This window comes from Papaver somniferum, chromosome 11, assembly GCF_003573695.1.
Source record: "Papaver somniferum cultivar HN1 chromosome 11, ASM357369v1, whole genome shotgun sequence".
Classification (NCBI taxonomy): domain Eukaryota; kingdom Viridiplantae; phylum Streptophyta; class Magnoliopsida; order Ranunculales; family Papaveraceae; genus Papaver; species Papaver somniferum.
In genome coordinates, this window is record NC_039368.1 from 20928002 (window position 1) to 21000090 (window position 72089).

General features: G+C 36.2%; 3 protein-coding genes, 1 long non-coding RNA gene and 3 pseudogenes across 6 annotated transcripts in view; 3 read left to right on the forward strand and 4 right to left on the reverse strand.

Moving 5' to 3' along the window:
• Positions 1-3325: 3325 nt before the first annotated feature.
• On the reverse strand, positions 3326-3425 carry LOC113325463 (annotated as a pseudogene).
• Positions 3426-10466: 7041 nt separating this feature from the next.
• On the forward strand, positions 10467-19886 carry LOC113321933 (probable LRR receptor-like serine/threonine-protein kinase At1g06840). Of its 3 annotated transcripts, none has more exons than XM_026569900.1 (21): positions 10467-10734; positions 11081-11183; positions 11347-11497; positions 12529-12600; positions 12754-12825; positions 13827-13970; positions 14065-14136; positions 14265-14336; positions 14885-14956; positions 15443-15511; positions 15621-15689; positions 15870-15941; positions 16212-16298; positions 16453-16521; positions 16695-17206; positions 17292-17441; positions 17560-17840; positions 18221-18290; positions 18510-18760; positions 18961-19095; positions 19297-19886. In XM_026569900.1, exons 2-21 carry the CDS (start codon positions 11084-11086, stop codon positions 19651-19653), a joined length of 2877 nt encoding a protein of 958 aa, XP_026425685.1. In that variant the 5' UTR covers positions 10467-10734; positions 11081-11083; the 3' UTR covers positions 19654-19886. The 3 variants fall into 3 exon arrangements, with proteins under 3 accessions (XP_026425685.1, XP_026425686.1, XP_026425687.1); XM_026569901.1 differs by having other exon boundaries at positions 18221-18272; XM_026569902.1 differs by lacking the exons at positions 10467-10734; positions 11081-11183 and having other exon boundaries at positions 11378-11497; positions 12533-12600.
• Positions 19887-29441: 9555 nt separating this feature from the next.
• LOC113323365 (probable LRR receptor-like serine/threonine-protein kinase At1g06840) lies at positions 29442-37706 on the forward strand. The gene is made up of 20 exons (XM_026571656.1): positions 29442-29885; positions 30006-30156; positions 30252-30323; positions 30470-30541; positions 31484-31627; positions 31712-31783; positions 31873-31944; positions 32352-32426; positions 32681-32749; positions 32977-33045; positions 33200-33271; positions 33485-33571; positions 33763-33831; positions 34442-34953; positions 35265-35420; positions 35569-35852; positions 36013-36064; positions 36189-36439; positions 36526-36660; positions 37047-37706. The coding sequence occupies exons 1-20, from the start codon at positions 29783-29785 to the stop codon at positions 37443-37445; spliced, it is 2916 nt and encodes a 971-aa protein (XP_026427441.1). The 5' UTR covers positions 29442-29782; the 3' UTR covers positions 37446-37706.
• Positions 37707-38097: 391 nt separating this feature from the next.
• Positions 38098-40344, forward strand: LOC113322488 (60S ribosomal protein L10). The gene is made up of 4 exons (XM_026570575.1): positions 38098-38250; positions 38855-39356; positions 39635-39716; positions 40028-40344. Exons 1-4 carry the CDS (start codon positions 38241-38243, stop codon positions 40097-40099), a joined length of 666 nt encoding a protein of 221 aa, XP_026426360.1. The 5' UTR covers positions 38098-38240; the 3' UTR covers positions 40100-40344.
• Positions 40345-40761: 417 nt separating this feature from the next.
• LOC113322680 lies at positions 40762-46632 on the reverse strand (annotated as a pseudogene).
• A 73-nt stretch (positions 46633-46705) lies between these two features.
• On the reverse strand, positions 46706-55772 carry LOC113324210 (annotated as a pseudogene).
• Positions 55773-66580: 10808 nt separating this feature from the next.
• LOC113321453 overlaps positions 66581-72089 on the reverse strand; it is a 7723-nt gene continuing 2214 nt past the window's right edge. The window contains exons 2-5 of the long non-coding RNA XR_003346666.1: positions 67960-68372; positions 67633-67817; positions 67448-67483; positions 66581-66981 (exon numbers count right to left, since the gene is read on the reverse strand). This is a non-coding gene — a long non-coding RNA (uncharacterized LOC113321453). The remainder of the gene's footprint in view (positions 66982-67447; positions 67484-67632; positions 67818-67959; positions 68373-72089) is intronic.

Sequence of the window (72089 nt, forward strand, 5' to 3'; positions counted from 1 at the left end):
TACTCCTCTTATATTCAATCGGGCTCGCAGATTTCTATTTGTTGATTGCGGATTGAATTAAGAGTTATAGATATTAAACTCTTTGATATACTTTTATCTAGATTGAGTCTAACTGTCTAGTCGATTCTCTAGAAAGTATATTGGAGTAAGTCCTCTGAGATTTCCAAACGAATTGTTGGGTGTGGTTGTTAGATCCCCGCATTTTCAGGGATTTTGGGGGAAAATCTCGCGCGAACTTAACACTCACAGAACAAAGAGAGTTTGCAATCGGGATACCTCTGATGTCCCTCATTAGGTCAAAAAATTATAATTTTGTAAAATATTTATAATCAGATAAATTCAAATTATAACATGGTTAGCATAACTCTGAACTCAGAGTGGAGATCGGTTTAACGATTTTGAGTAGAAAAAATCAAAAGAAGAAGAAAAAAATCTGAATCTAGGGTTTACTTCCTAAAATCAAATAAAAAGGAGAAGGATTTTATGCTGGTAGTGACGACACCTTCTTCCTCGACGACGAGAATAAGGGTTTGGTTTTGATGTTGATGATAGCGATGGTGATGTTAGCAGAAAGAGGTAAAGTAAATATGATTCACAGAGAGAACGAGAGAGATAGGAGAAGAAAACGAAAATAAGATAAGAGAAGGAGAGGTCGTTCGATGATAAAAGAGATAAGAGACCTGAGTCAGCTTTCCCAAGTATATGGATGGGCTGATGAGTCAGTTGAAAGTGTAAGCATCCGCACTAATTTTTCGCACGCGTACAATTGGATTTAGTTGCGAATTGCAACTAAAATAAATAGTTGCGAGTTTCGTAATTGTTCTTAGTTGTTGCGAATTTTTTGCAACAGAAATTAGCAACTGAAAATTCGATGTTGCAAATCTGAGTTGCTAAACCCCATAATTGGTGTAGTGGTACCACATACCCATTTAGATGAATTAAAAAGGTATAATTCTAGCATAGACAAACTCGGGATGATTTGACGCGATAAATATTCAAAAGTAAATTAAGAGGTCTTTTTTTAATACGAAAGGAAATTATATTCAATTAAGAGGTCTTTTTTTTAATACGAAAGGAAATTACATTGAATAGAAGATAATTACAATTGTTTATCTTCTTGTAGACATAAAAAATTCAAGAATGAAAGTGATCACTCCATTCTTCGTCACTAGAAAGATTTCTAGCATGTTTTTTTTTAGAGAATGTGCAACATGATTTACATCTTTATGCACATAAGTACAAAGCCAATTCTCCGACTTAGCTAATAATTGTAAACAATCTAAATTAATATTTCTCATTGTCCACTTTATTTTGAATCAAACTAATAAGTGAAGAGGTCGTTTCCAAGGAAGCTAATGAGGGACCGATTCTGGGGCTGTACCAAGTTTCAAATAAAACAAAACATCTTTTGCCTTGGGCTCGGTACACCCCCATTAGCAATTTTGGTGATTTCCCCTGAATAGATGGATTTGTACTTTATCATCCATAATAATTCGTCCTTTTAATGCTTCTGGCTTACCGCTTAAAATGTGACTATGACAATCCTTCCCCAAAACATACTGATAGACACATTTTTGTGTCTACGTTGTCCTTAATTTCATGTATTATTAGTACTCGATTTTTGTACTTATTATGGTATTTTATGTGCTTTTAGGTATTTTTGGAAATAAACATTCTTGGAAAAATCGGCTCGAAAAGTCGTATAAAGCACCAGAAGGAACGTGTTATTCAGACTCTCACTTGTGGATAAGGGGCGCCCAAATGATAAGGGGTACCCAAAGGATATTTGCACCCAAGCAGCTGATCAGAGACATCCCTCATGGCATCTGCTATTCGCACCCCAGGACTGGATAGGGGGCATCCATCTTCTTCTTCACGGGAAAGATATTTTTCGGGAAAATAAATCTCAACTATGTGAGATTCTGGTCATGATATTATGCGGATATTTGTGTCTTTAAGACATGATTATCTTCTTACCATGACAGTAAGATTTTGTACGTATCTTGAGTGGAAGAAAATCGTATACTTTGGATATTTCCGAAAACAGGGAAGGAATTATTCACGGAATTAATTGAAGATATTCTCTTAATTATTTGGCTCAATTAAATGAGAATATTTGGATATACCATACAACTCAGAAGACGTGTGAAAATGGAGAGGAAATATTCCCGTGAAATACTTTCATTAACTGCAAAGATCTTTTGGAGTAATTGAGATGATTGTCGACCTAAGATTGGCTTCACATTATAAATAAGAGTGTCTTGGGTATCAGTGAGGGGATAGAGAGTTTGGGAGAGTTACAGAGCCGAAAAATCGAGTTGCAGAGAACACAATTTCTGCTGCTGCAGAACTGAAGAACAGACTCACGAAGACAGTCGTTTATCAACAGTGATAACGAAACAGAGGCGGGGGTCGTAGAAGCTGAACAACGACAGTTGGCTTTTATCGTTTTACATAACAGTGTTTTGCAACAATTAAAAACGTTGTAAACACTCGATTTTTAATAGTTTTTCTCGAACAGACTCACGAAGACATTCGTTTATCAACAGTGATAACGATACAGAGGCGGGGGTCGTAGAAGCTGAACAACGACAGTTGGCTTTTATCGTTTTACGTAACAGTGTTTTGCAACAATTAAAAACGTTGCAAACACTCGATTTTTAATAGTTTGTTGTTTCTGAAAATCTATTTTTGCAATAGTTGAGAATCAATTTGAACGTGTGAAATTGCATGATTATAATTAGTATCACTTTGGAATTGGTAAATAGGCGGAATCCTAGCCCCAGTCTCTCCATAATTCTCACAACACTTTTTATTTGAGTTTGTTATATTTTTTTTATTTATAAAAATTAAGTCTAAAAAAATCTTCCTTCACAAGCCTCAACGAAACTTCAGTTTTGAGAATCTGTCTCTTCGTGAAGAAAGTACCCCTAGTACTCCTAGACCTTTGGTAGTGCCAGAAATGGCAACTTTGAAAGCTTTGCTAAACCCAACTAGGACCTCTCGTCCGTCTTGTATCAAGTTAGCTGAAACTGAGGCAAATTATGAACTGAAACCTGGGACTTTACAGATGCTCCCAATATTTTTAGGGAAGGAAATGAGAAACCCTATTTTCATGTTAGGGAATTTGAGGAAGTTTATAGTACTATGAAAATTAAGAACCTAAGTGATGATGCGTTGAAACTTAGGTTATTCCCCTTTTCCTTAAAAGATAAAGCCAAATCTTGGTTGTATAGTTTGGACTCTGAGTCAATTGAAACCGATGATCAACTTACTTCTGCCTTTATACATAAGTTTTTCCCAAGGTATAAAACATCGTCTATTAGGACACAAATATGTACTTTTTCCCAATAAGAGGGAGAATCTTTATGTAGGTACTTAGAAAGGTTCAATGACTTGATATATCAATGTCCTCATCATGGTTTGGAGAAGGTTAGGTTAGTTCAGATCCTCTATGAGGGTTTAGATTATTCAACAACAACCATGGTTGAGTCCTTATGCACAGGTGGGTTTGAGAATAAAATTGTTGATGAAGCGATGACATTTTGAAATCGCCGATAAGACCCAACAATGGGAAAATAGTAGGGAACCCCAGAAAACAATTATTCTAAGTAGAGGAAATGTTAATAAGGTAGAAGGATCTCATGAGTCAGATGCCAAAATAGCAGCTATAGACAAAAGGTTAGAAGCCTTAGAATTAGGTCATTCTAGTGGTAGTAGTGGAAGAAATGAGCCTTTTTGGGAAAGCCATGTTGTTGAAGAGCAAGCCAATGCTCTTTATAACAACACTAGGTTTGATAACCGACAGAAGTTTGACCCATATTCAGAAACCTATAACCCTGGCTGGAGAAACCATCCAAACCTTTCTTGGTCCAAGGGACAGAATCAAGGTCAGTCTAGTAATGCTCAGGTTCCCCCAGGTTTTGGCTATACTAAGAATCCTTCAGCCCCGATACAGTTTCAGAACCCTTCGGATAAGAAGATTATGAGTTTAGAAGAGTCTCTTGCTTTGTTAACTCGTAACACTGTGCAGTTTCAGCAATCTGTTGCTCAAGGTTTAGAAGAAAATAAGAGAATAGGTCAGGCTAACTCTCAGTCTATTTCCGATTTGAAAACCCAGGTTAGTCAGATAAATGAGTCTTTAAGAGAAAGAGGTAAGTTTCCTAGTCAGACTCAACCCAACCCTAGAGGAATTAATGAAATAGGTGAAAGACCATCTGATCATGTGAATGCTATTAAAACTCTTAGGAGTGGTAGAGTGATAGACAACAAGGTTTCCATGCCTGATAGTGAACATGATGTAGTTCACCCTTCTGAACCAGAAACTGAGGAGACTGATAGAGTCTCTAAAGAGACCAATGAGGGTCATATTGAGCCCGGATTTGTCCCTATAGCCCCATTCCCACAGCTTCTAGTTCCAACTAAGAGGGAGTCCAATTTTAATGATATATTGGAGGTTTTTAAGCAGGTAACTATCAACCTTCCACTACTAGATGCAATTAAGCAGATTCCCTCTTATGCCAAGTTTCTCAAGGATATGTGTACACGAAAGCGAAAGCTTAATGTCCATAAGAAATCCTTTCTAGCTATTTATGTGAGTTCTATTATTCAGACCCAGGGAATTAATTGAAGATATTCTCTTCATTATTTGGCTCAATTAAATGAGAAGATTTGGATATACCATACAACTCAGAAGACGTGTGAAATTGGAGAGGAAATATTCCCGTGAAATACTTTCATTAACTGCAAAGATCTTTTGGAGTAATTGAGATGATTGTCGACCTAAGATTGGCTTCACAATATAAATAAGAGTGTCTTGGGTATCAGTGAGGGGATAGAGAGTTTGGGAGAGTTACAGAGCATCACAGAGCCGAAAAATCGAGTTGCAGAGAACACCATTTTTGCTGCTGCAGAACTGAAGAACATGAAGAACAGACTCATGAAGACAGTCGTTTATCAACAGTGATAACGACACAGAGGCGGGGGTCGTAGAAGCTGAACAACGACAGTTGGCTTTTATCGTTTTATGTAACAGTGTTTTGCAACAATTAAAAACGTTGCAAACACTCGATTTGTAATAGTTTTTCTCCAATTCATCATTTGTAAACACTTTGAGCGATGAAATCAACTTTTAAGCGCGTTTCCACAATGGTGAGCTAAACCCAATCCTTGGGGCAACGGAGGATGCTATCTTTCCAATGAAAAAGTGGTAATTCTTAATTATTTAATTTGTGCAATTTTTATTTATGATTATTTGCCTAGATTGAAAATAGATTTTATGCTTTTTGTTAAACAATTGTATTTTCTTTTGATGGAACATGCTTAGCCTAGGGTTTTTATGTCTCATGCTTTGGATTAACATTTGTTGTTTCTAAAAATCTACTTTTGCAATAGTTGAGAATCAATTTGAACGTGTGAAATTGCATGATTATAATTAGTATCACTTTGGAATTGGTAAATAGCGGAATCCTAGCCCCAGTCTCTCCATAATTCTCACAACACTTTTTATTCGAGTTTGTTATATTTTTTTTATTTATAAAAATTAAGTCTAAAAAAATCTTCCTTCACAAGTCTCAACGAACCTTTTTACTACAACAACTTTGAAAACACATCACATACTAAGAACTAAGTTAAGTAACACGTCCAAGAGCTTCGACCACAATCTGCATCAGCGTTTTCAGTTGTCCGGAGCCTATTTTATTTTTGTTTCAGAAAATGGGTTATATAGCCAAAAATATAGTTTTCCTGGGTCAAATGGACGGGTAAGAACAGGGTCTGGGTGATATGGACAGTTAAGAAAAGAAATTCAAACAGACCATTATACCCCCTCTTTTCCATTATCTTGTCCCATTTCCCATTACAAACTCATTCTTCTTCCCCATCAAAACCAGATCCAAACTTTCTCCGAGTTCTCCATCATCGCCATCGACAAACAAGACCATCATCGTCACCACCAAAAACTCTAACACCACCATATGGTTATTACTCCTTCTCTTTATCCGACACCACCATCATTAACTATGACCACAGCTACCACCACCACCATCGACAATAACTACAACCACCACCATCAGCGTCTACAACAAGTACAGCCAACACCACCACCTTTCTCCACCACCACAAGCATCGACATCATCGTTGGCATTGATATCACCACCACCACAAAACACCAAATCTTGATATTCGACATCCACCACCACCCAATAAACCCTAGTTAGTTTCATCTACACGAATCAACATCACCACCAAAAACCCTATCCAATTAATCGCTTAATCATCACCACAAATAGGGTAATTACCATTTCTATCTATTAATTTTAGGTTTTCTTTGATTTTTTTTATTTTTATGATTTTGAAATTGGTTTCATCTTCTTCTTAATTTCACCCTAATCTTCTCACATGCTTAATTTTAAGGCAATTTTGCACATTACCCATTTAAAATTGGACGAAACTGAAATCATACATTTAAGTTCTATTAAAAGCTGGTCAAAGTTTTTTAAACCTGAAATTTGTTGTGAAATTGGTGTGTATGCTGTGAAGTTGTATTGAGTTGTTATCGGTGAACCATGTTACTATAAAATAGGATGAAATTAGTTTCATCCAGGTTTAATTTGCAGTTTCAGCAGGTTTAAACTCGGATGAAACTACTTTCATCCAGGTTTATTATGTGATATGTTGGTATACCTAATTCTAATGATTAGGATGAAACTGAATTTGGTTCCATCCACATTTACACTAAGATGAAACTGGTTTCATCCCGTTTTAAATTGAGTTAAATTGAAATTTGTTTCCGTACAAGTTTAAAATAGGAGGAAACCAATTTCATCCTTTCTTAGATTGAATAGATTTTTTTTTCATCCATGTTTGAACCAGGATGAAACCAGTTTCATCTAATTCAACAGTGGATTGAATTTGGTTTCACCCATGTTTAAACTAGGATGATAATAATTTCATCTAATGTTACGTTGGCTTGAATTTAGCTTTACCCATGTCTAATATAGGATGAAACTGGTTTCATTGTGTGTTAGATCGGGTTGAGTTTAGTTTCACTCATTTTTAAACTCAGATGAAACTGGTTTCGTCCAGTTTTATGTTTGGTGGAATTTGGTTTCGCCCATGTTTAAACTAGGATGAAACTGGTTTTATGATCCAGTGAAGACTATAAACCTATTATGATCCGTGAATACCCCAGAATGAATGAGCCAGAAACTTCTGATGTTGCCATAGATGTAGACCTTGAGAAAGATAATTACAACAAGATAAGCTCAGATTCTGAACCTAAGAAGAAAGGTAGATACTTTTGCTATGAACCACCTCTCTACGAAGAAACCGGAGCCTGGATTCTTGTATCAGTTCCACCCATGATGGTAAGTGGGCATGAATGTTATGGTATTGTTGGTGGATACATCCCTGAAGGGGACATGGGTTGGAGTCGGTGTGTGGGGGAGGATAAGGAGTTAACCATGTGGGATGTGGTACTTGAAATGTTGTTCGTGGTGCAAGGGAATGTTAAAGCTCTTGCTTCTGGCGATATTCACGGATGCACCATTTCATGGCTATAATGACATATTTTTGAGCAGGCTTGGAAGAAGATGGCTGAAACACTTATTCAAGTATATTTTGGCAAAAAACAGGAAATTCTTGAAGCCGTGCCACTGAAATGGCCGCATGACGGTTCTAGTCCCTCATGTATGTTTTGTAGTGTGATATTTCATGATCTTATGTGTCTGAGCATAATTGTAGGTTTTCTGGAGGGATATTTTCCGGTGAATGTTCTAAAGGAAGGAGTCTGTTGCTTGGAAAATTTCGGACAGAGGATCCAGAATGAGTCTGCGATGTTTGTCGTGTACGTCTCAAATCTGTGCAGTCGTACTTAATGGACCAAGTAAGTCGAGCAACGCAGTTTCCGACTCATGACGTAACAGACCTCTGTTTTTTGCTCTGTTTTGCTGTACTCTGTTTTTTTTTTGCTCTGATTTACGTACTTTTTTTTTTACTCTGTTTTACGTAATCTGTTTTTTGCTCTGTTTTACGTACCCTGTTTTGCTTGCAATTAATTCGTAAAATAGAGCAATTAATTATGTTTTTTTTTTTGCTGTACTATGTTTTTTTGCAGATTACTCTGTTCTTCTCCAACCCAGTAAACATTTGAAGAAGATAGGGACATATTGGTCTGTTCCAATTAATTAATAAAAAATATTCTGGGTGAAATAACCAAATTGGTTATTTAAACAGTATATTTCTGATTTTTGGCTATATAAACAGCATCTAACCTAGAAATCTATTTCACCCAGAAATTTTTATTTTTGGTCTTTTTGACCGATTTTGTGTTTTTGTTTCGGGCTTGGGCACCTGAAAATCCAATTTTGTGTGGCAAGAATTTCGTCCTTAATAGGCTAAACCAAAATGTCGGATTAATCAGTGATCGAATATTAAAATACTTGTAAGTTGGACTAATTAACTAAAATTTAAAACATTTAATTTAGTTTCCACTACACGGAGAGCACTACTAAAAGAAGAAGTTTTCAACAACCCAGTCATGAAACTTTTCTTAATAAAAAGCTCACGGATTAATTTGTTTTTTTTATACTAATCAAGACAAATAAACAGTCAAATGATGCCACTTTTGAGAAAAAAAGCCTTGATTAGTTAGATAATTATGATTATCACTTGAAAAAACCTTGTTCAGCTCATTTGTTCATTTTACGGATTTACCATTATCCAAAAAACTGCACCAAAAGTCGAATATGTATTTGGCAAATCTTCAAATGGAATATGTGCAACTACTAAGACATGTCACCACCACCTAACAAAGTTTTGACGTGTTACCGCTGATTCAAACTCTCTCTTGTTAATGAAAAATGTAATGTTAACATCGCTGTGATGTATGTATTTTATTTCTTTTTCAAGAATGAGTTAAAATCAGAGTACAGTATTAAAATGCTTGCTTCACGCAATAATTCTTTGCCAATGTGAAATGAAACTGCCTATAAGTCTTACCTTATCTCACCCTTTGTCCTTGTCTAGGAGATAACTTATAAATTTCTTCCTAGAAGATCCAGTGGAAGAATTGACATGTGAGATTAGGTAAATGGCCTGGTTATTTTTTTATTTTTTTTACAAATGATTGAGATTGTTGATGACAATATGCATATGTAGCAAATAGGTCACTATCCTAGAGCCGATTAGTGCAATGGGTCTTAGGATTAAGAGCATCAATGTTTTCGCATGTTTGATGGAAAAAAAAACATCTTTTGGTTCCATAAGGAATCTTCATCTGATCAAAAAAGGGGTCGAGGTTTCGTCTGGTTGGTTCCAAAAGCAGCATCTTTTGGTTCAAATTTGAATTCCAAGGAATTCATTTATTGCCTTTGTAGACTTAACTCAAATTCCATTTTTAAGGTTTTCATAATTGCGAAAACACAAAATTGGTTAAAAAGACCGAAATCAATAATTTCTGAATGAAAATGACGTTTAGATTTTGATACTGTTTAAATGGACAACAATATAAAAATAGCCAGGATGTAAACAATTTCATCATATCCATTTTTAAATACTTTTTCTTATTTTTAATTTACATCAGGATGCATCCAGTTTCATCCTTGCTATTTTTTAAGTTTAACTCAGAATGACTATTTTTTTGGTGTCCATTTCACCATACTAATTTTTACTCGTCTATTTGAACCATGTTTTAAAATTTTTTGGACAGATGACTAATTTTTCGTTCCAAAAACACACGTTTCAATTTATATTTATTTTGAAAAGAACTAATAGAGAGTGACCGACTGCATAATTAGACACTTCCTCACTTGGCCTTAGACTTATCCATCTCTAATCTAATGTGCGACAACATAGCTCCACAAAAGAGTTATGGAGTATCATACTAACAACGCATTTGGATACCAGAAGCAAAAATGAGAAGTTTCCAAAAGTTATTTCTTACCTTTAAAATTTTAAAAATCAAAAAATTATTTATGGATGCATATCCAGACGCGGGGTGCATGACATCCGTTTCTTACCGGCCCTGAAATTACTTTTTCTTTTTTTCTAAAAGCACTGGTTAATCAAACATCCAATAATTACGGGCGCTGGTAATATTCTAGTCGGCTAGAAAGTAAAGTAGACCCATAGTAGGTAATAATCACACGATGATGGTAGTGTCTGGATGGACCTACACTATCGATATCCAGTCAAAAGAGCCGTCCAGATTGACCTCTAAAGCCCCCACAAAGTCACAACTGGTGGGACTCTGTGTACCCATACTAAACGAGGGTGCACACGCGTCAACTATTTGCAGCCAATTACCTACCTACCTACTCGACCATAAATGTCAACGTTTAAATTTGTGTGGAAATATGACAACGTTAGTTCCACTATAGAGCTTTTTTGATTGCCGCGTTTTTTTAATCTCTTTTGCTTTGTAAAAAAGGAAAAAAGAACTGTGTATTGGTCTACTGATTTTCATTTTCATTAGTTAATAAAGACGAAGCCAACCATGACGACATCGCTGTCTGTAAATTCATATTTGCTGAAGAAGAAGAAGACAATATTATTTTTCTATCATGTTCTTCTTCTACCTAATACCATTATTCTCAGAGATTATTGGGGTTGGTTTTGTTTATAGCAAGCTTCATCAAGGGATTCACTAATTTAGACATTTTCGGATATTTGATTTTTGAATTACTGAAGACGTGCTCAAATTCTAGGGTTTTATTTTACCGTTGTATCAATCAAGTAAGTATATAAGAAATAATTGAGTTTTCTGTTCAGAATATTCCTTGTGTTTTCTTAGTTGGATTTAACTGTTGAGGAATTTTGGTTCATTTCTAGGGTTTATAGCTTAGGTTTTCTTTTCCAGTATTATCTTTTTGAATTAGCAATTAGTCCATGATGGTCTTATATTCCAGTATCTTTCTTTTGAGTACTGCTAAATTTGGATTTAATTTGACAATTAGATAAATTTGCTTTAGGAAAAGAAAGATGAGAAAAATTGACATTCATTATTTATAATTGTCATTGTTTGAAAAATTGAACTTCTTGAGTTGTAACCTGTGAATTAATGGTAACTGATTCTTTTAAGGGTATGGAGATGTTGGGAGTCAAAGTCTGCGTTTTCAGATACCTTTTGGCAGTTTCATTTATTTATGCAGCAGCAGCAGAACCAGTTACTGATCCTATAGAAGGTATGCATACTTGAATTTATTGCAATTTGTAAATGGATATAGTTGGAAATGAATTTTGGCCATACCTTGTACCCAGTTAACACTTAGGAGGGGTTTTTAATGAAGTCGAATCGTTTTTGCTACCCTACTTAATTATAGTGGTTATTAATTATTTTTGTTGCAGTAAAAGCATTGCGAGCTATCAAAGGAGCTTTTAAAGATCCCATGAAACACCTTCAGAGCTGGGACAAGGGGGATCCATGCTCATCGAATTGGCTAGGAGTGTGGTGCTTTGACAGCATAGGGTCTGATGGATATGTGCATGTGCAGCAATTGTATGTTACCTTGTATTCGATTTGATGTTATGAATTCTTGTTCACAGTGTGACTATGGCAAGAAAGTAGTCCACTTAGGTAGCACTGAGAAAATGAGCACTATATGTAGTTTCAGCAGATTTTGACCATGAAGAAAGATACTATAATACATTTTATGTTTTGTTCTAGAGCTGAATTGGGCGGATGCATTTACTTGATAGAAGTACTCAAAGAAGAAATATATGCTGGTTTTAGCTTAGCGTGCATTATATTGTCGAATAGGATGCGTAGTACTCAACCAATTGTTAATTTTGAAGAAACAATCACAAACTTAGCATTTAAATACTTAGAAGTTATGTGAGCTCCCTCCTCTTATGAGAACTCTGACTCTAGGATGGCACAAAGTAACTGTAGAAATTTCAAACTAGGCACAATACATTATCACAATCTTGTAAGAGGTAGAAATTCGTCATTGACTCATAGTTGCGTGGACAAGTAAGTTCCTTTTTGTGGTATATGAAAAAAATGGGAAGAGTCACCGGAGGAGAGGTTCTAGAAGAAAAATGTGTTATTCTAAATATGTTAATGCAGGGCAGCAGGGGTATGACATTTGAGGATATTGTTACATACCTACACCTCCTCAGTGTTTGACACGCTAAAATGCACCTTTGCCTCTACAAAACTGTGTTTATTGTTACTAGTGCTTCATATCACTAATGTTTGACACGGTAAAATGCATCTTTGCCTCTACAAAACTGTGGTTTTACAAGTACTTCGTATCACTAAATAGGTTCTCTACGCCTTTGTTCATTATTCATTGTTCTGATGCTGTTAATTTTCTCTCTAACTTCTTGCCAAGCAAAAGCAAGGCTGTGTTTGCAGCTATGCAATGTTATCGTGACATACTTGCTTTACATAAGTATCTACGTCATATTTTGATGCTTATCTTATGCTACTTATTAGTATTTCCATGATGTAGGGTGTGCATTTTGCTGGTCGTTGTTGCACCTAAAAATTTATCATGATCATAACCTCCCTCATTTTGGGTGTAGGCAGATGTTAAATTTGAATCTTACTGAAAGTTTATCACCCGAGGTTGGCCGTCTATCTCAGCTGTTGGTAATGTGAGTATCTGGCAAATTAATATCCTTACATCCTTACAATGTGACAGAGCCCTGTTTGTCCTTTTCTTATAAGAATTAGCATAGACATTGATTTGGATTTTTATATTATGCTTATGCTATTCCGTTTTCTGTGCATGTATCTACTTCTGGTAGAGATTTAATGTGGAACAACATAAGTGGCAGTATACCGAAGGAGATTGGATATATTAAACCTCTGAAACTTCTGTGAGTTGTATTCTTGAACTTATATCTTACCAAACTTCGAAAATTGTTCGCATAATACCCCTGACCCCTGTGCTACAAATAATCATTCTGCTTGATGCTAAAAGATTTCAACGCAATTGTGCAAAGATATATCTGTCACTGCGATGTGTTTTATTATTCAGTCCATGTTCTGGCTTCTGAGCCATCGTCGTAAAATTACTATTTTGAGGAGTGGTTACTGATTATATTTTTTATTACTTTTCTACTCTGTTTTCTTTTGGAGCTGCTTATATTCTGTTATGTGGATTTGAGATACATCTACAACCTGAATAAGACTATTGATGCCTCAACGAATCTATTATGTTACGGTATATAGGGTTCTTACTTCTATCCCTAGCAAATACTTAAAAAAAGGTCCAAGCAACATCAATCTTTCTCTTATCCAGATATATAAACACTCAAAATGAACAGGTTCAACAGGTCCGGGCGACAAGTAAGTACATACACAACCCTTATACAGATAAGAAAGCTTCACATAGGAATGATTGATTGTTTTGGGCAACGGCACGAAGAAAGCCTGTCCTACACTTGTACTGTTGATATTCCCGTCAGCAACTGATTCTTGATACATTTCATATTTTTCAACCCCTCCAAAACTATTTGATATTCATATTTAGAGTTAAAGCACCTAAAAAATGACAATAAACGAGTCCTCATGATTGTCGCCTGGGAAATTATATTATGATCGTCCGCTAACTGCTGTAAAAGATAAACCGGAAGGATAAGGTGCTCTCGGTAGAAGAAAATCTTAATTGTTAACCACCAGGAGAAATGTAACAGTGTACTAATAAGTTTCATCAGCTCAATGAATCCTCGAGTACATATATTTTAAAGTACTTTGTACTCGAGTCTGAGTGTGCTTTTAAAGTGTATGATTTCCCAGCAAGTTCGTGGAGATTAGTTTTTGAATTATTTCATAGGCTTTCCCAATGTTGATTAACCCTTTTGTGTTCTCTATGTAGGCTCTTGAATGGGAACCAATTCTCAGGCTCATTACCAGATGAGATTGGTCTTCTCGCTAATTTAGTGAGGCTCCAATTAGACGAGAACCAACTATCAGGAGTAATACCAAAATCATTTGCAAACTTAACAGCACTCAGACATCTGTGAGTTTCTCAAGTTAAATTTTGCTCTAATTTGGTGCTTCTAATTTCCTGACCCTCTTGGCTATATTATGTAATTGTATATAAAAATCTGCAGTCACTTGAACAATAACTCGCTCAGTGGACAAATTCCGCCTGAACTTTCCAGATTACCCAAAATACTTCACTTGTAAGTTAATATTTGGTTCTTTGCCATCTGTTGATAGATACTTGTCTTAGTTGAAAATACGTGATAGGGTTTTAGTAGCCGTCATGGTGTTCAGCTCGACTCATTATTTTTGTTCTTACTGTTAACAGGCTGGTGGATAATAACAACTTATCTGGGTATCTCCCACCAGAGTTCTCTAAAACTGCGAGCTTGCGGATACTGTAGGTTTCTCCTTTCTTTGTTATTATGGCCGGCTGTTCTCAGTTTTTTTATTTTAAATCCTTAATTAGTTGGAAAACCAATATGTCCCAGATGAGACATTTTAGTATCTAATCATGGAAATCTCTCAGTCTCATTGTGGTCAGCCTCTACTCTAAGTAGTCTGCAAGGCAGTGAAGTGTTTAAACCATCTACCTACTTACATTTTTGTTGTTGTTGAAATCACCTAATATAGAGTTACAGACATGTAATGTGTTCAGCCTTGTAGGTCTGGTTGCCTGCATTTTTAAGTTACGACTTGTCGTTCAACTTTTGGCCTAGAGCTAAGAGTAGTGGCGGCATTTAAAATATCGTGCACTTTTTATCACAAAAATTGTTGTCCTTGGACTGATCCTGTTTTCTATCACTAAATAGACTCGATCAAGCTTTACTTCATTTATATTTAAGTATTTTACTACCTTTTCTCTTGTGACACGTTTTATGTTAGGCAGTTACAAAGTGTTTGCATATTTGTGGTTGATATCTTAAATATTTCTTGTGTGAATCGCAGTCAACTTGATAACAACCTCTTTGATGATGCTGAAATTCCTGCTTCTTATGGCAGCACGAACCTGCTGAAACTGTACGTGCAATTCTCTGAACTTTATGCATTGTTTTGCATGTTCCGGGACTTCTAGAATAGTAGAGGTAACATCAGTAAAAAGCAGAATATGTTGTTAATTAGGCGAAGGAGAAGGATTTGTTTAATTTTAGTTAGAACTGATCCCCAAATGTACTTTTTGAGGTTGGGTCATCAGCTCCGTCTTCAATGAGAGATAAGTTGGGTTTTATTAGTTATAGGTAGATAGGCTCTAACTAGTATCCATGGTAAAGATTGTTGTACCTTTTGAATTTCTGATGACATTGTTTTCCTGCTTTTAATTGAGAGAAGGAAATCTTACTCTACTGTTATGTTACTGAATAAGGTGGGTTAGTAAAGGGCGAGGCTTGAGAGGAGAGAGAAGAACTGATAAATGCTTGTTATATGAGGGAGAGATAAAGGTGATAGTTGAGAGATATGCTACTTTTAGAAACTGTATGTGGTATATCATTTTCTCTTTCTTGACAGGAGCCTGAGAAACTGCAGCTTAAGGGGCATTATTCCCGATTTAAGTGGGAGTCCAGATCTTTTTGTTGTGTAAGTTTGTGTATAATAAAAGCTCTTATGTGCAGTTTTCAGATATTGCTTATCTGATTTGCTGTCGACCAGTACACTACTTATTATTCTACTTGAATTTATGCTACAGAGATCTTAGCTCGAATCAACTTACTGGATCCTTACCGTCAAGCAAGCTTTCTGGAAACATGACAACTATGTGAGAAAAATTTCAACTATCCGGAATATGTCCTTATGTATATAGTGCTTATTTTTCAAGTAGATAATTTAAAACCTTGGATTGTGACTGATAATGAAGATTTGATGTAACTTAATTTCAGATCAGTACTCTATTTTTTTATGACCAATAACCTATTTTTCTTGTGAAACATCGATGCAGCGATCTGTCAAACAATAATCTCAATGGATCTATTCCTGCAAGTTTCTCAGACCTCCCTAACCTCCAGAAACTGTAAGATTCTATCTTCTTTCACTTTAATGGATGCATCAGCATATATGAGACCGAACTACTAAATGCATGTGAACTTAGCACCCTTTTTGTATTCGTTGTAAAGGGAAAATAGTTAAATTACCGACAAGCAACACAGTGTAAGGTGCTTTTTTTATTTTATACACATATGAATATGTGTACTTGTTCTAGCAGATATATATTACAAAAGCTCAAATAATATTTCAAAAATGCCAGCCCTCTATGCAGATTATGATTTTCTTTTTGTCACAGGTCCCTTTGGAATAATTCCTTGAGCGGTTTGGTGCCTTCTGCACTTTGGCGGAATATAAACTTCAGCTCTGTTGCAGAACGTACCCTGTAAGATCTAGCTTACATCATTAGTTATTTCTTAAGTCTTAGGTCTGTGTCATTTTCGAAGATGAAGTAACATGTGTCTGCTTAGCAGTAGACAGGCATGTTTGTGTGTGATTGCTGATCGCTTTTTGATTATGTATTTTCTATTAATATTCAGGGATTTGCGGAACAATTTATTCTCAAATACATCTGTTGATATTAATCCACCAAAAAATGTCACTTTGAGGTATGCTTTCTTAATCCAAAAAATCTCGTATAAATTTGAAATTGATACATAATTATCTCTTCTTCTTTTGCTTCATTCTTAATCTCTTTATTGTACATTCTTTTATTTTTAATCCGTGTATCACCACTGCTTGTTTCACTGGTATGATGACTTTGAGTACCTTCATTGTTCAGGCTTCGAGAAAATCCGCTCTGCAATAACGCCAACACAAACTTAGTTAGATTTTGCGGATCTGTAGCTGATGATGATGATGATATGCGTAGAAATTTGAGCATCTCGTCACCTAATTGTGCTATCCGAAAATGTCCCACAGATTACTATTTTGTATATGCTCCTCCAAGTTCTCCTGGACAATGCTTTTGTGCAGCTCCTTTCAGCATTGCGTACCGGTTGAAAAGTCCTAGCTTCTCATATTTTGCTCCTTACGAAAGCTCGTTCCTTGAGTACATGGCTGAAAGTCTCAAATTGGAAACCTCTCAGATCTCTGTATATTCGTATGGCTGGGATGAAGGTCCCAGGTTATGGATGAACTTAACTCTTTTTCTTCTATACGATAATAACTCTATAAAATTAAATAAAACCGAGGTTAGACGGATTAAAGGCAAATTCACAACATGGTCATTTCCTCAGAGCAACACTTTTGGACCATATGATCTGCTCGATTATCCTGATAGACATTTCCGTGGTATGTATTTCGATCTTATATTGATCTGAGGACTATAGGCTGTTTTCTTTTTTAAAGTTTTGGGTTATCATTTATATTGTTGCAGATTCTTCCAAGGTGTGGCTAAGTAAAGGTGCCTTAGCTGGCACTATATTAGGGACCATTGCCATATCGATCTTAGCGACGGCAATCATCGCAATTTTTATAGTAAGAAAACGCTATAATTCTTTCGATTTCAGAGCAAGAAAACATCTATGTAAGTTCCTCTAAACTTGAAATTGGCACTGCCCAAGTATTTAATATCCCAATGGACCCAACAGATAACAAAGGAAGCTGCAGTGATTCCTTAATTCTTTGTTGAACTATATTTTCAGCTGCGAGAATCTCTATCAAAGTTGATGGCCTGAAAAGCTTTACTTTGAAAGAACTGGTGCACGCAACAGAAAATTTCAATAGCCTGGTTATTGGGGAAGGTGGATATGGAAAGGTCTATAGAGGCATTCTAGCTGACCAGACTGTTGTGGCCGTAAAACGTGCACAAGTTGGGTCTTTACAGGGTGAAAAGGAATTTTTGACAGAGATAGAGTTTTTGTCAAGGTTACATCACCGTAATCTAGTTGGTTTGCTCGGGTACTGTGACGACGAAGGAGAGCAGGTGCCTTGTCTTGCTCCTTTAACTCTTAATATCTTTCATATAAGTATATTATATGATCCAGTCAGTTATATAGTTCCTACCTGGTCATATAAATATCCTCCCACATAAAAGCAAAAACCTTCATTCAGCTCAAAAAGACTTATGCACACATCAACTTGTCCAAGTTCTTTGCATATTATGGTAAATTAGTTTTTCGTTGGGAACGAGCCCTATTTGGTTCTGCAGGTGGATACAGATTCAGTCTCTCTCTCTCTCTGTATATATGTATATATGTATGTATTTTTTTTTTTAAACTGTAACTCAGCCCTTTAATAAACTTCCTTTCTTTTGAATATCAACGGAGAAATTAAACATGTCGCACTGTTTTGAATTGTTTCCAGATCCTGGTTTATGAGTTCATGGCTAATGGCAGTCTGCGGGATTGGCTTTGTGGTAATCCTATTATACCGTGTATGTTTGTCCCAGAAATTCTCCTCTGTTATGTTGTATCCTCTTTCTGGTTCTGTATTTGATTTTCAAAAGGAGGATTTTCTTGAGAATTGCAATTTTCATGCCAGCAAAACAACCTTTTGTAGGCCTGTGGCAGATATAACTTGACGCACTTATAATCATGCAATACATTTATCTTTCGGAATTATAAACTGAAGATGATGATTGTGGTGTTGGCAGTTGCATCAAAGGGGACTCTGAGCTTTTCCATGAGGTTGCGTATTTCACTTGGTGCAGCCAAGGGCATTCTTTATCTCCACACCGAAGCAAATCCCCCTATATTCCACCGCGATATCAAAGCTAGCAACATACTTCTAGACTCCAGGCATACTGCTAAAGTTGCTGATTTTGGACTCTCAAGGCTTGCCCCAGTTGCAGATGATGAGGGGGACTTACCTGGTCATATATCCACTGTTGTGAGGGGCACACCGGTAATCGACTTGCCTAGAGTTCTGTTCGTTTCTAGTGATCACTGTCAGAAGACAGGTGCAACCTTTCTTCTGATGGTTCGGCAATAAATTGATTAGAATTTTCTCTTTTGTTGGTACAGAACATTATTTCTGGCTCCCAGAGTCAGTGCATCTCTATACTTGTAACTGAGAAACTCACTACTGCCTTGTACTGCATGCAGGGATACCTTGACCCGGAATATTTTTTGACCCATAAGTTAACAGATAAGAGCGATGTTTATAGTCTTGGAGTTGTATTTCTGGAGCTTTTGACAGGGATGCGACCTATCTCGGGTGGTAAAAACATCGTCCGTGAGGTAATTTCTTGTTGGTGTCATGGTAATTTTTATTTTTGTGGATTCAAGGTTGAGACAAAAATGTTTTCATAACCATGAAATAAGATATAGTGTTGCTAATTTGGTCTAAGCCGGTGTCAAAAAGAAATAAAATGTTGAAATGATGCAAATTTCCATCAATGGTGTTGTTAGTTTCACATCATTTTTATTTTGGGATTTCAGGTAAATGTGGCACACAAAGCAGGTAATATCTTCTCAATTGTAGATGGCAAGATGGGATCTTATCCATCTGAAGTTTTGGCAGAGTTCATCACGTTGGCCTTAAGGTGTTGTGAGGATAGGCCAGAAGCACGACCTTCGATGTCAGAGGTTGTTCGAGATCTAGAGAAAATGCTCTCTATGGTACAGGAATCTAGCAACACCATTTCAGAGTTAGAATCTGATTTTTCGGACAGATCTATATTGCCTCGGTCGTCATCATCAACAGTATGTGAACCAAGGAGTCAGAACTTGTCATCTTCTGATATTTATGGAAGCGATCTTGTCAGCGGCGTGATCCCTAACATCACACCAAGGTAATGCCATTGCTCTCAAGTTAGTGAGCCTTATAAATGGTGGCTGAGGACTGATAATACGATGGTTGGATAGACCATTAATCCGCAGTAATCACTTTTTGTGATTTTGGCCCAACGCCAGTGGATTAACAAAACCAGACGCCATGAATTACGTCTGTTTGATGCTTCGTATTTGGCTTGTATATTGTATATTAGAAAATCGTTTTGTATATATTAAAATCAACGTTATGTGTGCAATATTCGTCGTTTTACTGACTTGCCGCCCTTAAGCCCCTGTTGGAATTGCATTTTTTTCACCAAAGAAACTTGGTAACAAACTTCTAACAAGTACATTCATTTTGAAATTCAACAGTTGGCGACCGATGGTTAACATTTAATTCCCCATTTAGATAATGATTTAAGATTATGTTCTGTTTAATATGAAGGTTTCTTTGTTCAAAAAAGAAAAAGCAGGTAGATGGTAAAGTTGTGGCTAAGCAATTATTCCCTTCGGTTTTAAAAATGAGATACTATCACCTTTTTTTTTCCAACATGGTGGAAAATTCCAACACGTTTAGAAACGTTTTTAAAAGAAGAGATAATGTCACTTTTCCGTTTTAGCTTAAATAGGCTAGTTCTAAAAATATATATCGGTTATCCGCTGATTCGATCAACGGCGGCTGATCAAATTTTGGTCACATGTGGTTAGGCTAGAAACCAAAGCAGTGGTCACCTGTGGTTAGGCTGGAAACCCAAGCCGGAGGCCCAAGTCATTAGTCACGCCGTTTTAATTTGTGCAACTTTTGCCCACAGAATGACAAAGCTAAAGTAAAAAGGCTGACCAATGTAAAGATACTGAATGTCATTTGCATTGAGATGACAAAGCTAAGGTTTTTGATTAAAAAGACTGGCCAATGTAAAGCATACAATGATAAAAAAAAAAATCCCGAAAGGCAAGGTTATATTAAATAGAAAAAAAAACTAGTCCAAGCCGGGTAAACAAAAGAATCAATCCGAGTCACTAAACTGCCTTAGAAAGATGGAATTCTTTCCATTTCAGAATCCTGAAGCAAAGACGTAAAAAACCAAGAATGCAGGCAAAAAAACAAGACTGTAAATGATGCAAGATTACTTAAAGATGCTTGCAGTTGAAGACTGCACAAAAGAAGTGAACTGCAGGTGAAAGCCAATTCTGCAGGCGAAGTAAACCAAGACTGCAATCGGAAACCAAAGCTGCAGTGAAGAATAAGGATCCGCGGAACTCTAATAGATACCTACAATTGGAGACTTCCCTGAAATATTATTTTATTTTATTGCTTGATAAACCATAATGACAATTACAGTTAGCAAGGTTGCGAAATCATAAATCGCGACACAAATTGTTTTTATATTTTTAGGGTCAAATTGCATAATGAATAAGATTCACAATCATTTCTATATCCCTAAGAATTAAGATTTTTATCTAAATATACAGGTAAATAAATATACAACATTGGCAATAGGATAATAGATATAAAGAGTTCTTAAAGACCAAAAACATTGATGTAGCTCGGTGGTTTCTAGCCTAACGAGCTTGTAAGACCATAAGTAATTTGTGATATCAAAGGTTGGCGATACGTTAATCGAGATTGCACTCTTGTACCCATAGCTCATATCGCCAGACACGAACTTGTTAGGTCTAAAGGTGTTTGCCCGCTCTGATACCACCGACTTTTTCGTTCAGCAACTTGTATGGACAAAACCTAATATAATTGCAAGTATACCAACTTAATGATCCTTGACAAAATGTATATAGATTTTATATCTTTATTTTTTTCAATCATAAATTCTAGACAACATATTCTGTGAACCTGATTATTACGAATAGTACTTGGACGATCTCAAAAATCAATATCCAAGACCAATCTAGTCGTATCCAAATAATTAATCAGAATTATGCCAAGTATAAAAAAAATTATCTATCTTTGAAAATGCGAATTTCTAAAAGGATCTACACAATTGATTCAGTTACGGTTGCGCTCTTTACATCTCTTGAACCTCGCAAGGATCTACACAATTGATTCCTCTAGGTGACGTCCTTTACAGCCTAAGAGTTGCCTCAACCTAAGTGAAGACTTTTGTAACCAATATGTCTCTAACATATAAGCTTATTTGATTTCCCTTTAGATCAAAGATCAAGGATTAAAAATCTGTTTGCAATTGGACAAAGCTAGTAAACCTCACAAATTCGGAACACTTACACCCAGTTAGATGAGAAGTCGGGATTCTTAACCACCTCTGAAGAACAATCGTGAACTAATCAATTAAGAACAATTTTCAGATATCTATCTTGAGGAATCATAAAGTCTGAGGAGAAAAGAACTTTGTGATTTCTATCTATCTTGCCTGAAAGAGATTACGAAAACATCAATAACATAAAAGTAAGATCAGGATACATGAACTATCAAGGTAAAGATAGTCAGACCTGGCTTCATGAATCCCCAAACGAAGTCTTTAAGTCGTAGACCTAATTATGTTTCTCAAAGGAAACCTAGGTCAATATAGGATGACTCTAGCAATCAACTAGGACATAGAGTATCAGGGATTGAATATCCCAGTTGTAATGAGTGTCTTTATTTATAGATGTTCAAGACTGAGAGTTGCTTAGAATTCAAGCATAGATAACTTGAGATTCAAGCAAACACTTCTTTGTTTAGAAGAAACTCCAATTAGGGTTTCAAGTAAGCATGTGAGAAGTTTGTCCTGAAATCACATAGAAGAATATACATTATGGTCTGAGTGCGTGAATCGTGTATAATGATAGTTGTTAGCAAATATGTCTTTCGAATAAATAAGCAATATATTAAACACTTAAGACTTTAATCACGATGCACATACACAATGTATTTTAGTGATCAATGATGTCTCAGAGGTATTTATGAAAGTCAAGGCAATGCTAAACATATTTATAAAATAAGTTATTGAGCATCTGCTAAAAATTCACTGGGACCGTTGGTGAAACGGTTAGTGAACCGTTAGGCAGTTCATGAATTCGGGACGCTACTGTTCGTGAACCGTTCAGCGACTCGTGAACTCAGATGTCAACAATTCGTGAACTGGGTCCGCCAACTATTGCTTTTGCACAGATTTCAGATTGCCACAGTTCGTGAACCGGGTTGGTGAGATGTCTCATTCTAAACTTTACTGTTTGTGAACTAGTTTGCCACATTCCTGTATTTTAGAAACCCAGATATCTATGGCTTGCGAGATGGTTCTCCAAACTACCCTGAGTCTAAATTACAGTAGTTCTGAATTTCTCTTTTTTGATATTTGAAACCTTCCCATTTGCCATAGATATAAATATCATTGCTTGGAAAATTTTCAAATGATCCATATGACACGAAAATAGTTCTTGAACAATTAATTGTTTCGAACTAAGATTGCTTAGGACCAATGAACATCCATTTCTTGAATCATATTTCGAGATACTTAACAAAACAAGCTTGACTCGAAATTTCTTGTTTGCAATAAATCTACTAAAACTCATACGATATAGTATTATATATATATATGTGTGTGTGTGTGTGTATGTATATAGAATGGTAAAGCTTGTGAGTAAATAGAATGGTTCAGTCTTCACATACCTTGTTGATGAAGTTTTCCACATGTCTTCGTCGATCTTCAGTCCTCGAGGGTTATTCACTGATGTCTGATACTCAACTACCAACTTTTATACCTAGTCCGAGACTTGACTTGGTAAATTTAGAAATAAATATATAGTTTTGTTTAACTAACATTGGCAACAAGCTTGAGATAGCAAAATTTATGAGTCCCACTAAGCAGTGCTCTAACACAAGGCATGATCCCATAATATCAATTTCCAATATCATTTATGTTATCGAAATTATATGCTTTCCGTTTCCAAATGTTTTTATATCTTTACTGGCCATATCAGTCAAGCACATGGATGAGTGTTAGCTAATATTAGTTGTCATACTATTAGAGAAATTGATTATGAGTTGGAAAATATTATATCATTGGTATTTTTCAAAAACTTCCTTGGTCATAACATTATAAATATGAGTTATATATCCTTATAAACTCATTTTCACAAACACACGTTTGTCATGTAAGAAAGCTAACTTTAAAGAGATATGAGTAATCTAATTAGCAATTTGTTTAAATACTTCTTTGGGATCAAAAAGCTCCAGTAGTGCCGTTGGACGGAAACTAAGTGAAAAAGCGGGTTCGGCAATCTATATGGACTAAACTCTAATATAATTCCGAGAACACCAACTTAAAAGTGAGACTCAATCAAGAAATATATCCAAGATATTTATTTACCTTTACATCTCAATACAATCAGCAAATCGAACAGATCGAAATCCGTGAGCCTGATTAATAAGAGAAATAACTTGGACGGTACCAAACACCAATGCCCAAGTGTCAATCAAGTTAGATCCAACAAACAAGGTTGGATTTATCAACTGATTGAACTACGCATAACCTGTGATATTTCACTTATATAAACAAATATAATACGGAAAATAAATAACACAATCACCATAAATTTTTTTAACGAGGAAACCGCAAATATAAAAAAACTCCGGGATCTAGTCCATCTTTGAACACCACACTGTATTAAGTCGCTACAGACATTATCCTACTACAAGTTAACTTCAGACTGGAATGTAGTTGAGCTCTAACCAAGTCTCACACCGATTAAGGTTCAGTCGCGTTCCTTACGCCTCTAGAACCACGCTGGATTCTGCGCACTTGATTACCTTAGATGATCTCACCCGCAACTAAGAGTTGCTACGACCCAAAGTCTAAGACTTATAAACAAATCTGTCTCCACAGATATGTCTATTCTTTATTCGGTTTTTGTTCCGTCTTTTGATAAATCAAGGTGAACATGAACCAATTGATAATCCAGTCTTATATTCCCGAAGAGCTGCCTAGAAATATCAATCACCTCACAATAACCCAACTGATTAATAGAAAAAGTTATTGCAGAATCACTAGAGTCTGAGACGAATAACTATTGTGATTAATTTTTATATCTCACCTATCGGAGATAAATCTCGAGTAAATCTTAGAGGAGATAAAACTCAATACGATGGAACAAGTAAGATAAGAATACGCAACTACAGAGAAAATAGTTGGATTTGGCTTCACGAATCCCAAATGAAGTCTTCAAGTCGTTAACCTATAATGGTTTTGGAAAAAACTAGGTTAAAGGAGAATCGCATCTAGTTTGTAACTAGGACACATGAAAGTGTCGGGATTAGGTTTTATAGTTGCTAGAGTTCCCCCTTATATAGCCTTTCAAATCAGGGTTGGTTACAATCAACGCTAAGATATCTTAGTAACAAAGCATTCAATATTCATTGTTAGATGAAATCTGATTTAATATTCAAGCTAAGTCTGCTTAGAAATTAAGCAATCAATCTCCATCGTTAGATGGTCTTAGCTTGTTACACCCAAATGAAATACTTATATTTAGATATGGGTAACCGTACCTAAATGTATATATCGAGTTGGCTCAATAACAGTTAACCGAAGTTAGCCATATGAACATTTTTGTCTTAACCATATTCATCTAACACTTCTAGATCAAATATGATGATCAATCAATCATGAAAGATAATAAAATGAATCTAACTGTGTTTCAAATAGAGTTGTTTTATTTTTCACTATCTCAAAGATATATATATGAATGAATTGAAACAAAACCGAATTTATTCGTAACAGTACAAGGTACTTGTACAAGAATCAATTCATGAAAATTAAGCCACGGTTTGCAAAGATTGCATTCCTTAATTAATAAATGTTTTAGTTTACGAGTATGAGAATCATATATGACCGATTTTAGAACTTAACCACTGTGTTCGCAAACTAGGTACGCGAACATCAGCTCCGGACTTGGCTTAGTCAAGCCGTTCGCAAACAACCATCCCGGACCCAACTCGGGTGAACCGGTCGCATACTAGGTACGTAAACAAGGTTCCCGAACCTTCTCAGGTAAAACCATTCGCATACTATGTACACAAACAAGGTTCCCGAACCTGAATTATACCAGTACAGTTCGCATACTAGATATGCATACAGTGTTGGATCCAAACATATGTAATTGTTCTAAACTCTCATTTCAATCATTGAAACATCATTAGAAGACAACAATGGTAATCTTACACATACCATTATATTCAAGTAATTTTCAATTGATCGAATGATCAATACGAAACTTCCCAAGTTAACATCAAATGACCGTCTCACACAAATCATATAAGATGTTCAAGGTAATTTTCACATGATCATGTTTTGACTTAATATTTAGTTTCCAACAAATAAATTGTTTCCAACTAAACACGTCAAGAATATGATGAACATAGTTAAAGCAAAAAGCTTCCAACACATATTTCGAGAAGTAGATAAGCGAGATAAACTCGGATCGAAATATCAAATGTGTATAATGTAAAAGTTTATATAGCTATAGGACTTAGTCTCATTAGAAGATAAAATAGAATAGACTTCTGACTGATAGATAAGTTTTAGTCTCCACGTACCTTTTGTTGATGAAGTTCCTCCAAGTTTTGTTATCTTGGTATCATACGTAGAACTCAGACCAAGTTTTACCATCTCCATTGATGAAGCGAACTCAATCATTTGTTTTTTGAGTGATTTTCTCATAGATCTTCTTTTATCTTTAATTTTTTTTGTTCTGAGATTCATTTGATTTATGTTCATCTCTTGATTTCTTGTTCTGTCTCTAATGAAATATCTGATCTCGTTTATTTCTTTTATTTATTTCTTACTAATGGAGCTAGTTCAGCTATAAAAAAAATCATTTTAGTGTGTTAACTAATATCATTACACTTAAGCTCAAGGAGATAATTATCTGACATGAAAATAGTTGATTCATGCTCTTCTGAATAAGTTTCGAGATGTTGATTACATCGTTGGTGTTAAAACTTGTCTAAATGACTCGTCATAATTTGAATAACAATGTTGTTATCCAATTTTCATCCAATGGCAAAAGGCTTTATTATACTATGTTGGATTGGATTATTCCTTACCTCACTGGTGCTACTTCTTCTCATGGACCATGGAAAAGTATTAAAACTAAAATTATTAATTTTATGCTACTTACGTGGTTCAGCTGCGTACAAAACTTCAATCTACTAGATTGAGGAATGATTTTATTACATGCAACCTATCTGAATGAGATCAAAAAGGTTGTTGAAACGTTAGCTACTGCAAGATCCATCATTAGTGATAGTGAAATTGTTGTCAATCCACTTTCAGGATTGAGTTCTACATTTGAAGATTTTTCAACATCTATTAGGCTTCGCAATCCACGTGTTACAAGTGCTGAACTTCACAATCTTCTTCTAAGTGAAGAGATTCTCATTACTACCAGATATAAGAAACTCTCCTGGCTCCATTTCATGGTTAATTTCAACCAAAATTTCAACAACACAATTTTGTGGTCCTCATCCTATGATGAAAGGTAGATATAATCTGAATTATAAAGGCAAAATAATTTCCAATCTCAATTTTCGATGAGGTTTCAATCAATTTATATCGAGACCTGCTTCCCAAAATTTTACTTATGCATCTCCTCTATCTACTAGTATTTCTAATGACAAAAGTGCAACGTTGAAAAGACGAGGGTATCCAAATATACCTCAATCTAAAAAAATTCCACCTATAAGTCCTCTTACCGAAAGTGATTGTCTATGGACTGAGTCGAGACAATACAACGAATCGGTTCACACTTCGTGTGATCGTCTATGGATACGAGATCGAGACAATACGACAACAAGATAACTTGCGTGATTGACTATGGATACAAGATCGAGACAATACAATAACGAAGTATGATTACTTTATATTAGGTTCGGACTTAATCAAACACTATAGGATTGCTATCAAGTAATTACGAATTAACGTTTGTGTAATTTACTTTAAATTATGATAAGAACAATTATAATTGCGGAAAATAAAAGTAAATGACAGAGCAAGATTTTGTTAACGAGGAAATCTCAAATGCAGAAAAACCCCGGGACCTTGTCCAGAATTGAATACTCTCAGAAGCCGTTATACAAAATCTAAACCAACTTCGTATAGTTGAGACCAAGCAACTAAATCTATAGTTCACCTAGTTTCCTCAGTATTCCTGCGCCTCCAACTTGCAATAAGTCACGTACTTGGAACAATTCCTTTGGTTTGTATTCCAAACTGTAAAGGAACAACAAATCTGTTCGGTAACAACTCTTTTCAAACAAGTGATATGAGTTTGACAAAAGGCTCTTCCGTTTATCCCAATAAACTCCTTTGTCGGGTTCTTAGATCAATCTACTCAACAACTACCAAAGTAATTGTTTAGACTACGCAATCAATATTATAAATCACAAAGAAATATATTGATGCCGATCTACACAACCAATCAATCCAATCTATCAAAAGATAAATCGATTATAATTGGATCCTCAGTCGATCAAGTTTTGTGCACACCAAAGATTCTGAACTCAAATAAGAAATCTTCTTAGATCTTCAATAAACACCTGCACACAAACAACTTGAATCTCTTGTGATCAACCACACACAAAACGGAGTCTGTTAACGATGGATTATCACAAGACGTCTTTAGATATACAAATAGTTCTAAAGATCCCCGTCGAAACATCGATCTAGTTTGAGTGAATCTTATATCATAAGAGAAGATTCTCAAGCATAAACAAACTAGGTGCAATCAAATTTCAACAACCGTTAGTCAATCAAATCAATCGAAAACTAATAATAAACTGCAATTGTCTAGTTTCCCACCAATGGTACTCGTAGAGCTTCCAATCCATAAGAAGTCTTTAAAACGAGCGGTAGTAGGAGATTTCGCCTAATTAGGGTACTTTCCTCTCCGGATAGACGACCCCACCAGTAAATTAAATGAACTCATTACAACTAGTAGATATAGGACAAGGGGTACTTATACCCCGCATACTCTAACGCACATAAACAGACTAGCCAATGTAAATAGTACACTGACAGTTACAGTTTTGCGTGGAAGAAATTTGTTAAACCAAAACATGGAATTTACTTAAAAGCTCCTGAAAAGAATTTTCGGACAAAACCTTTGGATAAGCTTGTTCATGTACTTTATAACTTACTTAACCTTTTCTTTTATTTCTCTGCTCCTTTCTTCAGGAGATTCTGGATTTATGTTCCCCTCTGCTTTTATTTTCTTAATAAATAGATTTGTTTAAAAACAAAGCTAGAGTTAGAGTTAACGGAAAGTGTGAGGGTGTAAACAAGGTGTAACTATTGCAAAAAACACAATTCAGGACTTTTATCATATCTGTTGAAGATGAATGGACATCTCTAATGGATGGCTTACTGTGTCGACATGGTTACAGTCGTTAGTCTATTCTCTCAATTTATTATCTCGAAGTCAATAATTCAATAACCCATTTATACTCGTAAATCGAATTTAGAATAATCAGATAAAAGAATCCTTCATTGGAGCCTATAAGCTAGAAGTATAATAACCTAAAAGTGCCGATCTACCTAATTTAGACACAACTTTCCGACACAAAAATTCCTAATTTTTTGTGAAAAGATAATGCACGAAAAAGTTTATCAGAGATAAACACACATCCAAATGCTAGAAGACTACCTCCCGCCTATCAGATCTCCACTCGGGATTTCCCTCTATGAGTCTAGCGGAACCAAAAGTTTATTCACCGAAAAATTAGCGTCCTTGCCTTTTATTTGGGTGGTATAAAAAGAAAATAGCAACTATCAACAACATAACTATGAGGTGCATAAGAAATTCGGAACGATTAGATAAGCAGGAGAGCCATCGAGTAAATAGCAACAAATGCGGAAATTACACAAGTCTTTGGGCGCCAGAAATCGACAGTTTGATTTAAATTAGAGTGACGCACAAAACTCTGTCCGCACTTAACAACTGCATTTTGTATTTTCAGTCCGAAATCTGCGACTATTCACCATGACGACGAAACCTCCATTAAATTTTCAACCTAAATCTAACAACAACTCAACATTTAACCTCATCATCATTATCAACAAATTTTCCAATCTTCATCAACACTCACAAACTTCTCACTTTCATTTTCCTTCTACTGTGTGCTGTTGTTTTCTAGGGTTTCGATATGTGGAGAGTGAAATTTTGTTTATCAGCAGCAAGTGCTTTGGTTGTCTACTTATGCTGCTTTTCTCTACTTTCTGTTGCTCAACTTACCGATCCATCCGAAGGTGAATTTACTGAACATTTTTACCTTTTTTACTTATTTATGTGTGATTCAATTGCTACAGTAGATTGTGGATTTGGTTTTTCGAAAGGATTCTAAATGATGGATTACCTTATGTGTGTAGTGAATGCATTACAAGCTATCAAGAATCATCTAATTGATCCTTTGAACCATCTAAAAAGTTGGAACAAAGGTGACCCATGTAATTCGAATTGGACAGGGATTTTGTGTTTTAATACACCAGGAACTGATGGGTACCTTCATGTTCAAGAACTGTAAGAATTTTTGGATTTCCTTGTATACTCATTTCATAACAAGATGAAAAACTGAGATAGAGCTTATAATACTCATTGGCATTCTTCTTGTGCAGGCAACTGCTAAATATGAATCTTTCTGGAACTTTGGCCCCCGAGCTTGGCCAGCTGTTGCAGATAAAAATCATGTGAGTCTTGCAGTTTTTCAAAATCTCAAGCGAATGAAACAGCTACTTTGGGTGAAAATGTTTAGTAATTGCTTTTTATTGACGAAGGATCACATATAACTTGCTACTGTGATGTTAATTGTTGTGATCTTGTTCTTCACTCACAGAGACTTCCTGTGGAACAACATATCTGGTGGTATACCAAAGGAGATAGGATACATTAAATCCCTGGAGCTGTTGTAAGTACACATATATTATGCTGAATTTTGAAGTTCTGCGATGTTGTGCTGAAATTTAGTTACACATCAGATGTTGTGAATAAGTACAAATATTACCTAACAATTGATCTATCTTGAATGTGGAAGCTTGTAGCTTGAGCAGTGATGTTTTGGTAAGTAGAGTTATCATCTAGATAGAGGCGAATTGACAACAAGGACCTTGAGTTGTGCCAAACATCTACTGAATGCTTGTGAATGATATATTTTAGTTTTGTAATTTATTAATTGAGTTCCCTCTTGAAATATCCACAAATCCACGACAAGGAACTCCTTATGTAGTGCAGGATTCTATATGTTTATATACTAGTGGTAAAAGGTCAATTCTTATAGGAAAGGTTAATGCCGTATGAAGGTCATAATGACTGACAAAAACAAAGCCATTTGAAATTTAGACACTCTTATATTATTAGATGAATCATATGTTCAATACAGATTAATTGATACTGAGATTTTCTGAATTGTGAGCAATGTTTGAAGTTATCCCACGAACAAGTTATTTGTAAAGGTGATAAGTATGTAAGGCCCAATATCAATATCCCTTGACATTCATGTACAGTAGGAAACATATATTCTAACCCCAGTTCACATAATGATGATCTTCCTTTTGGGACATGAGACCCTGTCCATTAATGTGTGAGTAGCCATGGTCTGTTCAACCCTATTGGCTGAAACAACACTGGCATTGATCAACATCCCAAATTATAAAATTTGTTGTTGCTTTCAAGGTCATAGCCTCATAGGATTACTTGACCTTCAGCTTCAGATTTAAGAACGGCATCATATTAATGACAATCCTTAGTTCTTTGAATTCACGTACTTTCTTCAAAAAAATTTCCTTTTCTTTTATCACTCATTTTCCAACATAATCTAACATTGAACTTGTTTTTCAATTTCTATATACAGGCTTTTGAGTGGGAATAAGCTATCAGGTTCATTACCAGCTGAACTTGGTTACCTTCCCAATCTGGATAGAATCCAACTCGATCAAAACAACTTATCAGGACCAATACCAGTATCATGGGCAAATTTGAACAAAACGAAGCATTTGTAGGTGTTTTTTTTTGAGAAAATTTAGCTTATCTGCTCAAGTACTATAGCTACCTTATTGTCCACAAATGTTATTTTCTACAGCCACATGAACAATAATTCATTTAGTGGGCAAATCCCTCCAGAGCTTTCCAGATTACCAAATGTCGCGCATTTGTAAGTTCTTTTCTTGTTCCACGGATATAAACTGGTGAATTTTTATTTATTTTTCACTATTCTTTGCTTATGCTTTCTTGGTGTTTCAGTCTTTTCGATAATAACAACCTGTCAGGGTATCTTCCGCCAGAGTTTTCAAACATTCCGACTCTGCTTATACTGTATGTTCTCTTCCTTGGATTTAGTTCCTTTACATGAATATGTTATCGGTATAGTTTTTTAATAATCCAAGTTTTCAAAATATGTCATCGGTGGCTCTATAATAGGTTAACTTCATCACTATGATTACAGCTTAGCAAAAACTTTAAGGGCAGAATGCATCCCATATTTCATTCAGCACGCTAGACCTAACACTTGGGTATTTGGTGTAAGGTTCGGGATTATATTTCTGAATTATACTCGATCCACCTTGAAACTACGAAAAATGACATTTGCAAAATTGATGGTTCTCTGCATCTGCCGCTTCTCACTGTCTATTTTTCATTTTACTTTGTTACATACTTCTCGTTCGGAGATGTGAAATTTTTGAAAGCAAATTTGTTCTCTAAGTTCTTCCCTCTTTTTGCAGCCAACTTGATAACAACCAATTTAAGGGAAGTCGAATTCCAGCTACTTATGGGAACTTACCGAAACTGGTGAAAATGTAAGAGTATTTAATAGCGAGTCTTTCACGTTATTTACTTTAGAAGTTAGGATAACACCCAGAATGAAGGGAATGTATATGTAGAGATGCCCTTCCCAACTACTGTTCATCTTATTGTTGAGATATTGTAGTTTTTTCACCTTCTTGCTTTCATGTGTAAACATCCAAGGAATCATTATAGTGATTATATGAATGTTGCAGTTCTCAGGTTTTTGATAAAGCACGGTTGTCATTCTATTTAGTTGACTTTACAGGAGTCTTCGGAACTGTAGCTTGGAAGGACCTGTTCCCGATTTAAGCACAATTCCTGATCTCCACTATATGTAAGTACCTTGAACTATTTAAGGAAGTAACTTATTATACAGGTATTGTATTTTGTTTATATATTTTCTGGGCTTTGAAGAACTGTTGTGAAAAACAATATCAGCAATTTAAGAGAAGGTTTCTTCACTTTCTGAGTATTGCTATTGCCTAGAGTTATATTGGTGAATTTGTTTGTTTTGGTCAATAGTCACACAGTCTAACGTTTTAAATCGTGTATATGCTGCAGAGATCTTAGCTTCAATAAGCTAACTGGACCTATACCCTCAAACAAGTTGTCTGCTAATATTACTACTATGTAAGAGAGATCTGCAAGCTTTTTAATGCTCTTCATCCACTTCTATGTGTCCAACTACCAATCCATTTTGCTCTCTACCGAGCTTCGAATAAGCTATTTTATGCCTTTGGAAACCTATTTCAAACTTACATACTCTAATCTATGCCGTCTGCAGTATTCTTTCAGACAACCATCTCAATGAGTCGATACCCTCAAATTTCTCGGGTCTTCCTCGCCTCCAGAGACTGTGAGTAAACCTCTCTCTTTGGTCTTGCCATTCTGTTATCAACATGTTTAGATGACTTTTGGGAAGGAACAGGTCTGGTGCTGTGATGATACGTACCTGGTTCTTGTACTCTCTACCTTAGAGATTTTTCATCACTCATAATAAAGTAATTCACCTGGAAGTTAATGCATGAACATTCTTTGCAAGGATTATATAACAGACTTCCTCTTACAGGTCACTCGAGAATAATATGTTAACCAACTCTGTTCCATCCAACATTTGGCAGAGCGTGCCTTTCAGCCCATCTGCAAGACTTTACATGTAAGAATTCGTGAATAATACTTTTTGAGGTGTACACTTATTTATTGTTCTTATAAACCATACGGTAAACTGTATTTCAAAGTAGATCCTTCTTGGCTCATGAATCTGGAATATTATCAGTTTTGTGAATTTAACTTATTTGAAACTATTTTGTTCTTATCAACTTGACTTTAAGAATTCTGTGTGTGCAGTGATTTCCGGAATAATTTACTTTCAAGCATTTCAGGTGCTCTTAATCCTCCAAATAACGTGACTTTAAGGTATATCCCTACATCACTATACTAGCTATACAAACGGTCTATCTTCACATGTATTCATTTATCCTAAATTGGCGAGCCTAATGGCTTTAAAAACTATTGTTAAGCTTAAAACTTCGATGATAGCCTTAAAATGACCTGATATTCCTAATAGAGTTACCGTGCAAGGTGGGTCATCTTCTGATCTGGCTATATCAAGGTCTGAAGGTTGATTTAGGATCGTTTGAGAAGCCTATAGGATATTCAAATATATTAATTTTTAGCTTGACGAACTAATTTGTATATGGAGGGTGATACTAGCCTAAAACTTTGAAATATTGTTTCATAATTGCTGCCTAATAGTCTAGCCGCCTTAACCTTGAAATTGAAGGCTTTCATTATCCTTGGGTTATGTCTTTGTGATGTTTGGTCAATCCACGTTGTATTTTCGCTTCGTATAGAGTCTATTACGAGCATCTTAAGGTGTAGCATGATATTAATTTGTTTTATTTCCACGGGGCTAACTTCTGCATTTAACATGTGTGTTTGTTTTCTCTATGTCAACAGATTGTCTTCTAACAGATTCTAGTTTAACTGACTGTCTTCAATATATATCTACTCCTTGAATAATCAGGCTCCAAGGGAATCCTGTTTGCGGCAATAAAAACAAGCTCAAAATTGTCCAGTTCTGTGGAACTGAAATAAAAAACGAGTCACCTGGTAGCTCAGACAACTCCACAGCTGTTTGTTCTATGCAATCATGCCCTGCTGAGGATTTCTTTGAGTATGTTCCAGAATCTCCCATCCCATGCTTTTGTGCTTCACCTCTTGGAGTTGGCTACAGGTTGAAAAGTCCCAGTATTTCAGATTTCCCTCCATATCATGACTTATTTGAGGTTTATGTGACCACTGCTCTCAACCTGGATCTATATCAGCTAAACATTGATTCATTTATGTGGGAAGAAGGTCCTAGGCTAAGGATGTACCTGAAGCTATATCCTAAGTTTAACAATCATTCTAGTATATTCAACTCAAGTGAGATTCAACGAATTAGAGGCATATTAACAATGTGGACATTAGCAAGAAGCAACCTTTTTGGACCGTACGAATTACTCAACTTCACTCTCCGGGGACCTTATTCAAATGGTATGTTTTCTTGATTGTAGCTTTTATAGTTAAAGTTGTGTTGTCTTTATTGCCAGATGTCTACATTGTCTTGGACCTGTACTAGCTATTAATTGAAGGTGCATATTTTCTTTCGTGTTGTTTTTCTATCCTGTAACCAGAAGTCTAGAATAAGGTGTACTAGATTGTGCTGAAGGGAAACTTTTTTTAAGTTTTCTCAGAAAATTTGGTGCATATTTCCTTTCCTACTTTTATTCTTTCTTGTAATTAGAAGTCCTCTAGAATAATGGAATGGGTAAAGCTTCTTATAGTTCCTGTTTCTGTTGTTGCAGTTGCTCTTGATTCCTCCAAGCCAAGCATCAGCAAAGGTGGCTTAGTTGGCATTGTGTTAGGGGCTGCTGCTTGTGCGCTTATAGTTTCTCTAGTTGTTGCAATTCTTATTACAAAAAGACAAGCCAGGTACCGCACACCAGCAAAAAGGAATCAAGGCAAGTCCTTGTAGCCTTCTTTACCGTTTATTTTATTCCCACGGTAATATCTATTTTTAATTATCTATTACAATTGACTTCACCAACAGATGATGCATTTAACATGGTACTTGTGACATCTCATTTTGTTCTTTATATTCCTCCTTAGAATTGAGCATGCCAATTCATATCACTGGCCTCAAAAGCTTCAGCTTTAATGAAATGGTACTGGCAACTAGCAATTTCAGCGAGTCCGCTCAAATTGGCCGAGGAGGCTATGGAAGAGTCTATAAAGGTATCCTAGCTGACAAAACCGTCGTAGCTATAAAGCGTGCTCAAGAAGACTCCTTACAGGGTCAAAAAGAGTTCTTCACGGAGATAGAACTGCTATCACGGCTACATCATCGGAACCTAGTCTCCTTGCTTGGTTATTGTCATGAAGATGGGGAGCAAGTATGTTCTCTTGTATTTGTATTTTTATAAACTATGTTCATGCCAGAAGGATAATGAACTTCTCCTTGCTTGGTCATCATCAGCTGCATATTCTCAATGCATGCACTCCATTTGATCAGGGGAAATGACAATCATAGTTTTATCTCTGACATGCCTGCAGATGTTAATCTATGAGTTTATGCCTAACGGCACTCTTCGGGATTGTCTTTCCGGTAATTCTTATCATATTCTACCAGTTGATTCTCTCTCTACTTTTTTTCCCCCTAAAGTGGCTACAGTTTCTTGAATAGAATGTTGATTTATTGTTATTGTGTAATTGTCTTTGTGATCTGATAGCCCAAGCAAAAGAGCCTCTCAGTTTTGCTATGAGGTTGCGTATTGCATTAGGTTCAGCCAAGGGCATTCTCTACCTCCATACAGAAGCAGACCCACCCATATTCCACCGAGATGTCAAAGCTAGCAACATATTGTTAGACTCAAAATATAATGCCAAGGTTGCAGACTTTGGACTTTCTCGGCTTGCACCAGTTCCAGATTGTGATGGAGTCGTGCCTGGTCATGTATCCACCATTGTGAAAGGAACACCAGTAAGTTCAGCTTATCACTTCATGTAAGGTCCTTAAGTTCAGAAGTAAATATACACAGATAACTAAACTTGTTATTTTCCACGCAGGGTTACCTTGATCCAGAATACTTCTTGACGCGCAAATTAACGGACAAGAGTGATGTTTACAGCCTTGGGGTAGTATTTCTCGAGCTTTTAACAGGGATGCATCCAATCCAACATGGGAAGAACATCATTCGAGAGGTATTCAAATACTCCCTATTATGATGCTAGAAGAATTATTACTAGATTCCATGTTTAGCTACTACTTCTTTCAAAAATAAAATGCCGTCACTGTTATTGGTTTCATCTTATAACCTTAAAAAGAGAAACCTAAGGTGGTCAGTTAGACCTACAGCTTCTCAAGTCGGATTACCTGAAATGATCAAATTTTGGGTGGAAAATAGACGTTAAACTGAGGCATTTAGGGGGAAAAAACAATTCTACCAGTTACAAAGAGGTCAAATAGTCTGTTACCCCTTCAGGCATGCTGCACTAGGTGGATCATGATGGATCACTGTTTAAATCCCAGCCTGGGAGATTGTTTGCTGGTGCTGAACTGTTTGTATCTCATTTCAATTTCTGTACAGGTACATGCAGCATATCAATCTGGTATATACTTTGCAGTCATAGACAACCGTATGGGTTGTTATCACCCTCAATGCGTTGAGAAGTTCATGAAATTGGCTTTTAGATGTTGCCAAGACGAAACAGATTCAAGACCTGCAATGTTGGAGGTGGTTAGGGAGCTAGAACATATATGGCAATTGATGTTGGAGTTGGAATCTTTACCATTGGACTTGACTGACATCGAATCTGACGAAGTGCTGGACATGATGCCACCACCACGGTCTATCGAAAATCTGTTCTCTGGTGAAGTAATGACATCATCATCGTCAGTCTCTACTATATCGCACCCAAACGCATCAACTGATGTATCTGCAAGTGAACTTCTCAGTGATATGGAGCCCGTAATAAAACCCCGCTGATGCAACATTTTGGACATCTCTCTGGGTTCCTTTTCCTCTGGAAACCGAGTAAATTGTAAATGGTGGTCATGGACTGTAAAATATGGTGTAAAATAAAACTGGTGTGTGAGTGTCAGATGGTATCTTTCTCTAGTATAACCAGATAAATGTTCAGCACAACAAGTCTGACACTTGGAATTCCTGAAAGAAAGCCGAGTCCTGTTATTATGCTTCTTATTTCTTAATGGTCAAACATAATGAAGATGAAGTCGGTTTGTTTCACGTTGTTTTTCCTGGTTGAATGTTCATGGCAAAAGATAACACATAAAAGAGATTATTGTTTGCACTCCAAGTTTATGGCTTTGTTATTTTTCTTTTGATTTGACTCGAGAAATTGTTACCTACCCTGTCAACATCTCTGGCCAAAAAAAGTAAAACAAAATGTTTGATTTGGCTTGAATCCCATGAACTTGATTTGGCTTAGGAGTTAGGATGCAATACAGATTCCAAATTTCTTCTACACATGCACACATTTTGCAGAAGTCAAAATGGGTGGCCCTTATCTGTGGTGCTGGTTTTAGTAGGTAGGATGACGTGAGGGCATACGTTGAAACACACGCGTTTTAGCATTCACACTATCACACGGTCCACCGCACAATATTTTCCCGAGTCAAAATTACTCGTTAACCTGTTAGGGTTGAAAATGGCATTTCCATAAATTCTCCAACCTATATAAATAGAAAAATACCTCCAATTCATTTTCTAGGGTTTTGTAATTTCAATCTTCTTTGGAAATCCTTGACCAGCCGGAAAGCCATGGGGAGAAGTAAGTCTCTGCAACTCCTTTCTTTCTTTGTCATGAATCTTCTAGTGCATCATAGGGTTTAGTTTTGACTGTTTTATGGTTTACTCAGAACAATCTTGTTGGTAACTTACAATATTCTGAAAGTCAGATTTAACCATTAGTTCAAGAAATGGGTATATGTTAAATGATTCAGTTTCTTAGCTTAGGAATTTGTATGATAAATAAATTTATAACAGTTCAAAGCAAATATTCGCTGGCTAGAGAAAAACATGTATTTGATTGCAAATGATATTGAAAAAGATCTACAACTACTTTATCTGGGAATAAATTGATGCATATGAAGAGTTTTTGTGGAATGCAGTACTTGAATAAGTCTCTTGTGATACCTGGTTCTTGGTGGGTTGCCATGTTCTTTTTAGGGTTGTTATTAGATTTAGAGGTTATGTAGTTCTTGTGTTGTATGCTGGTGCAGATTCTATTCTACATTTTTGGTAGTGATTGTATGACTTCTAATTTTAGGTCACGTGGTCACCATTTTCGATTTTAGTTGGTTTTCAACTTGCCATGATTCGATTGAGACGAATATGCAGTTACTTATTGTATTGGTTGATTTTTAATATTGTAGGACCTGCAAGGTGTTACAGGCAGATTAAGAACAAGCCATACCCAAAGTCCAGGTACTGTCGTGGTGTACCTGACCCAAAGATTAGAATTTATGATGTTGGGATGAAAAGGAAAGGAGTTGATGAATTCCCCTTCTGTGTCCACTTGGTGAGTTGGGAGAAGGAAAATGTCTCAAGTGAGGCTTTGGAAGCTGCTCGTATTGCCTGTAACAAGTACATGACCAAGTTTGCTGGGAAGGATGCCTTCCATTTGAGAGTCAGAGTACATCCTTTCCATGTCTTGCGTATCAACAAGATGCTTTCATGTGCTGGAGCTGATAGACTCCAGACTGGTATGAGAGGAGCATTCGGTAAACCCCTGGGTACTTGTGCCAGAGTTAGCATTGGTCAGGTCCTCTTGTCAGTTCGTTGCAAGGATACCAACGGCAACAACGCCCAGGAAGCCCTTCGTCGTGCCAAGTTCAAGTTCCCTGGACGTCAAAAGATCATTGTCAGCAGGAAGTGGTATGTTTTCCTATTAATAAGACATCTTCTTTTCAATTAATTTGCACAGGCAAAAGCACTTCCAAGTCTTTAACTCTGTTATTTGTACATAACTTTATCTATATCTTTGTGCTTGGACTAGTTTGTGTCTTCTTCTGTATTTGAGATATCATCCGACTTAAATACACTGGTGTACATGTGATACCTAGTAGTGGTGCACTCTCTATTTGTCAGAGGGCTTTGTGGGTTATGAAATGAGGGTCTCATTCACTAACCCATGTTTTTGTATCTATCTTTAGGGGATTCACAAAGTTCAGCCGTACCGACTACGTCAAATGGAAGTCAGAGAACAGAATCGTTCCAGATGGTGTCAATGCTAAGGTTCGTTTTATCATATCCTGTTAATTTTGTTTTCTGAGCTGTCCGAGTATCCAGTTGACCAAAGCATGCTTTCTCAATAGAATGATGCAGTGCCCTAGTCCTTCAAGCTCTATCATGAGTGTGTAGTGCCCCGCATCCTTCAATTGTGTTTTCTGAACTTAATAGAATGATTTAGTGCCTTGCGCCTCCAACTTCTATGGCATCTGTGACACGAGATAAGCCCATTGTGTTGTCTCGCTGTACTTCTGTGTTTATAAATACGATGAATTGATACTTGAAACTTACAAGGACATGTGTTGTCAAATATGCAGTTACTTGGATGTCATGGACGTTTGGCTAGACGTCAGCCCGGTCAAGCTTTCTTGGATGCTGTTGCTGCTTAGAACAACAAGAAGTCTGTTTTAAATAGAAAATCTGCTTTGATTAGAAAAATCAGGATTTTTGTTTTTGCTAAGTGAAAAATTTGGAGTAATTTGTGGAACTTTTGAGTTTGTGTATTTTGAGTTCAGTTTGGGTAACATAGTTTGTACCCATTGTATGGCATACATTAAAAGCGTTGGCAGCAGTTTGACTGCCCTTTATGTTATTTTCATCTGCATTAGTACTAAAGTCTTATATTTTAATCTTCTATGGTGGGCATGAAGGTTCTTTTTGTGAAGCATTCAAAGAGATGCAGAAAGAGGTGCAAAATTCCTTCCAAATGTACTAGTTAAACAAGCAGGAGTTGCAGAGGAGCTGGTAGTAGGTTTGGTGTCTCTCTGTTTTGTAAGAGAGAACACCGAGGGTTCGTATAACACAATCCATATCAATGGAACGGGTGAGTGAGCATCCATCTAACTGATAGACATCAGAGTCCATGAATGAATCTAGCATATTTGATTCAACTAGGTAGCACAAAACAAGGACATAAATGCAGAACCACAGATACAAGGACATAAATGCAAAACTACAGATATAAACTTCTGTCACAGAAACCAGGACATTTTGTCAAAAATTATATCCTCTAATCATACATGATGACATATGCTAGAGAATGATCAGCCCAAAGAAGAGCCACAGGAAGCAGTTTGGGTATAAGTAAAAATTGAGCAATCATTTTACATTAGAAACATCTAAGAAATAAGAATTTGTGTCCTAGTGTTTTCCAATAATTCACAGACTTCCTACATATGATCGTACACAGAAAACTAGACTACACTGAGATAAAAAAGAAACTGTTTCAGAGAAACACCTTGAATCAAAAGAAACTCGATTATAGAACCAAAACAATGCCGGCTTCTGAACCTGCACGGCCCAAGCTGATCCCGTGAATGTTTTCAAGAACAATACAGATGGTCGTGGATATCTTAACAATTCGCAGTGGTTTTTGTTGTTTCCTTGGAATACGGGAAATCATCAAATACGCAGTTATTCTGCTTTTGTCTTGGAGATCCACGTGAAATACTTCATGTGCTCTTGTTTATACCGTCTCCATTCTTTAGCTGATGCAAGGAGGACGTGTAGGGCAACAGGTAGAAAGAAAGGCTGTCAAAGAGAGAAATGCATGTGAGACCATTTATAATTACTGCCAAAACAATCAAAGTAAAAACGAATAAAGACGAATGGTAACTTCCGATGGCGGTAAGAAGACTGTAATTGCCATTTACCAAAGTTATTTAGACTTTGTTTCAGACCACCAGTACATATAGTGGACTCATGTAATGGAGAATTTGATAGTCTTCATTACTGACAGCGCCCACATAATGATGTCACATCAAAAATAAATAAATAGATAGACTGATGTTCACCCCAAATCAAGTGCTAAATTTTGCAATCATACTTTGCATAGAAAAATAAGATTAACTATAGTTGAGGCCAATCCAGTTCTACTAACCGTGTAAACAGCAAAGCAATGCTCAAACGAGTAGTAACTGATTGACATGATCGATGGATGAAAGAATGCATCCTCTGCCAAAGCCCTTGCTTGTCTTGAAGAGACTGAAAAGTAACGAAAATTATATTCTTAGAAACGTATTGATCCCAAGTACACCGCAGGGGAAAAGTTGGATCATAACAAATAGGGAACTAACCTAGCATATAAATGTGTTTGAAAGAGAAAATACCAGCCGAAGCTTCATAGATTCCAGAAGAGGCATTTGTTTGAGCCAGATTTGCAGCTTCAAGTGAAAACTTAACCTGCCAAATCAGACAAATAGAACCAACTTAGGAGCGGATAAGATGAGTAAGTATTTATCACTTTATCCACTATAAAATTCTGTATTCAACTCTAAAATCTAAGAAGGGTAACCTGTTTCCCAATTTCATCCTTAATTATCATCCTTGGAAGTGACTGAACCTGCATGTTGAGTGATGCCATGATAGAGAATTAGACCGAGATATTTGATAAAAACCATAGAGACTTTGAGGCTAGTTATGAATTTTAAAATATTTAGAAATACCAATCTGGAAAGAGATCCAAGAGTAGTGGCACAAGAATGAAGATTAAAACAAGTATGCTGCCTAGATAATGCGTCCAACTCCCTACAAAATAGAAATGATCCCCTCAGCCCTTTCCCAAAGAAATCAACATGCCTCAATGAATTACAATTTCATTTGGAAGGTCTCCTGACATTGGCTTTATATCAAATTATCCGAAGCATGATTTGATTACATCTCTTACCATTCCGTAAAGCCTCTTTCACTAGATAAAACACTTGACATGCCTGATTCACCAACATAAAGATTGTTGGATTTCAGACCAAAAAGTTGCCGAAGCTGTCCCAAGGACACCTCGAGGAGTTCCTCGAGATCCTGTTTCAGAAAATGCACAAGTGAGCCCAAAAGCGTACTTTTAAAAACATCAAGCCCATTTGCAACTAATATGACATCACCTATATGAATGGCTTTTAATTTCATATACGATCTGAAAGTAGGTACTGAAATGACTATTCACCACAGGGAGATCTAACCTCAGAGGTCAACGTATGCTTCTGGGGCTGCATACTTTTGGAGCTCCTGAAGCATCTTGGGGGATTCCAAACAATAACACCACCCCACATCTGTAAAAAAAGCCATAAAGAATTCAAAAAACAGATTCACACATGCAACATGTTGGGAACTTGGGAAGACCAGGTAAAAAGAAGCTGAGATCACAACAACTCACAGGGGATATAAATCCATTTGTCGTGGAAATTTTGCCTGATGGAAGTTGTAACTGGAGCGGACATTCTTCAGCGGATGGTACATATCTGGTAAAATAACAATAAATTAAATTTTGCTGAGTTTTTCTACTGGATATTCATTTGTAACAAATTTGAAGGTTCAATCAAAAGCGTGACAACTAATAACTGTGCCAAGAAGTTGACGGGGTAAAACGTGACTGTGAAGATTAAAATGAGAGAACAAAATGAGTAAAAGAGTTCCAGACAATGAGTGAAAGGATATACACCACAAATTGCAAGACTTTTGATCGTCCACCAGCCGCAATAGAAGTATCTAGGTGCCATTCATTTGAATTACCTGTTAAGTTAACCCCATAGTGCAGGCGAAAGTTTTAATACTTCAGTAGAACAATAAAACAACACTAAATTAGGAAAATGACCAAACTTTACATACAAGCATATTTTGCAACTTGAAGATTCAAAAATGATAAACAAAAGCAGGTAATATAGCATTATCTTTTAGTATTTTTACCGATCAGAAATGCTTAAACACGAGATTTAGGTCAACTACGTCAACTTGCACCTTCTAGTTGTAATTATATACTATTGAGTTCATGAAGCTCCGGGTTGGTAATCTCACTAGTTCAAACTGTTACGCATATGGGATATACTGTTTTACATAATTTAGTTCAATGCTGATGTGCTGAATGAGAATTCACCATTTTGAGGGAAACAAAACCTTCCCTTGCAGCAACTGAAGTAGGATTGAAAGTTTAGGAGGGCCAAAAGAGTAGGATGGGCTACATATTAAACTTCTAGAGGGGCTTTAAAAAGAAAATTCCAGAAAATGTCCTTGAAAAGAAAAGGTCAATGGGTATGTTTTACAGTTTTGGGGGTCGCAGCCACCCCCAATTCAGCCACTGCACCCTGGAAACTCCAGGAATGAAGTCTAGATGTAGTCACCAAGTTCTACACACCTAATCTCACTTAATGCCATACTTAACAAAATTAGAAGAGTAGGTTGAGGAACATACAAAGAAAGGAAGGTCTTTAGTTCTAAAGACATAGCTGGACAACTTTGCGTCCCAATAAGAAAATGATGACTTTGGCGTGTGGTATAGAACCTGACCATTAATGAGAAACGGAAAACGTAACATTAGCTTCCAGCCCACCTGTAAATACAATAAAACTAGAAGTTAAATGGAAACGAAACTTTTTACCTGACTTTCTACAGTTATGTTTGCAATAGGTGCCAAAGCCTCCGCCACAGGGGCCAACAAATCCTGATCTATTTTTCGAAAATCCCTACAAAAAAAGTTTAAGTAATTAAGGAAAAATCTAACACATCCCATTAGACCGTTACAATGAACCCATATTTTCTTATTTCATACCAGTCATAAATCCAATCTCGTGGATTAGCATTTAAAGACTAAATGATAGAACAACCCTTCCATCAGCACCCACAGGCATAAACTCATTTTTCGAGATCCCCTCTTCCTTCCCACCATTCATAAAAAACTTCACAAAAACATTGGAAATACTAGAAACTGCACCCATTTCTTCAACTTTCCCAACCAACCAAGCATGTCGATATTTCCCAACCACAACTCTGACCCCATCAACATCATCAACTTCCTTGTTCACTACCACAACACTATAAACCTTTCCACCAGAACTCTCACAATTCTCATTTCTACTCAATATTGAATGAAACATTTCATCAACTCCCTCATCATTACCATTTAAATTGACTGACAAATCTATCATTCCACAACCCCATAAACATGAATCACCGTCATTCAAATTCTGATTACACACATTACCCAAATCGACTGTAACTGAAACAGTACAGTCTTTCCCATAACCACCACAAACTGGATCACCCCCAATAAGTTTCGCCATTTGTTCACTAATCATAAACCCTAATTTGTGCGCATCTAAATTTTTTTCCGCATTGAAACCTAAATAAATAACTTGAAATCTACATGGAATGTGTAATGGATTTGATTGCAGAGTGCTTGATAATGAATCGATGTCATGAAATGGTAATTGAGAACGATAAATCTCGATTGTTTTGAGTAGAAATGGAAATCCTAGGATGAATGAAGAAAGAACTGTTAGGATCATAATCAAACGCTTGATACCTGGTTTAGTTTTCCGCATAGTTTTTGGATCAAATTCGCCATCGCTCTTTGGTAAATGCTCAGTAGAATTTTGGGTTTCTGAATTTTCCTCCATTGATTCCCGTAGAATTTCAAATTCTTCACTTTTTTTCAGCTTTACCTAAACAAGTAGGGAGCACTGCTTTGCACGTCGGCAAACACTACGCGTGTGGCTTTTTCATGTAGAGTGGTACCTGCATCCACCAAAAGCTATCATCTTCATATGATCAACACGTATGTATAACAAATTTTATTTGATTCTCGTGCTAATAAAATTCTGACATGTGAATAGATTTTCATACTAACTAATGTCTAACAAAATTCAATTATCCCTTTATCAAATCCGAGCCCATCAAAACCCCTCAACCTAGACACTTGCAATCTTTACCATGAAGCATTCACTACTTTTAAGTACATTGCGCAACTCTGATACAATTCCAGTTTGAACTGTTCGTATTACTCTACTTACATTGTTTCATCCCTCAAGATAATGAGTTCTTTCTACTTCGCAAGAAATTTAGCAAATAGAAATATAAACGGAGCACAAAAAACGAAATCCAAATGCTGTTGTTATGAAAAGAAAGCCTAACAATGATGGAGCTAAGTGAAACCAAACAACTTATAAGATTCAAAATTAAGGTTTTTTCAATCAACCAAAACAGGTTGGTGAACATTCTTACATGAAGTTGATCTCACGGCTATAAACATATACTGGAGGAAGTTCCACACTTGTTCGACTGTTGTTCATGAGTATATCATTGATACGGATTAAAAAGAACATACCTTCTATACACTAAATTGTAATGCTTTGTTTTTAACTTGCTTTTTCTACGCTTCTCCGGCCTGTTCTGTCTAGAATTTAAACGCACTTAAGCCAAGTATTTTCAAACAAAAAATCTAAAACTTGTTTCAAAATGCTTCAACTTGTGCATTTTCACCATATGTACTTGATTAAAAAATAATCGACATTTCGTCGAACATTCCCATGGCATAATCTATGCATCCAACAGTCGTATACAACCCAAACTTTTGAACATTAGACTAAATATGTGAAGTAAATTTATAAAACCCCTGAATTTATAAAACGCTAGAAAACTAAAATTTGATATATGTGACACCAATTTACTTCCAATTCAGCTTGTAATTGTAATTCCTTATATACATCGAAATAAATATAAAATTGAAGGAAATGAAACCCTAGTAAAAAATATAAGAATTGACAGTGAAAGATATTACGAAGATACGAGAAATTACAGAACACCAAAAGAAAGGATTACACTTACAGTAGGGGTGTAACTCATAAGAGAAGCAAGAAAGTGTGAGAAAGCAGCAGCAGCATCATGTCTTGCTTCAGTTGATTAATTTTGAATGTTCATCTTCTCTATTAAAATCGGGGATTCAGGGTTCCCAATTCCTCACCTCTTCATTTCATTTCAATTCAATTCACTCTTTCTTTCTGTTCTGTTTTTTTTCGTTGGATTGTACTAGTCTTTAAATTTAGAACTCAGTCTGCTGCTTTAGATGGACAAGGATACAAATCCAACGACGCGTGTCGAAAGCACGGGCGTAACAAAACATACGTTTACCAACGAAAAAACGGCGACCAAAAAAAAAAAAGAACACACTGAAATTATGTTTCAAGAGAAGAAAAAACACCACCAAAAACAAGATCTAAAGAAAAAAAAGGAGGAACATTAGAAGATTCAAAAAAGTAAAAGGTTGCTTCGAAAAGCACCACCACCGGTTCCTCCATATCACATGCAGTAGATGTGACCAAAATACAGTTATAACTATTTCGTCCACTTAAATCAGTGATGGCTATTTCACTCACATCACCTGTTGTACGATGTGACAAAGACTATTTACAAGTTCTGATAAGATCTTCACAACTTTTTCATTAAGTTATTTACATGTGTACCGTGGAACGACACACTAATATCTACTTGTCTGCCTAAATCACTCATCATCGTCATCTATCCAACCGCAACATGAATGCTTGTATTGAGAGTAAGGGATAAACGGGCCAGGTGCAAAATGTAATAACCCAGTAATTGGCATTTTTGATTCGCTAGGTTTAACATTTCCATTACCAATTTTCGATTGGTTTTCACCAGCAGCTGCATGAATGGAAGGAAGCATCGAACACAACTTATTAGGGGAGTCATCATGGTCTTCATTTGCTGGATCACTAATAATGACTTCCTCGTTATGATGTTCTTGCTCTTGATTTTCTTCTTCTTCTTCTGATTCTACGTTTGAATCATTGTGATTCATAGGCATGCGCTCAACTATCTTCTTGTGCTTAGCAAACCAATCAGAGCGACTCCAAAACTGAAGCAGCGGTGATTTAGAGTTCCATATCTTCATTTCATCGTCACTTATGCCAATAGATGAATGTAATGACTGAAAGATAACACACTGCAGATGTTGGCCGCCAATAAAAAGTCTCACGGAATACAATCTTAAGATTTAACATTCAAGTCTTGGGGTCATACCTTACTTGACAGTCTCTCGGTGTCTTCCCAAACCAGTTTATATTCAGGTTTCTCCAATCTGGCAAACAAAACAAAGAATGTGAGAGATAGAATTAAGTATGGTGCTGTTTTCTCATTGAGCGGATGTGGGTGGTGAAAGAAAGAGTGTAAAGTACCTTTTTATGTCCTCTGGCACAAACAATACGGGGAGCTTTGGTCTGAAACCAAGAGCCTTATCAATGCATTTGTCAGCAAGGGCGGAATTAATCCCAAAAGGAATATTAAGGACAATGATCTGATACATAAAAACAGAAAAAGAAATAACAGGGAAACAAAATGAAGAAATTTAGCAGAACTCCAAAGACTTCCGATACCCAGCACTTCACTACCTCAAACACAAGTTAGCTCAAGATATTAGTGGAAAGTTAGAAAATCTCGTAACCATACCAATTTCGTCGGTGTAGGCAATTGATGTACGCTCAACCAATCACACTTCTCAGCAGTAGGGCCAGTCTGCAGACAAGTATAGATAAGCAAACAAAATACTACTAGCAAGAAAGTCCAAGCCTAAACAACAACTATTAGACACGTTCATTCCACTTTTTCTTTTGTAAAAGCTCATAGATCTAATTCTCCATGGAAACCAGCTTGCCAGGAAAGGGGCGTCCATACACTGAACAAAAGAGGACAAGACGACGAAAAGCTACAGATCCACTTCAGTAGCTGCCATAAAGACTTTCTCCAGCGCCAATTGAAACCCACTCAGCACTCTCCCTCACCGCAAGAAATAGCTTAAGACAAAAAAACAATCCTGTTTCGAGCAATACAAACAAAGAAGTCCCCCAACCCAAGCTAAAAAAACCCAACTGCAACTGTTAATGCTTCTCTGATACCATGTAAAATCCCACAGACCTGACTTTTCTTGAAAAAACTGGCTTGGAGGTAAAAGTTTGTCTTAGAACCGAGAACAAATCCAGAGCACCAAACAAGCAATTGCTCAAACATTTAGGCAGTTGTGAATAGTTCCACGTCATTTGGGTTTCTGGATTTGTGCATCATGTATCAACCCTTGTCTCAAAAGCCGTTTATCAATGAGAGTCAACTACACGGGCTTATACATGCTTTCAGAGAAGGTTTTCCATTTTCCAGTGACTAGTAAAATGAATACGTGTTCGGCCCTATTAACATGGGAAGATGAGGGTGCGGAGTCACTTCTTCCTGGAGTATGGACGGTTTGAATTGGTCAGTATCACCTCAGAACTCTTGACATATGCAGTGCATGAGCTTAGACAACCCTTTCCTTGACAACCAGTGTCCACCAAGAGTTAGGTCCATGTAAGAAAATAGTTATCACTGAATACCATAACCAAGGTACCATTTTCATCATCCACCACCTCAAAATCACAAGCAAAAATAACTGCAAATATTTCATTGGAAACATTGCCAAGTAGAGTATTTAAATCACATGTACAAACATAACGAAACAAGAGAAGCAAGAGGAGAAGACAATCTGAAATACTACCGTTTTGTGTTTGTTGAAGAGCTGAGATACTAAACTTGCCAAACTGGGTAGTGATTACAAAACCCTGGTTACCCAATAACCTCAAGACCCAGATACAAATATATCTTTATTTGCAATACCGGGAAGAGTTCAGGTGCGTGTTGATGATCCACAAGGTAATATGCCCTTTATTATCTAACGACAAAATAATAACACAGACTGACATGGATAAATGAAAAACGTACCTCGGATTTACACACACCATAGTCTTCATATGAGCAATTGATCCCGGCTTCTTCAAGCCTTTGCTTCATTAAGCAAGTGAAGTCATTGGCAGTGTACGAGGCATTGACAATCTACCGAAGGGAAAAAAACAGTGCACACGAGATCAACAAAAGAGTACTTACAGATGAGTATAACAAAATGATACAGCCTTGATTAGAAAATTTCTTAGCAATTCCTTCGATGAAATTCTGATCAGCTAGTATACAGGTTTCATTCATTGAGGCTATACGAGAGTAACCATGAAGGTGCAATGCATAAACCACTACCAACTACGTATGTATACAGTCTGTGTCACAATATAAATGCTCAGACACAAAACTCAGTCAATGTAACACACTTCAGCTGGCACAATATCAAACTGTATCAGTATCCCCTGATAAAGTTATGGCTAAAGCTGCATGACTTGGTCTACGTACAACCTGTGATGGTATAAAAATACACGTGCAACCCTGTCACTCCATATACACCTACGGTATTGCATACACTGTCGAAAATTAAGCTTTCAACGGAAGCTGGAGGACTCCACATTTCTACTTTCGAACATTAGGAGTCTATTTAATTAGTTAGCAAGGACATTCAAGTGTGTCTTCTCATTTGATCCATAAGAACTGAAAAACAGCATAAACCACAGGATCTAAATTGGGCTTCGAGGAAATAAAAACTAACAATACATCATATATGAATTTCTTTGAGGAAAATGCTCAGTTATTAGAGGTTTACTATTCTCGCGGTTGTTTTAGGTCAACAATATGTGAACATGATAATACCTTCATACAATGTAAACATACGTGCATCTACTTCATATCCTGCTCTCTGCACTTTTATCTCAATGCCAAAATTGGATTACAATAAGAGCTACGCAGATAAAAAAGCCTAAATGGTTACAGCAAGGAAGTTCATTTTTTTATACTCGAACTTCACCAATTCCATAATCAATGGTTCTATACTTTTAGAAAGGACGTCCGAGGGGTGATATTAACTCAGTATATCAGGATAGCATTCTGGCGAATTCTTGGAGAACTTTCCACGCAGCTAAACTAAGGGAAATTTATATAAGCCTCCTATTCAACCTGTATACTAGACCTAATCTCACCAGGACATAGAGTGACGTAGTTGATTGAAATGAAAACCTTAAGTCCTTCAGTTCTAACTAAGTTGATATTTTTTTCAGTTACATAAATCAATAAAATTGATAGATACAGGGCAAAGGACATATCACTTAAAACAAATAAAGGAGAAGAGGTTGTGACAGCCCTTACCATGTTGCCTTCGAGTACATATGAGCGGAGCTTATCAATAACCTGCACATTAGGTCTCCGGTCATAAGTTCCTCAAGGTTGTTAGAAGTCACAGATAGATTCGACGATTATGGGTAGAAGCAAATGTACAAAAACACCAAAATTATAACAACAAAAAAAAGTACAGGAATAGACGGACAGACCAGAGGAGAAATGTAACTCATTAAAGTGCGCATCTCCCATAACAATGACTAAAATTGACATAAATATGCATCTGGGAGAATAGCACAAGCCAAACTTCACATCCTTCAGTTTTTGTCCCATTATATCATAAGCTAGTTAGTCGATGATAAAGGTCCACACTTAAGCCAATATACCAACCTAGGTCTCCAATTCTAACTAATACCCACTTGATTAACTCTATCAACCTCCATCATCTGCTTTTTATGTCAATATAAACTGTTTATAAATGTCGTTACCCCCTGGAAGTTATTTATGAAGACTTGACAACTAGATAAGTTAGTTGGTGATTAATATCAAAAAGTCCTCCTGGGTGATATCATGATGTAGGGAATCGCAAGAAGGTACTTTTTTAGAAGTTCCATACTTCACAGATTGCTGTCCACAATATTATGCACCTCTCAATGCCAAAGGATTGTGTCAACCTCAAAGACAGTGCATAAAGGAACAAAGACACTTTGCCACTTAAATTGACAAACAGAAAAACAAGCAACTGTTGGTGACTAAGTAAAGGACATGCAACTCTGACCGGATCAAGTCCACTTGAAACTAAGTTTTTTTTTGTGACAAGGGAACTAACTAATTTAGATCCTGCATATTACCAATTAAGCATCTTCTCATGTTGATCTTATATCAAGCCATCAGCTTCATGAACCCATATTTTTCAAACCAAATTTCTAACACACCAGCATTCACATATTTTAAGCAGCCAATAAGAGGTAAGTAAAGAACGCGAAACTATACAAAGATACGTCATGCACTGCAATGATAGAGACAACTGTTGGCATGAAACAAGAACGGTATGTTACATAGTGTCTTAAATGAGCACACTCCAGTCGCAGTCAAGGTTAACACAATAAATTCAACTTCAGAGTTGAAATGTTATGAGAGATGGATTACCTTCCACTGAGTTATCTGGTTGAGAATCTTCGGTTCAATAACATCTTTTGAATACTCAAAACTAGGGCCTTCTTCTAACTTTCGTACAGCCTGCAAAGATATAATCAGAGAACAAGTTCGTAAACAACATGCTAAACACACTTTCGGCAACAGTTTTTTCAACTAATATAAGCAAGACATACCCTATCAGATCCCTCAGCCTTTTCCAGTGAGTTGGCCGTGTTTACAACTTTAGACAGTGCCTGTTTAGCTCGAAATTTGTAATCCTTTTTAATGTCACTCGAGGATATTGAACGTGCTGTTTCTTCTATTAACTGCTTCATTCTGCACATTTTCATTCAGAATATACGCAGGAAGCACAACCAGAACACAGTTAAGACTTCCACAAAAGAAAGTAAGCCAACAACCGACTGAATGTCCTCTAACGGCACTACGGTAATGGTTAAAATACATAAAAATACTGTTTACCTCTTTTCTATTCCAGTGTCAACTGGAGGTTCTGAACTGATTGAGCTCGAAGGTACTTTTTGCTGCTTGTATGAATGACCTATCATAGACTTAGTATTATCCTTCCGTATCATTTGGGAGGCATTACCGCTGCTCAACCTTTTTGAAGAATCCAGTCGTAGGGCAGAAAATCTTTTGGCCATCAATTCATCTGGTTTTCTTTGCTTCACAGAGATACTCTTTTGGAATTCTTCAGGATTCATTCTCTTCCTCTTCGGAACTTTTTGTTGGCTTGACTGAGACTGCACATTGGCCTTTACTGCAACATTAGGAAATACGATGTGATTTCTTATTGGTGTCGTTTGATTCTTTCCAATGTCGTGCTTCCTATCAACAAAATTAGAAATAATTACAAATGTTCCGAAAAAAGAAGATGATTTTAGCTCTCTAGTTGCAAATAGAAACGATCCAAGGGAACTCTTAGTGGGGATAGGAAATTAGGATGGAAGGTTTTATGGTAAACACGAACTACATAGCAAGGAGACCATCTACAACAACAATCAACCCTTCTACAGTCTACATCTGATTCCCACCAACAACTAACGTAAATTTTTCTACAGAAGCAGTTTTATAATTCATTTTCAAAATTAAGAGAAGATTCAGAAGGAATGTAGAAGAATTACTTACAGGCAATATACTAGAATACGGTTTCTTGGCAATAGATTATCCCAAACCCTCTGAATGAGTCCTAGTTTCTCTGCGTAACCAAAAGCAATCTCCCTGAAAAAAGTAACATAATGCATTAGCAGCGGAACTGTAGAACTGTAGAACTTCAATAAATTTACTACCTCAGTAAGCATTTACGGTGATATGCCTTAGGGCATCGTCTGCATACTGCAAACTGCAGATCATGTACTAAACTATCTTCCTCTTGCTTACATTTGAAGCATTTATGCGCAGGACAGGTAAATGACCCCCCTGCAGCAATAATCTTTTGAAGTTTTTCACTTTCAATTTCATTCACCGGATAAAGCAGCTCCGCAACACATTCAGCATGATAAAAATGGCCACAACTACAAGAAGAGCAGCGGAACACCTGTAAAGCAATATGCGGTCCCAATCAAGTTGGTTACAACTAGGTGTGTAGCAAAACTAGGGAGTTAGAGTGACAGGAATACGTAATGCAAGTATTAAAATATGAATTGACAACATCGTGACAAAATAGGTATGGCCTAAAATAACATCGTATGTAAACTAGTCAAGATGATAGGCAAAAGAAGGAAAAGAAAAGGACATGGTGGGAGAAAACCAGGTAAAGGATTCCTCTGTTTACCAGTTACATTAGGCTTGTGGAAGTACAAGTGACATGCATCATTGATGGAAATTTTTTTTTGTAGTAGTTGGTAACCCTAAACGGGTGAGTGAAATATAAGAACAAATGGGTGACACTCCGAAATAATCTCACTGAATAATGAACAAACTGAAACATGATTCAGGTCACCCATTAAGAGATTTACTACGTTTGAGTCCGGTTTTAAACCTACAACAACCAAATGTTGGTTTCTCTTTGTTTCTTTTCCTTTTTCTTTTTGAATACTTAACAGTTCACAAGATATCCTTAGAATAAGAGAAAAGGAACCTACTGAACTATTTTTAAAGGGAACCATGGACGCCTCAGCATTCCAAAATACTCATCAACGAGAGAGCAATCACTGATGCACGGAGAGCCAGAGACTAACAAACTAACTGTAGTAACACAACCAGCAGGATTTTATACAACTTAAATTTAACTTAACTGATAGACTGTTTATTGGGAGTAGTAGATGTTCGTTGGAAAAGACACCGTGTGAAGAAGTATTCAGTACTTCTCAACAGTGAGTTCCAAACTACTTTTCAAGTTATGACCATAATAAAGAATGTAATCAGATGATTAAAATATACAGGCTTTTATTTATTCTACCAGCATTAGCTAATTTCGTTACCGTTGAGAATTTAAACAAACACTGTTAATCTAAATACCTCCTGAGCAGAAGAACAATCAGAGGAACCCAACTTTCCGCACGCAAAACATTGGTGCTGCTTATATCGACAGTTCAGGCAAACAAATTTCGGTGCCTGCACAAGACCGAAGTAAAACTTTAAAGCTGAAACCACAAAACATTCATAACAGAATGAGCAATATGAAAGAAAGATACAAGAAGGGGGCATACAGCAATTTCAGCCTTAGAAAGGCCCAGAGATTCACATTTTGCATCAACCCCAGCATCTGCTACAGTTGCGTGGAAGCATCTTCTGCACTCCCCATCACAACTGTCAAGACGGGAAAATAAATGAGACATAGGAGTAATGTTGCCTTCAACAGCAGAAATGCTAAGACACGACTATGTGTATCAGTGGGTCAATCTGTCTCATTCCAACTCAGCTTAGAGAAAAAGAAAAACGCAGATAAACTCAGGAGTGCATAAAATAGATTACACGTAACATACAACAGCTTACTATCCTCAGAAGTGCAAAAAAAAAAATCACATTACATACTTATTTGCTTAGCCATGAAACTAAAAACGAATGACGAAACAAAATAAAAACAGCAGTGCAATCACGTGTAAGCATAAGAGTATACCATAAAACATGACCACCATTATCACAATTGCACAAACAGAATCATCCACTTCTGTATGTGTCTCCTCTTCAACTGACTCTTCCCAATCATCGATAACATTGTGTTTTGTTTTTTTCTTAACTGAACCAACATCCATATCCTGTAAACATAACCTTTTTAAGAGATGGGACGACTTTCAAAAGAAAAAGTGTCTTGACTGAAAATAGATAAGGAAAGAGCAAATTAAAGTAATAGTATAAGTGAAGCACTGACCTCGGTAAATGCTTTCCCAAGAAATGCAAGTAGAAACTGTTTTTTGAACCAAAAATAAATAAATAATGTAGTTATTAATAGCCCTCATGGTATGCAATTACACAATCACAATTTTCGATCAACTATTATCGAACTAACACTGCGAAGTACTAAAAACACAGATCTTAGAATTTGCTAGAGTCCCATCATGTTCAACTGCAGATTTAATGACGTCACGATGACCCATTAAATCATTCTCAAGAAATTGAGCGCCCCTGTTGAAACTGCAGAAACAACAACCAGATTTAGGATGTGCATGCAAATTATATATTTATTTGCGAGCCTACACTACAATTACAAGAAGAAGAAAAAAACGAACTGGTGGAAACAGAACAAGATCAAAGGGAGAACCTGGGAAAAATGTTTGATAACAAGGAACTTCCTGGGGCATTAGGATTACGTTTTAAGTAGTGCAGGCAGCATAAAGTCAACCACATTGTCCTAATGGTTTCTTCATAACTTTTTTGAGGCTTATCCAGAACTATCCACTTATTCTCTTTGGAGAGCAGTTCCACCTTAACTTGATCGAATGATACAAGGTCAAATTTTCATGCAATTACCTGCTTGTATACCATCTGAGATCCACTAGAAGTGTAACCGTGTAAGATTATTTCCCTATCCGGAGGGACTGGCTTTTGATCCTCACGGCATTGAATAGGCAGTACCGAATAACATACTGGTTTCTCATCGTCATCAACCAAATAGTACTTTGTGACAGATGATATGGCATCCTCACATTCGTCATCCCAATGCCTCATCATTATTAGCAAAAACTAGGACACCAGAAGATATATGTATATGGTCTGTAATTGCTTGTCTACCTTCTTTCTTCTCAGCTACGTGCTTATTTACAGCCTGGACAACAAAAGCACAACCTTAAAGGACTAACAAAACACAAGCATAAGAAACAAACAAATGGAAAAATCACTAAAAGCAAAGTCAGAAAGATCACATAAAACAAATTGCACGCATAACAACGAAATAACTGAACCAGCGCTTTCAATAGTCATAACCAATACCGGTAACTATTCGTCTAAAGTAGTTCTTGATACAAACCCAATGATCTAAAATTTATCCTCCTCTCCCTAAATTCTAGTTTTCCTCCAAGACAAAAACCTCATATACAATAATTTTTCCAGCCATAAAACAATGTGTATACAACCAACATAAGCAAGCGTTTGAATCACTGAAAAGTACAGAATATGAGTATAAACAATGAGCAAAATGAATGTGCTTAAGAAATGCAACTGTTAAAAGTGTCAAGTAACTCAAACCCCTAAACCCAAACCTACGCTAAAAAATCAATATTAGTTGAGGGAATGCAGAAGCTACAACAATTTAGTTTAACAATCATACATTATTTCATCATTCCAATCAGTGCACAGTGAGACTATCACAACAAAGAGCCATGAGACGAGAAGCATATGGTGATACTTATTGTTGTTTCTACAAACACCAAAGTCTCAAGTCAGTATTTCTGTATCATAAAAACCTAACATGTATCCTCCTCTCCCTAATTCCTAGGTTCTGGTTTTCCTCCAAGAAAAAAAACCCGCATGTACAATAATTTTTCCACCCATAAAAAATATGTATCTAACCAACATAAGCAAGAATTTTAATCAGTGAAAAAGTACAGTGAGCAAAACCAAGGTGCTTGAGAAATGCAATTGTTAAAAAAGTGAAGTGAACCAAATCCCTAAATCCAAACACATACTCACCACTGAAGTACCACACTGAGGTTAACAAATCATACACTGTTTCGTAGTCTTCCAATCAGTCCATAGTGAAAACTAACGACGAAACCAAGGATCCGTGAGTGAGACCAGAGCCAGATGTTGATACCTAATGTTATTTCTACAAACACTCGATACTCGATGATTTCTGCATACTAAAACCTAGGTTTAAGAAAGTAAAGAAAAAACCCTAGAACGGAACAAAATTGTGAAACAACGAAACCTAACGCAACAAATCAGTGAGCACCAAAACGAAACAAACCAGAAACATTGTAAAAGAAAACCCTAACTTTCACAAAGAAAACTCTCGATTGGAGACTTACTTTACTCTTGTCTGTGATTTCTGAAAGGAGTTCTGAAAGTGGAAAACGAAAATTAAAGGTTTCAGAAGTGTCAGGCAAACGCGGTATGTTGTGGAGACAGTGGAGTGGGATATTTTCACTCTTGTATATGATAGTTTATTAACCGTTATTGGGCATTTTAGCGGGATCGTATTTTATGAAAGTAATTTTTCACAGTGCACGGGTCTATTTGTCGTTTATGCTTCAATAATAAGCCCACGATGATCGTGGTTTTCAAAAGTTTTCACGCTTCGTTTCAAATTTTTTCAGAAACGCGGATTCCAACTTATTACCTTGTATGTAATATGTGAGTCCTCAATCACCATTCCACGTTGAATTTATTACCTTGTGTGTAATATGTGAGTGCTCAATCACTATTCTACATGCGATAATATGAATATATTTATATTTATATAAAATGTTTACATATCTAGTTATAAGAGCTAGCACTATGGAGATGGATATTCCTTCCCTATTGCTCTCTAACCTCTTTCTCTACTTGCCTGATCAATCTTGTAGGGAAGGGAAATCACATGGGTACTCAGTATCTGTATTATTTTACGTTTTACGCGTACTGAGTACTCGTAAAGCCGTTGATACGAGTACTCAGTACGCTTAGCTTTTTACACGGGTACTGAGTACGCGTTTCCGAAATTTTATTTGTTTGACTTTTTTTCGTTTACACCTCTCTCACACCCGATCCTAACCATCCATCATTAATAACGGCTCTATTTTCTACACCGTCGGATCCCAATGGTCATTTTTTGAAAATCCTCTATAAATGTCACTCTAATTCTCTACTCAAACCACACCAAATCGATTTCTTCTTCTTACATCAATTGATTTCTTCACTTAAATCTTTCTAATTTTATTCTCGTTTAATAGTTTTAGTTTTGCTCATCAATGGCGGAGACTCAAAGCCAAAAAAGGAAACACAGAACGAGATTTACTACTTTGGAAGATCATCACATGATTACTCAGTACCTTGCTATTGATTATCACAATTATCAGGATAAGGAAGTGTTTTGGGAAGTGCTTTTTAATAAATTTGTGGAAGTTTGTGGCGGGAATCGGAACGACCGCATTTTAAAAAAGCGTCCGTAATCGGTTTAGCAAAATCAAGGGTGAAGTGGATAACTTCTCTGGTTGTGTTGCAAGAGTCGTAATAGCTAATCCAGGCATTGACTCTAATAACCGAGTATGTTATTTAAATATGTTTATTATAGTTTTCGTATATGTTATTATTAAATAGATTTATATACGCGTATTTTGTTAACGGTTTGTTTATAATTATGTAGATCTTAATTGCAAAAAGTTTATATTCTAACATATACAAAAGAGCTTTTGAACGAGATGTTGAGTGGAACATGCTTAAAGATGTTCCAATTGTGTCCGCCGGTGAAACTGAAGATATGGAACAAGATTGTAATCCTCCGTCATCTCAAATTCATGCAAATTTCTCTAATATGTTTAGTTCTCCACCCTCAAGTTCCCAAAACCCACCTTCAAGCCAATTTGTCGAGAATCAATTTACAAATAATATCCCTAACGGTATCCCTTTTCCATCAGGATATACCCCTAGGACGACCCCAATCACCATACCTGGAACATCGTATGGTGGATTTACCGGAGATAAACGTATTTTCAGAGCAGCGATAAAAGCCCAAATTAATAAAAACTTGGTTGGGACAAGTAAATCCTCCACACCACCCTCGCAAGACTCTCAGATGAGTGACGCGGGTAGTAAAGTTGTTGATTATCTAAAAGAATCCCGAACAATTGTCCCGGCTCGTCGGCTCCAACAAAACCAAATTATGGAAAGGTTGTTAGAGACAACTCAACAACAAATTCAGACTGCTCAAATGAAAGAAAAAAGGGAAATAATGAAGTTGGATCTCGAAAAGATGACTCCAAAGGCAAGAAAGTACTTTGAATATCAACAGAATGTCATATTGGCCAAGCAGATGCAGAGCGAACAAGATATTCCGTTCAATTTTTAATAGCTTAGCTTAACGATTTTTTTTCTTTTAAGTAATGTCGTATTTCAGTTATGGTAATCCGTTAAATTTGTAATAGATTAGTTTAATTCTTGTTTTAGTTTTTAAGTAAGGCCGCATTTTAGTTTCGGTGTTGTAGTTTAGTAACGGTAATGTAGTTTCGTAACGGTAATGTAGTTCCGCATTTTTAATCACTCACCTTGGAGGATTTTGATGATGAACCACGAAATTAAAGAAGGTAAATGCTTCACCAGATGGTAATGAACAAACCCATTCAATTTGAGCTCCAAAATCGCACAGCAAGGTCTTCAAATCGAAAGTGTTGAGGAGGAGAGAAATAAGGAAGAAGGATGAAGAAAACAAGAATAGTCGACTAGCTCTGATTTTATGTTCTTAAACCTATGAAACGCGCACTTACTACTCGCTTTTTGGTCAAGTCAACGAGTTGACTTATACGAGTACTGAGTACGCGTTTGGCACTATTCATACGGGTACTGAGTACGCGTCTCGTGTAGGGAAGGGATGAGAGGACACCATAGCAAGATTGCCTTTCATGTGCCATCCCCTCCCTACATATGGAAGGGATAGCTAGCATATCAAATCTTATATTTTACGATTCACCGCTAACCATGATTCACCACTTTACGATTCAACGTACGGATCGCTTCTCAAAAATAGAAGACGATTCACGTTCCTCTTCGCGACTTCAATATTTTGCCCATGATCCTAAAAACTAATAAAACATTCAATAAATCAAGGCGTCAATGGATGTTCGAACTGAAATTCATTCCAATTCGCGTCCGAAATATCGAATGTTATTTGATAACATTTTTTGGGTTTAGATATTTGAAATTTTTGTCTGACAACTAACCGGATAGATACGTATCCTGAAATTCACGCATAAATATATAGTTTTTAAACTTACAAAAATGTGTATTAGATTTAGTTTTTATTTTATTTTTCTTTATGTTAACAATAATACAAACATTTTGTTGCTTTTTTGTTATGATTTCCGATCGGCCAGATAATTACCAGATGTCCAAATAATATTTTTGATGCAAATTTGGAGTCAAAATATGCAAATACATTCGAATTTCGAATCGAACGAATAGCGTATATTATAGGTTTTCATATTCGGATATGAATACGATCCTATTTACATCTGTATGCATACGTCTACGCCTTACAATAAACTAATAAATACAATTGAAAAAAATAAATAATTTTTATGAAAATACAAACATTTTATTGTTTTCCTTTCTTCTGATTTTGGATCAGGTAATTATCTGGTATCCGAACAAAAATCAAACCAACAATAAATTCATGTCATGTAACGTGTAAAAGTAGTCGCACTAATCTAGATAACTTTTTACATCATAAGAGATTGTATCACTTCGGTGCTTTCAGAAAGTTACACTTAAGCTTTCAGGAAAAAAACGTTATCTAAAATACGTTCTGGATTAGAGTATTTCCAACGGATATTCTTATTGTAATGGTTCTCTTAGGATTTATTTAATTGTTAAAATAATTTGATTTCTAACTGATAAGTGGAGAGGCGGTGTGAGGGTCATGTGGCCGGTGGTTAGGAAGACATCCTTCGTGGGATCATCTTGTCTTAGAGGTTCATTTAAAGGATTGAACGATAAAGTTGTACAAATTTAACTGGAATCTAATTTAAAATAATTCACAGAGTAACTGGCATAACCAATCAGATTTGTGCGAGTACACCGTAAATTTAGTCGAATACACATTCCATTGGGATGATTTTATTTTTAGTTCTATACTCAAGGAGTTATGGTGTTAAAGATGTTATCCAAGTGAAAAAGTGGGGATCTAACAACCACACCCAATATTTCGCTTAGCAATCTGTATGGACTAACTACAATATACTTTCAAGAGAATCAACTAGACAGTCAGACTCAATCTTCAGAAAAGTATATCAAAGAGTTGTATCTCAATTTCTCAATTCAATCCACGATCAAAAAAATAGGAATTTGCGAGCCTGATTGAATATAAGAAATAACTTGGACGGTATCAAAAACCAATATCCAAGTGTCAATCAATTTAATCAAAAATCAACGGTTGGATTCACAATTGATTGAATTGACGCACAACCTATGATATTTCAATTATATAAACAAATATAATGCGGAAAAAGAAATAACACAGACACCAGAAGTTTTGTTAACGAGAAAACCTCAAATGAAGAAAAACCCCGAGACCTAGTCCAAATTTGAACACCAAACTGTATTAAGCCGCTACAGACACTAGCCTACTCCAATTTAAGTTCGGACTGGAATGTAGTTGAACCCTAACCAACCTCACACTGATCAAGGTACAGTTGCTCTCCTTACGTCTCGGAATCTCAGAAAGACTCTACGCACTTGATTACCCTAGCTGATCTCGCCCACAACTAAGAGTTGCTACGACCCAAAGTTGAAGACTTGATAAACCAATCTGTCTCACACATAAAATTCTATTGAATAGATAAATCTGTCTCCCACAGATAGACCTACGAGTTTTGTTCCGTCTTTTGATAAATCAAGGTGAACATGAACCAATTGGTATACGAGACTTATATTCCCGAAGAACAACCTAGAAATATCAATCACCTCACAATAATCTTAATCGTATGGTAGCGAAACAAGATATTGTGGAATCACATATGATGATACGAATATGTTTATGACTACTTTTTATCTTGCCCATATCGAACAAATCTTAGAGAAGATAGTACTCAATACGATAGAATAGGGCAAGATCGGAACACAACTACGGAGAAAATAGTTGGGTCTGGTTTCACAATCCCAATGAAGTCTTCAAGTAGTTAACCTACAGGGTTTTAGAAAAACCTAAGGTTAAAGGAGAATCGACTCTAGTCGCAACTAGTATCATACAGGAGGTGTGGGGATTAGGTTTCCCAGTTGTTAGAGTTCTCCTTATATAGTCTCCGAATCAGGGTTTGTAATTAATGTTACCTTGGTAACAAAGCATTCAATATTCACCGTTAGATGAAAACCTGATTAGACTCGAGCTAATATCTTTCAACCGTTAGATCGAACTTAGCTTGTTACACACAAATGAAAAGTGACTTCATTTAGATATGAGTAACTGTACCTGAACGTGTGCACCTTTGTAGGCTCAACAATAGTTAACCGAGTTAGCCATATGAACACTTTCATATCAACTATATTCATCTTAACCATAACTAGTTCAAATGAAACTGGTTCTAGAGTTGTTCAATTGTTTATATTCTCATAGAAGTATGCAAGACACAATTGAAGCAAAATCGATTTTGATTCACTCGAATCAAGTCATGAACATTATAGCCATGGTTTGCAAAAGATTGCATTTCTTATTATATAAATGTATTAGTTCATGAACAACCGATTTTTGAACATCACCCACTCAAGTATGCAAATGGGTACGCATACTAGGTGGCCGGACTAAGTTTGGGTTCGCCAGTATGCGAACGGGTACACATACTACCAAAATCAGTAAAGTCATGGAACTTGAACCTCATGCCAGTACGCGTACTGAGTACCCAGACCTTGACCAAACCAATCAGTACGCATACGGGTATGCATACCATGGTTCTCGGGCTTGGATTACAGATATGCAAGTACGCATACTGTGCTTATCTCCAATTATTTGAAACTCTCATTTCAACCACTGAAACATTTTCAGAAGACGAAAGTAATTTTTCAAGTGATCGAATGATCAATACGAAATACTCCGAGTCTACATCAAATGACTGTCTCACACAAATCATGTAAGATGTTACCAGGCGCTTTTCACATGATCATCTTTTGACTTTCGTCAAGAATATAAGATGAACTTGGTTAAAGCGAAAGCTTACTAACACATATTTCGAGAAATATGTAAGCGAGTTAAACTCAACTCGAAATATCAAATGTGTATAATCGAAGTATGTATAGCTATACGACTTTTGTCTCAAATAGGAGATAGAGTGGATAGACTTTTGAGTGATAGATGAGTTCAAGTCTCCACATACCTTTTGTTGATGAAGTTCCACAAGCTCCCCTTAGTAGTTCTTCGTCTTCAATCGATGAACGTCGTGAAGTCTAATGCTCAACTACACTTTTTATCCTAATCTGAGACTTGGAAATCAAGACTTATATTTTTGTCAACTAAACTTGATAACAAGCTTGAGATAGCAACGCTTGCGAGTTCGACCGAGCAGTACTCTAACACCAGGTACAACCACGTAGAAACCATGTCAAGTTTTCATTGAAGATGCTCTTAGTTCCTAAATACTTGCTGGTTTATGCAGTTTTGTACTTATTTCAGTTTTAGTGTCCCATATATCTTTCTAATACTTCATCCATCCCACACAAATTGATATATTTCAAGTTTACATAATGTTAAAGCAATGAGAAAAGAGTTATATTTTTTAGATATTTTTTTATAGTTACATACTCATATAGATAACATGGCATAGTTGTTTGTAAAATGTTATACCGCTGAAAACCATTTTAAGACACCTACATAACGAATATAAACACGACTATCATATTATACATATTTCTTATTATGTAGCCCGCATTGCAAATAAAAGCACATCACTATTTTTTTCTTTTAATAAAAAGTGGAAGTCTCAGTTTTTATGGGAATAGGGGTAGTAGGGTTGGGTGATCAGATTTCACACTCGCTCTTCAAAATTTCAATTTTGCACAAAAAACTGCCTATTATTTTGAAACGAAGGTAATAGTATTTTTCGCCCACAAGACTCCGAAATCAGAAAAAACCCATGTCGTTTCTTATTGAAATGAAAATTTTGGTCGGTGCAAGTGGGTGTCCCTCCGTCCCTAGGTGTTTTGGTTTGTCTGGCATATTATATAGCAATCTTTTCTGGCAGATTTGGCGAAGCTGACTAGTATAATAGCATGCTAATTATGACGATCAATCTAACAAAGAATATGTAACTGCTTGAATAAAAATACACTTTAATAACATCATGAGTTGTTTATGGACTAACTATAAATAAATCTCAGTTAACTTTAAATTCAAGGAGTAGTAAAACGTAATCTGTCGAGTGTTCTTAGCAAAGAAAAGCATATATGAAGGAAAAGGAACTGCTCCAAATCATACTCATATTTTCTTGTGTTTCTTCTGAGACGTGAACATCTTCCTGAAACGAAAATCAATTTAAGTTTAATTTTAAAAATATAACCTTGCCATAAGAGTAAATTTTGGAAGAGACAAAATTTAAAAATAAAAAGTCACCTTTAATCCGAACCCTAACCTCTACGTAAGTTAAAGAGGTCAGAGACTCGCAGGACCTCGAAAAACAAAGTACCAACCCCAATGAAGTCCTATTGTCCCGTCTCCTCCCAAGGAGAAGAGTAAGAAAAATTATCCCAAGGAGAAGAGTAAGAAAAATTATCCTTTTTTTCTAATATTTACATGGATTTGTGTTACGTATCGTCATCATATCGACTATCATATTCATAACCTAAACACGTTAAAGGGAAGAAGAAAAAAAAAATCTTATATATACCACAACATCGAATTGTTAATCATTACCAAAATAATCCACAATTCATTTTTACAAATCACATGAACATATGCGGGGATAGCTCAAGTGTCCTTGCCAATGTCGACGCGTTGTATGTTTCCTGTGTCGTTGATCAATTTCCGCAGTCAGGCAAAATTTAACAAAAGACAAATTAGTTAATTAGCCAAACGGTTTAACACTTCAACACCACAAATGCTCTTGAATTGCGTTAACACGGGGCGATTAACATTTAATGACTATTGCAAGAGAAAAATAATCGATGATACCTAGCCTTTTTATTTCACATCCACCCATATTCTAAATTTCATCTAGTGGTCTTTTAGTGGGGTTCATGACATACCGGTATCTGTTTGGACACACCGCCATTGAATAGTATTATACGTTTCCTATAACCAGTATTTATACATTGTTGATACTACGATGGAGGTATGTCAAGATGACGGATGTACCTCGGGTTTTGCATGTTCAGTCACACCTGGCATTACAACCCGGAATCTTCAGTCTCTGGATATTGGTGATGCATGTAATGATCTAAAAATATGAGGGGGGTTAAGATATGGTCGTGCATTGAGCATGTCTGAATCCTTTCAGCTGGATATTGACATTGATAAATAAATTAAGTTGATCACTTTGTCACTTTCTCTGGATATGGTTGAAGGCTCCTACCTATTCAATTACAGATTAAATTCTAAATTCCCATCGTCCGCCATTTTTTTCCTTTAGTCTGACCATATTGCATACATAAATGTTACAAGCACATCTCAACCAGTTTGAATAGTTTGATGGCAGCTATGTCCATCTATCATCTATCACAGATCGAATCGTACAGATTGTATCCAGTATTACTGTAAACTATGAATACCCATTATATTTTTTAATGTAAATGAAAGTGCTCACAGTATATGTAGAATCCAGTGGTTTCAATCGGGAAACAATGATATGACATTTTTCCACACGAAAGCAACCATGTACTACACCATTTTTCCGGAATAGCAACAGCTGCTGCAGTTACAAAAGGGACTTGCAATAGCAGCAAGAAGTTGCGAAACGTGGCGTTGCATATTTTTTTGCAACAAATCTATAGCCGTTGCGAACTTTCTTCGCAATGGTTTTCGGTTCACCCAAGTGTTTTTCCCTGACTTTGCAACAGTTTTGGCTGTTGCGAAAAGGTTTAGCAACAGTTGACTGATGTTGCTATATTATTGTCGCAACATCCTGAAGCAGTTGCGAAATTTATACCTAAAAAAACTTAGAACGGCTAAACTTAGCCGGAGCGGGATTTATTATTCTAGTTCTAAATTTAGCAACAGTTTTCGGCCGTTGCTAAATTTTTGCAACATGAAAAAAATAGTCAAGTCAACTTGTCATTGACTCAGTCAAGAGTTCCCTGTAACGTTTTCAAGCCAAATTCAGGCCAAATCCAGGCTACTGAGAGTCACATTGAATGCGCACTAAACAACAAGGTCTTCCACTTGAACAATTTATTCAGGCCAATAACATACAATCAATATATGAATTTCAGTTTCTAAACTCATACACTTTAGCACCCGCAGAATCCTTTCCAAATGCTTCAATCAATGCATCTGTGTTTGCTGGGGGAGTACCTACATCTTGCAAATCTTTGATCAGTTTTTGCTTCTTCTGAATCTCAGCCTGCGGTACAGAGTACAAAATTTTGGATTCATAAATCACGATAAATAGTATATGTATAATTTCAGAAATGATAGAAATGGAAAATAAGTTGACTTACAAAGTATGGTTCTGCACTAGGTAAAATTCCCCCACCCTCTTGTGCATCAGCATCTTCGTCATTGTCCTCTGCAACTATGAAGTGCACATTGAACAAAGAAGCCTTCCATCTAAACAGTATATTCAAGCGAGTTTCAGGGTAACCATATTACAATAACTATTAATTTTCACAGGATTTCATACTTCAATGTTTGTGTAGTGAAAAGGTTCGGTAGACATCTATAGATTCATTTGCTTATGAGAATACAACTGCACTACATTTGAACATAAGTTATTGTGTTTTTTGAATAACTTATGAGGTTCACTAGATAGATATAGATTTAGCATAGCCCTACATAGGCTATAAGCTACCATCAATAAACAACAACAAATGTTGTGTTTTTCTTTAACGGACACCACACAAGCTCTTAATCATTCAACCACATAATACCACAAACTTAAACGAAGTGTCTTCTTTATTCACTTTTGCTCAGTTGCACATTATCGCAGTTTACCCTCAAAGACATCTAAGCATCACTCCCCACACGTACAGCCTTCAAGTTGCCATGCTTTAAGTTCCTTGTACACTTCCAAGTATGCTCATTCTCCAAACTCTTAGAAAAACACAACTGAAAGATAGTCATCATGTATACATTGTGAACACAACCATAAGGTGACCTTTCAATATTCTATTTTGTAGTTTCGAAAGCATGTTCATAGTGTTCATTGATAATAGAAGTATATAATTTATCCTTAATTATGAAGTTAACACAAGTAAGCTAACAAACAAAAATTTACTTAGCAGGTTCTTCAAAGGGTTACTTACACTCACCACTGAATTTCACAAAGTCCAACAAGTGAGACATAAGGTAAACATAGTGCGAACATCGTACACTACAACAAAATTGAGTACTATATTTATTACACTTTCGCAGTACCACATTTATCACACTCAGTTCGCAATAACGAAGTTCAGATTCCCACAACTTTAACACATAACACACAATTATGAAGGCCAATTCAACTTATAATTCATATACATTAGACAACCTTGAAGGAAAAAGTATCCCCATAAGTCATCTCATTAATTATTACCTGAAGCAGAATGCGTACTTGTTCCAGCTCAAATTCCTACAAGAACAACATAATCTAAATTAGGAAAATAAAATAAAATAAATAGTAAAAGTAAATGAATATAGAATATTGATACAAAAAAGAAATATATTTTTGTGTGTTGCTGGTGAGGGTGGGGGAAAGAGATACAAAAATAAAACAGTAACCTGCCCCTGGAGAGCCTCTTTTAAATGAGACACAAGTGTCGTTCTAGATGATTCAGCAGATGTCATCCGTTTAATGCACAAAATCAGGATGATTTAGAAACAAATTATCAATGGATCCTGATCAAATGGCTGGTATATCCGCAAACATCTTCCATATCCTCCGTGTTCAGTACATGGAAAAATACCTAATGTAAATTATTGCATTCCAAGATACTAACATTAAGACTTTGAATTTAAAAATAAAAAACCAAAATCAATTGTAATCCTACTTCTCCGTAAACAATATTGTGGCTCGTATCATATATTAGGAAGATAAACTACACATACCTTGAATTAGGGCACATCCAATCACCATCTCTTCCGCTACCACTACCTCCATGATCTCCCCCACCAAGATACCCTTCCCAATCTCCTCCTCCTTAGTATCCACCACCACCATATGCCAAACATGTTACTTTGTTACTAAGAAATCTCTTGTTTCTTTTTGATCCCCCCACCTTGATATCCATCACCAAGACACCCTCCCTGATCTCCTCCTCCTTGGTATCCACCACCACCACCTGCCAAACAATCCACAATACTTATGTTTCTTTATTACTAGAAATCTCTTGTTTCTTTATTACTAACAAAGCAAATAGAAGCTTATTGGTTCATTCTGGGTCGCCAAGCGATGTTCGAACTCCTCTCTAACCTCGCCAAGAAACGATTCCATCAGCTGTATGAGCATATAATAGTGTTATCTGTCAAGTAAGAACCAACAGAGAGTTAGTGGGATCAATGGATGGATGGTTGAATTTAAAAACATGAGAACTTCCAGTCAAGATGGAGCACCTATACCATTAAATGTTGTGTCAGCTTTCAAACAATAATCAATCGAAGTATAGTAATCAAAAATGTAGTTAACAAGACTAAGATGTACAACTCAAATACATCTCCATGAGCACTGCCAGACTAAGATGTACAACTGAAATGATAATTACAAAGGAACTCTGGAAAATCATGAGGTTTGTAACTATGGAAAATCATGAGGAGGCACCAGTGATAAGAATGTAAATGCTACATTTTATACCCATATTTATATTATCTAGGATACAATATTTTAGTTGCTAATACTATTTTAATGCTTTTGTAGAAACTACAAGTGAATTCGATCATCCAGCGAATAAACAGCAAAATGTGAGACTTAATGGTGTTTGCGACGAAAATTGCAAAATGTGGTTGGCCTGGTACTTCCATATATCAACAACCACAATGTTGAAATGTGGTTGGCCTGGTATTTCCATATATCAGCAATCACAATGATGAAACGTGGTTGGCCTGGTATTTCCATGTACCAGCAACCACAATGATGAAATGGGGTTGGCCTGGTATTTCCATGTACCAGCAACCACAATGATCAAATATATTGGCCTGGTATTTTTATATATCAGCAGCACTTATTATGCTGGCCTGGTATTTCTATATATCGGCAACACTTATTATGTTGGCCTGGTATTTCTATATATCAGCAACACTTATTATGTTGGCATGGTATCTCCATATATATCAGCATCATAGAATTATTTCACAGCCGAGGTCATAATGGGCAGACAAGTTTTAATTTGCTCTTCAATTAATGCACGGTGAAGCGAGTCGACGTCAACACACTAATGCCACCTAAGATTGGTCAAGAGTGATTTTATTGTTGTTAGCATAAGAATGGAAGAATATCACCTCCATGACCACGTGCAAATGAAGTGCAAATGAAGAAAAAGGAAAGATTAATAGATCTTGTCCTTACATAAGTTCTCTTGCTATATATATATATATATATATAAAGAATCTGAAGGAATGTTTGAGATCAAATGACGTCATTTGTGAAAATACAGTTAAGGTGGGCCCAGCACATGCAAGAAAATATCATGCTTTTTAAATGAAATTAATTCATTTCCTTGGTGGTTTCATATACTATGGAAAATGGAGATTCGCTGATACTTTACAATGTTTCGTCATATTATGACACGCGGCACAATATTATTGGGCAGATTGTATTTCATGACATGTGGAAGACTTCTATTGGGAGGTGATGTGGCGACGACGTGAATTCATCTGTGGGCTATATTTATGTGTTGTTTCAAAATGAAAATGGAGGGCACCCGGCCACAGTGCCGCAACAAAAAAAAGGGTTTGGAGTTTTGTTTTCATTTTTCCATTTTGTTTTTGGCTTTTGAGAGAGCCATGGCTAACTAGAGCCATGTAGGGTGTAGATAGAAGCCAATTTATGATATTTCTAATAATGATTTGATTGAATAGTGATTTTCTCTTCATATAGCTTGGCGTTTAATTGCTCATGTGATTTTCTTGATTATTTATGCTTTTCAATTGATATTTCGTGCTTTGATAAAATCACTGACGTGATATGCTTTAGGATTGATAGGTAATGCTTTAGAATCACTACCCATGAAGCGAAGGAGATTACAGCGGAGAAACTATATATTATAATTTAATATACCATCTTCCGAGACATGAGATTGAGTTCGATATTTGTCTTGAGTAATAAAAAGAGATCAGTAGAGTTTTATATGATTGAATTGGTGGAAATCGAAGACCCTAATAACCCTTTAATTTTCTTGGTTACGTCTTTTTTATTTTTATTTCATCTTGTTTGAATTTCTGAAAAATTCTTAAAAAATCATCTTGTTAATTATTCAGTTTTGGTATTAGTTGGTAGAGTATTTCACACTCCTCGTGGGAACGACCTGTACTTGCCATTGTCTACTAGTTAGACGTTGTGCGCTTGCAGTATATTATTGTAGGTTTCCAAGCCTACCAAGTTTTTGGCGCCGTTGCCGGGGAGTGGTAGCAAAATACTCACTAGTTGATATCAACGTATATAGCTTATTTTTAATTTTTGTACATAATTTATTTTTATTTTCCTTTTAGATTTCTTTTAGTTCTTTTTATGCAGTTTGTTTGATTTTTTTTTTAGGTACTTTAATTTGAAGTGCGGGAGAAAAGAAAGTATGCACTCGCAAAACATTTACAAGAGCCACTTGGAAGATCCATTAGAGGTTTGCTTAGCTCATTTGGGTATGATTTTGATGATGATAGTGTTATTTGTGAAGTCAATGCCTTATTAGACTCCACACCACTGCTAGACACTAATAAATGGAAGCCTAAACTAGAACCTCTAGTTCTGTCCGAATCTCGACTAGTTCAATCAGTGGAGAATGCTCCTACCTTGACCCTTAAGCCATTAAGTTCTGAATTTTTTCGTTTTGATGATATTCATAATGAAACCGTTTTAGATGATAATGGGTGTAAGAGTCGTGATATTATTGCTTCATTGAGGCCTTGTTCAGCGAGTGAATTTGAAAAAATATCAGTTGTGGAAGTTATTTCCGCTGACTTAGAACCAGATTTAGGGAGTACAATAACTGTTCAATTCTTTAGACAATCTTTAGTAATCATCTGCGAACCTGATTTACTTCATATTCAAGGTTCGAATTATGCTTTAAATAAGATTGACTTCAGTTTTATCTCTCTGGGTATTAATCTATCTTATTGTAGGTTCATGTTTTCAACTAATCAAATTAGTTGGGTTGATCCCCAACTCTTCCGGCTTTATATATATAATTCGAAGCTTACCTTGGGGTACCGAATCCACATTGTTTGAGAACGTGCTACTGGCAAGTCAAGAAACAAATACATTTCGCTTCATGGGAGTCAACCCATCAGATTTGTTCCCTGCACTCTATCTTTTATTTTTAGTTCTTTAGTTTTTGCATATGTATTTTAGAATTTCCCACCTTAATTTCTACATTGGATGACTCAATTACATTGAGGACAATGTAATGTTTAAGTATGGGGGAGTGGCGCTTTTGTTAGGATTTTTCTTTAAAAGAAACAAAAAAATCTATTGCATAATATCTCTGTTTTGCTCGAGGACTAGCAAAATATAAGTGTGGGGGTGTTGATAAGCATGTGAATGCTACATTTTATACCCATATTTATATTATCTTGGATATAATATTTTAGTTGATAATACTATTTTAGTGCTTTTGTAGAAAGTACAAGTGAATTCGATCATCCAGCGAATAAACAGCAAAATGTGAGACTTAATGGTGTTTGCGACGAAAATTGCAAAATGTGGTTGGCCTGGTACTTCCATATATCAGCAACCACAATGCTGAAATGTGGTTGGCCTGGTATTTCCATATATCAGCAATCACAATGATGAAACGTGGTTGGCCTGGTATTTCCATGTATCAGCAACCACAATGATGAAATGAGGTTGGCCTGGTATTTCCATGTATCAGCAACCACAATGATCAAATATATTGGCCTGGTATTTCTATATATCAGCAGCACTTATTATGTTGGCCTGGTATTTCTATATATCAGCAGCACTTATTATGTTGGCCTGGTATCTCCATATATATCAGCAGCATGGAATTATTTCACAGCCGAGGTCATAA

Excerpts from the sequence above, each read along its gene's own strand:
- LOC113323365 (XM_026571656.1), top strand. The coding sequence starts at position 29,783 with ATGTGGAGAGTGAAATTTTGTTTATCAGCAGCAAGTGCTTTGGTTGTC. Across the intron at positions 32,427-32,680 it reads TTACCGAAACTGGTGAAAAT|GAGTCTTCGGAACTGTAGCT; the intron begins GTAAGAGTATTT and ends TTGACTTTACAG. Across the intron at positions 34,954-35,264 it reads CCGGGGACCTTATTCAAATG|TTGCTCTTGATTCCTCCAAG; the intron begins GTATGTTTTCTT and ends CTGTTGTTGCAG.
- LOC113322488 (XM_026570575.1), top strand. Across the intron at positions 39,357-39,634 it reads ATCATTGTCAGCAGGAAGTG|GGGATTCACAAAGTTCAGCC; the intron begins GTATGTTTTCCT and ends ATCTATCTTTAG. Across the intron at positions 39,717-40,027 it reads CAGATGGTGTCAATGCTAAG|TTACTTGGATGTCATGGACG; the intron begins GTTCGTTTTATC and ends TCAAATATGCAG.
- LOC113321933 (XM_026569900.1), top strand. The coding sequence starts at position 11,084 with ATGGAGATGTTGGGAGTCAAAGTCTGCGTTTTCAGATACCTTTTGGCA. Across the intron at positions 14,337-14,884 it reads ACTGCGAGCTTGCGGATACT|TCAACTTGATAACAACCTCT; the intron begins GTAGGTTTCTCC and ends TGTGAATCGCAG. Across the intron at positions 15,512-15,620 it reads AGTCCAGATCTTTTTGTTGT|AGATCTTAGCTCGAATCAAC; the intron begins GTAAGTTTGTGT and ends TTTATGCTACAG.